Source organism: Carya illinoinensis, chromosome 15 (assembly GCF_018687715.1).
Source record: "Carya illinoinensis cultivar Pawnee chromosome 15, C.illinoinensisPawnee_v1, whole genome shotgun sequence".
Taxonomy (NCBI): Eukaryota; Viridiplantae; Streptophyta; class Magnoliopsida; order Fagales; family Juglandaceae; genus Carya; species Carya illinoinensis.
Window position 1 is genome coordinate 4,303,155 of NC_056766.1, and position 72,089 is coordinate 4,375,243.

Sequence of the window (72,089 nt, forward strand, 5' to 3'; positions counted from 1 at the left end):
CTAGAAGTATAGAACTTAAGTCCTGTTACCTATAACAAATTGGGCCGACAAGGATGTTGGGAATATAAGGGAGTAGATTATGATACTCCATTCTAATAAGTAATAAGGATACGTAAGTGGTGTATGAAATCTCACATCACTTGAAATGGAGAAGTTGTTGCTCTTTATAATGTTCCAATAATCCGGCTCTAATAGTATCACTAACTAGTCATTCCATTGGGTCGTTACACATTGCTTTCATGATTTAGAAGGAGTATTGAGCGAAATATCCGATTAGTGTATGAGATCTCACATTACTTGAAATTAATAAGTTTTTGTTCTTTATAATGCTTGCAATGGGGCTTGATCAATATTTAATTTGTATAATTAATAAATCATTTTAGAGTATAAGCCCGGCCAAATGTAACTTACAATTAATATCATAGCGAACTGATGAGTACTGAAATCGTTGTGGAAAATTAAAACGAAAAAAAAAATATAAAAACAACAAAAAGGGATCACGGGTACCCAGAAAACGCATATAATATTGATCGCACGTAAAGGCCGTCTGCAAAAGTGTTGAGCAAAACCACAGACGAAAATTAAAGCAATTAATCCCACAAAATATTTTATCTTATCCCAATTTAAAAGTACAGCAAAGAATAATGTCATCATGACGTTTATGATCATGCATGCTGGCAAAGCAAAATATTCGCTAACATGAATATATGATTAATTAAACACTGATCAATTATGGGAGTGACGCTTAATTTGTTTGGAAATAATAACAAAAAGTAGAAATATATGAAATGGATCGTAATCTCTCTAAATTCTTTATCCAAATAGATATATATATATATATCTACTTACATGATCTCTTAGAGCACAACTAATTTAAAGCAGAGAGATTTTACTTATTAATAATTCAGAAATATATATATTCAATATATATAAACCAATCCACGTCATTCCGTTGCTTTTTTCAAGTAATTCCTTGACCTGATCTGCATTCAGCTGATGTAGGCTAGATTACGAACTGGAAAATCATATAAATATATATTATATGAATATTAGCGGCGAGTATTATTTGTTAATATTAATTAGTTAACTAATGTTCTTGTTTATTAGCAATTTTAATTATTATTGTACGTTTAATTATTATTTTAATCTTTTGTCCTTAAACATGTTTGAATAAAAAAATCAGTAGTGTTATAATTACAAAAAGATTTTATAAAAGTAAAACTATAAACTGATCTCATGAGTTTATATGATATGTCATATTTCGTATTTATGTGTTTTTTTATTGAAAGACTATTTTATTTAATACAATTAGTAGCTCTCTTATTTTAAAATTTAACGTAATTTTTGTGGTATTGTTTTGTAATTTTTAAGTTGTGAAATTTATTTAATGTTCTTTCTCGATATTAATTATTGTTTTGTATTTAAATTAAACTATAGTTTAAATTATTTTATTGTTGGGTTTTGATTAATTTATTTAATTAATGTTTAGTTGTAGTGTTTTTATTTAGCTTTTATTTATTTTTATTGTGCATTTTTTACCTTATTGGACTTCTATTTTCTGATTGGGTTTTTTTTTAATGAGTTTTCCTTTACTTTTGAGCCAAACCCCTCAGATTTTGGGCCCAGCCAATTGCTCATCAACCTAGCCCTTTATTAGAGCATCCGCATCGGTCTCGCCAATGCCATATGCAAGTTTAAAATAGCCAGCATCTCCATCATTTATCATCTGCAATGGCCTAGTCAAACTTCAAAAGTTTGACATAAACTGTACAGTAATTGTAAGCTGCTTGCCAACATTGGCGAGCTACTGTACCGAGTCTATGCATTATTCTAGTATTTTTTTTTTCACCCGCAACCTCCCCTTTCCCTCGGATTCATTTCCAGTAACCTCCCCAACTCGTTTCCTTTTTTTTTTTTTTTCTCTCCGCCGGAGCTCTGTCGCATGGAATTGTTTTCGTTTTCAGTAATTGGAGAACCTCAAAACAGAGTAGAATATTGTGCTCTCGCCCGTTGCACAACCGTACGCCGTCGCCTACGCCGCTGCACCTCCACATCGCCTCAGAAGATGCCGCCGAGTACTTGACCAATGAGCTCTGTTTTTAGGAAAGAAAAACAGGGCTGCCAACCGGAGCCTCGCTTACGCCGCTGCACCTCCACATCGCCTCAGAAGATGCTGCCGAGTACTGCACGTCAGCCACACTAACGGCCGCGTCTCACAGTGAGGTTCTTCCCCTCAACGCCGTGCCCTCTGTTTTCCAAATTCATCTCCGTTCTCTCTCTGTTTTCCAAATTCATCTCCGGGGCCATGCAGATCGACGGCGTTTTCTTCTGGCCCAGCTGACCTCCGTCGAGCCACTTGTGGGCCGCCCAGCTCCGTCGCTTGCCTCTGTCTCTGTTTTCATTTTCATTTTCATTTCTGTTTTCACATGCCTCCGTCGAGCCATTTGCATAAACCGGTGTTTTGTGTTGTATAGCCAATTATTATTTAAATATATAAATATTATATTATTATTTTTACTTCAAAATAACTAGTTCAATGTGATAGACTTAGCTAAAAGTTTTGGTTATAGCTAAAATTTGCAATTCTAGCCAAAATTTGGACTTGGCCAATGCTCTTACCCCCAAAATAGCATCGTTTTGCGCCCAGCCCTAAGGGCTTTTCTTCTTTTTTTTTTTCTTCCTCTACCGCACGCCCTGCCACCTTTCTTCATCATTTTCATTCCTTTTCCCCTCTGTTTTGGCTGCCACTGTTGCTTCTCCTTGCTTCTACTTCTCTTCATTTCTTTTGTTTTCTCTTCTTTTCTTCTTCTCTTGCTGCACCGACTATTCTTCTTATTCCTTGGGAAATTTCTGCTCATCTTCAAGCTGTGTGCTGAAGCTTCTTCCTCCATTTTCATCTGGTATTATTCCTCATTTCAATCTCTTTAATTTTCAGTTTCTCACTTGCTGTAAAACCGTGCATTCCTTTCATTTCTCTTGCATTTATTTTCATCTGTTTTTCTCCTTTTTGCAGGTGAATATATGATTCACCTTATTTTCCTTTAGTATTTCCATGATTCAAACTTGTGATTAAACCCTAACATTTATAGTATTTCTTCCCGTTTTGGTGCCTTGCTTTTAGCCAACTCGTGTCCTTTTTTAGCCCAACCCGTGAGCTTCACTTTGGGTTTTTGCTTGATTTTTCCAAGAAATTCTCCTTTAAATTTCCTTGTTTTCAAAACCCATTTTCAATCTAAAAAATTGAAAATTGTGATTTTTGGTAATTTCATTTTGGGCTCGCTTTTGGCTTTAACCGGGTGCTTGGGTGGTTGATCTTTCAGATTAGTTTCCTTTTTAACACTATAAGTAATTTTTTAAAAAATTTCTTGACATTTAAATATATTTTTACACTAACAAATTTTCTGCAGTCTAGTTAGTTGTGCCAAACATTGGGTCCAAGGAATATGGGGTTCGGTTGGATGTGAGGATGAGTTGTTTATTTAATTGAATTATGCTTGCGTTCATTTATATTGTGTTTGGGATGATGGCATTTATTGCATCATTTCATGCATGCTCATTTGTTGTGAATGAAAATTGGGTTTCATGTTAAAGATGATTTTTGGGTATGTTTGAAATGAATGAAAGAAAGGAAAAAGAACTGTAGGGATGGTGGTAAGCAGGCACGGTGGTAGAGTCCCGGCTGTGATTCCTACTTACGGTGCACGCGGTAGGGATGATGGTAAGCAGGGATGGTGTTAAAGTCCCTCCTGTGATTCCTGCCTACAGTGCAAGTTGTAAGGATGGTGGTAGTCTCGCTTGTGATTCTCGCCTACGATACATGGCGGTAGGGATGGTGGTAAGTAGGCATGGTGGTAAAGTCTCATCTGTGATTCCTGCCTATAGTGTTAGCAGTAGGGATTGTAGTAGGCAGAGATAATAGTAGTCCCGCATGTGATTCTTGCCTATAGTGCATGCGGTAGGGATGGTGATAAGCAGGGATAATGGTAGTCTCGCCTGTGATTCCCACCTACGGTACACAGGGTAGGTATGATAGTAAACAGGGATGGTGGTAGTCCCACCTGTGATTCCCGCCTACAGTGATTGATAAATGAATATGTTAGGTCATTTTCTGAAAAAATGGCGGTTTTTGGTTTAATGGATATGAGGACCATTTTCTAGGAGAACGGTGGATTTATGTTTGGGCTATTTTCTAGAAAAATGTTAAATATTATTCATGGCATGTTTTCGGTCAAATGAGATTTTTGGCATGCATTGGAAAGAATCATTTTCGGGAAAAATGAGGGTTTTGGATCACATTCGTGTTTCGTCATGTGCACACATGTATGTTGGATGCATTAATGTATTTTTATCTCTTGGTTTGTTTGTGTGATTACTTACTGCGATTCACAATCAGACGATATCCGATACCCTGCGATTTCGTTTATGGAACTGTAGATTTTGATGCAGATAAAGACGTTGAGTTTGAGAAATCGGCTCCACCGAAAGAGTGACATGTGATCACTTTTTGGATTATGGGATTTGTTTCCCTTTTATCTATGTATGTGGCTTTTTACTTCATTTTCATGGATAACTGTATAAGTTTTTGTAATACTTTCATTTTGGTAGTCTTGTATTTAAAATTTTGGTACTTAGTTGACTTATTTAATTTATCTGTTGCGTTTTTGTCGTACACTTTCTGTATATACACACACTTGACACTTATCGTTAAAATGCATGACCCATGTTGTCACCATTCCAACGTCACGATTCTCGCGTTTCAGTACGTGGGAGTCAGGGCGTCACATGATATGTAACTATAAAACTAGCTTTATAATTTAATGTACTATATCATGTCATGTCAGCTTGTCGGTTTACTTTTGTGTAATTTCTTTTTGGCTAAAGAATTTCTGAAAAAATAATTTTTTCTTTTAGAAAGTAGAAAACATCACAAATTCAAACATTAAAATAAAAATACTTTACCAAAAATAACTCAAGAATAAAAACAATTTAAGAATTAAGAAATACATGTACATGAAAATACTCATAAAGCAAACACCTAATTAGATACATAACTTGCTTACCTATACAAAATTAAAGCTTTCAATATTACAAAGCACACACGAGCTAACATTATAGCATACACAAAGATCTCTTCACACTCTTTTAAGTACTTGAACGTTGAATGCAAGGAGACCAAAAGCTCCATTTAGGCAGCACTCGTAATTTCTTTTCAAATCCAAGCCAAGTAGTAGAGGCTTATGGAAAGTGGGCGATACCCTCTAGATATATAGAAGCACTTACTAATTGTTGGACTAGGCGACAAGAGCACAAAAAAGGCCATTTAGAAATGCCGTAAGGATTTGGAAAGAGAAAGATTGCAAGAAACAAAGATTTGAAGGAAGATGCTAGCTAGCAGCTGATTGATGGTGAGAGCAAAAAGACATATGGTGGGGAGTGAGTGGTAAAGTAATATTGGGAGGAAGTGAATGTGATGGGTAGTAGCAATAATATTGGATCATGTTGACAGCCAAAGATTGAGCCTGTCTTAACACTAAGGATTAAGGATTATCTACCATCATCCATTGGTTTTAGTGTTTCATTTCCCATGCTACCAATGGTACCTGTCGAACAATTGCTAGTGCTAACATCAATAATTAAAGATTGCACGGACATGCTAACCAAGTGCTCACCCTCTTTTGTGTTGTGATTATCTTTTTTCCTTAAATGCTTTTCCTTAACTCTCAATCCATCCAGTTCGAGTGCCACTTCCTTCATAGTAGGCCTATCGTCTCGTTTAACACTAAGGCTTCTTATTGCAACATTAGTAAGTTTTTTTTATTTCCTCCGCATTACTCCCATTGTGAATGTGGTCGTCAAGAATTTCCAATCGTCGATACTCTTCAAACATATATAAAAGTTGAACAATGAACTTGGTTTGCTCATACTTTATAAAGTATTCATTATTCAGGGTGGTGGAGCCACTTAAATAGATTAAACACATCACTTTCTAAATCACTAGTAACATGAATTATTAAAAGATAAACATAACTAGTGAGCTAACAACAAGAAATGAGAAAAAAAATGATCCGTCAAATCATGTTTATAACTTTGGAAAAGCAAAAGATTCCCCCATCATGAACAGAGGAAATTACAGAGAGGAAGATCATGACTTAATGTAGGGGTGGGTAGCGAGGCCCCGCCCCCGCTGCTACCCCGCCCTGCCCCCGTGTGGCGGGACGGATTATCCCGTCCGGCCACACGGGGGTGGGGTTTACCGCGCCCATATATGGGGTCGTGGGCGGGGGCGGGGGAGGTATGGGGTGATCCCCCACCCCAGAAATACCCCGCCCTACCCCGTATATATATATATATTAAAAAAAAAAACCCTCAGGGGACCAAAACGGCGTCCTTTTGGCACCTGAGTTTTTTATTTTTTTTATTTTTAGGAAAGTAAACCCAAAACGGCACCGTTTTGGGTCTACTTTTAACCTAAAACTAAAACACCCCCCCCGGGCCCCCGTCGAATACATTTGGCCGGCCACCCAATGCACCATCGCGTCGCCGTTCCCCCCGTCGCCACCGCAGCTGCCTCCTTGAGTCTCGCCGGCCGGTAAGTCTGTCTCTTTCCTTTTTTTTTTCTTTTTTTTTTTAAATTTAATTTTTTATGGAATTAATTGGAGGATGGGATTGTGAATTGTGTGTTGTGGAGGATTGAATGTGCATGTGTGATGAGTGATCAGTATTCAGTGATGGATATCACTTCCGATTGAATGTGTTTTGATTTTGTGTAAATTTGTTTTTATAAAATCCTTTTGGTTTGATTTTTATGGTTAGATTTTATTGTAAATTAAATTTAATTATTGAGTTCATTTTGTTATTTGATGGTTGTCTAATTTTTTTTGCCCTATTAATTGCATTTTTAGGGCAAAAATTATTGTACAAGGTATATTGGTGTCTGCATGTATGAACTATGAAGTTGCGAAAGTTATTTTACAAACTTCAAACACAAGTGATTATGAATTTATATATATAATTATTTATATATATTCCTCACGCCGGTTGTTTGTATATTTAAATTAATTAATTCTTGGTATTATTTGTTTATTACATATAAAAATTAGTGGAGAGGTGGGAGTGAGGAAGATATATAGTATGTAATCTAAATACTTATGCCTAGTCACGTATACTTATATATCTCATATACTATATACTTATATGTTATTTAGTTACCTATCAAAAAAAAAAAAAAAGTTATATGTTATTTAGTTAAGTACTTAAATCATTAAATTATATAGTAGCTATTTTATAATTTGTACAATAGTTAATTCGTACTACTTAATTCTAAAAAATTCTTTAAATCTATGTATTCAGGATTATTTCATATTATGAATTGTGTAGTTTAGAGTCTCTTTACATGTGTTTTGTTTATTTGAGATAATCTTCAGGTTTGTCATCTTACGTTTTTTTTTTTTTTGGTAACTTCTCTAATATTTTATTTATTAGTTACATTAATCATAAAATTAAAAATACACCACTCGAGCTCGGCAACTCTAACACCGATTCGCTCGGCTCGAATATAGTCATAGAGTGGGTGAGGTTGCAAGAACAGATTCTCAAGTGTTATTTGAAGTCTTATTTGTTTTTTTATGTTTTTATATTTTTTTATGTTTATTTACCGCTTTTCCTTTTACTTTTTTTTTTAATATTTTTACTATTTAGTTTAGTTTTATGAGTTTTATAATCTAAAGATTTTAAAGCTTATTGCATTTATTCAATCATTTATATTTTATTTCTATTTTTATATTAGAACATTTCCATCCGAGCTGAGTATATGAGTTGTTTGGCTAAAATTAAAAATTTTACTTTTGACAAAAGGGCTCTACTTTTTGCTGACTATTATGGGGGAAAAATTTAAACATTTGAACAATATATCAAACAATATTGGTTCTTTGGTTGGATGTTAATACTTTTCATGTTTGCTATAATTTCAGATTTATTGTTTGCTTGAGTTAATGGAAATGCTGACAGATTCTAGTGCGAGCTCTCCTATTGAGGGTACCTCTGCCTCTACCCCTACCCCAATTGAGGGTACCCCTACCTCTACCCCTACGCCTACCCCTAACTCCACCCCTTGCCCTGCCCCAAGCCTAACAAAAAACCTGCTTCCATAGTTTGATCTCACTTCACCAAACTAGAGGGCCCTCAAGCCAAATGTAATCATTGCGGTAAAATTTATGGATGCCACTATATGAGACATGGCACCTCGCAATTAAAGGTGCACTTAGAAGAGCAATGTAAAAAAAGTCCAATTCTAAAATCTTTGCAAGAGAAGAGTCAATCTAGGCTAGAAATTGGACTTAAAAAAATAGAGGATGGGAGAGTAGTGAGGGTATTGAGTTAAAGGGGTACACGAAGTGGGATCCTGAGGAGTATAGGATACACCTAGCCCGTATGGTCATCATGGATGAGCCACCTTTTCAAATTGTGGATGTGGAAGGGTTCCAAGTATTTTGTCACTACATGGAACCAAGGTTTCAACTTCCTTCTCGTCACACGGTGGCAAATGATGTAAAAAAACATTATCGATCTGAAAAAGAGAAATTGAGGGGTTTCTTGGCGGGTCAGTTTGTTTGCCTCACCACTGATCGTTGGACATCGGTCCAAAATTTTAATTATATGTATTTGACTTGTCATTTTGTTGATGACAATTGGACATTGCATAAGAAAATTCTCAAATTTTTTCAAATTCCCAATCATAAGGGTGAGATGATTGGGAGGGCCTTAGAGGCCGCTATAAAGGAGTGGGAGTTGATACGCGTTGTGACATGCATAGTTGATAATGCATCGTCTAATGATACTGCATTGGGATATCTTAAGACCTTTCTTAGAGAGGCAAATAAGACAATCTTGGGTGGTGAGTATTTGCATGTGAGGTGTGCAGCATATATTCTTAATCTTATTGTCAGTGATGGTATGAAAAATCTTCATGACTCTATTGCTCGGGTCAGGACTGCTGTGAGATGGGTGAGATATTCTCCTGCGAGATTGGAGAAATTTAAGGTTGCTGCGCGGTCTACGGGCATAACATCAAAGAATGGGCTTTGTACTGATTTGACTACGCAATGGAACTCAACATTTTTGATGTTGGAGGCTGCCCAAGAGTATAAGTTGGCATTTTCCTTATTGGGTGAGGAAGATATCCAATATGTAAAATATTTTGAACACGAAGCGGGATTGGGGAAGCCTATGACTGAGGACTGGGATGTTGTATCTACTTTCGTAGATTTTCTAAAGCTTTTCTATGAGATTACCACGATTTTATCTGATTCTTTGTATCCTACATCCCATCATTTTTGTCAATAAGTATGTAAGGTAAAAAAAGAATTAGATGAGATTATTGCGAGCGGTCACACTAGATTGCGGGAGATGGCATTGTTGATAAGGGCGAATTACGACAAGTATTGGGGTGGAGATTTCGATAGGGCTAATATGTTGTTATATATAGCTGTTGCCATTGACCCTCGGTTTAAGGTGGATGGCATGCTATATGGATTGGGTATTGCCTACGGGCAAGCATGGGCGGAGCATATTGCATCAAGGGTTAGGGAAACCCTTGATAGATTATTTGATGAGTTAACCATCTTGCGGGGTGGTAATATTACGCCACCTACTCCTATCCCCCCACCAGTTCCAGATGCCAGGGCTAAGAAAAAACGTAGAATAGATTGGGGTGATAGGATGAAAGGGAACCCATTAACGAGAAGTACTACAGAGGCTAAGTCAGAGATAGACAGATACTTTGGTCTAGATCTTGAACCATATGTACGAGACTTTGATATCTTTGCTTGATGGAAGGTACATGCCCCCAAGTATCCTGTCCTTGCACAAATAGCCCGCAATATTTTGGCCATCCCTATTAGCACAGTAGCCTCGAAGTCGGCCTTTAGCACCGGAGGGCGCGTATTGGATCAATTCCGGAGCTCATTAGATCCTGCCACTGTTGAGTCTTTGATTTGCACCTCAAATTGGATCACAGGGAGTCCAATTTATGTTCCGGATGTTATTGATTATGATCATGTCAACGCCAAGGAGGAGGGTGATGATGCACCTGGATCTGGTAATGTCACCTGAATTCAATTATCTTATTTTTATTTTTTATTTAAAATTAATTGGTGTTAATTTCAAATTTAATTGTTGTAGTGAAACCTGGGACGACGTCTACAGCTACCTCCGCTGCAATATGACTTCTTTTATATTAGACTCTAGACCCACTATTGCTCATGGTTTGCACAATTAATCCCTTAATTTATAAGTTAAAACTTTATATTGATAATTCTAATTCGTTTTATTTTGAACTTATTATTATTGCAGGATTTATGATCTTGAATTTGTCTGCCCATATCTCAACATAATGGAACGTCTCAGTGAACTCAACATCACCCAAAATTGATCAAACTTCCTAATGTTATGATTTTGTTAATTTATAATTAATTGTAATGTTAATCATTAATGGTACAATTTGTAGTATTTATTATTTTTATGTCTTTATAATTTTGTAATTATTTATTAGTTGACACGATTTTGTAATTTCTATCATTGTAATTTTGTAATAGCTTAGTGCATGCCTTAGTTACTTCGTAATTAATAGGCTAATAGTATTAGGTTGACCGTTGAAGTTTTTGAACTTGGAATTTAGTAATTAGTATTTGTATTCCTAATTTCTTTTTTAGGTTTTTTTAATATATAAATATAGTTGTAGTTAAATTTTTAGTTTAAAAAATATGTGTGGATTGTGTTTCTGGATCATTCTGAGCCCAAAAAACTTATTTGGACTCAAAATGGCCCAAATAATCTTAATGGGCCAAGGGCCCAATTACAAAGTCGGGGGGCGGACGGGGGCAGGTCCACTCCTGCACTCCCGTTACCGGACGGGGTACCCATCCCCAGTCCATGCAGGGGCGGGGTGGCCCCGCCCTTGGGGGGCGGGTAGCACCCCTAACTTAATGTATTAATTTGAAACCAAATTGCAACTTCATGTATTCTTTTACCGACGGACCTTAATGTATTAATTTGAAACCAAATTGCAATGGTCGCATGCATGGACTTATAAAACGTAACTTTTATCGTGCCTAATTACCAAGTACTAGGGGGCCCACTCTAAATTAATTAAGCAATATTAATGAATAATGAACCCTTAAAAAGGCAGTTACTTACCTAATTAGATTCTACTTCTATGCAAAACCAAAATAAAAATTTCATTAAAGAAGTCTAAAGTATAAACTGATCGGAATAGATAAGACGTCCATTAAAGCAACACTTCGATGCAAAAAGCAAGAAAAAGCTAATTAATTACCTACAAAGACATTTCTTATCCGAAGACAAAAGTTGGTAAGAATGATTCCACGAGCAATAATTGAAGCATTCTTTTTTGTCCCCTGTTTGAGCAAGAAATTATTAAAGCAAGGGAAGGACTATACAAAAGAAGTCTTCCGCAAGCAAGCTGGATGCTTTTCGCATGATTAGAAGGTATTCCACTTGTAATGTAAATAGTTTGTGATATATATTGATGATGGATATTGTCTCCTTTTTTATGTACGTCCATTCTGGTATGTTATTTTCCACATGAATATCATTATATTGGGACTGGTTTGTCGACTTAGCCACATTGCGCTTGAAACAGCTGAATAAATTTGTTTTTAATGACCATAATTAGCTATTAGATGCCAACTCACGTACCTAGCTAGCTGTTTATCACCAAAAATTTTATTATATTTTCCTACTAATTAAGCTAATTAATACTGTAGATGGATTTAGACTTTTTCTTTTACTGTGTTTAAAACTCTTATCTCCTCGGATAACCGATACTGGATTTAGCTAAAAGCTTTTCATTCTGAAGTAGTGCATGGAAATAGGCTAACAATTCATTTCACTAAATTCTCACAAAAGCTTTCAATGATATTGCATATCTCACATAGAACACGTTATATTACAATCACTCAAGATAATATCACTGATATACATGTCACAGCTCTCAATTACCACGTACATGAACATGGTATATAAAGCTATGATCACATTCTTTCAATATTAAAGCATGCATACAAGGAGACCAAATTTCCTTTCATTGGAGAGATTTTTTTTTTTTTTTGGGGGGGGGGGGGGAAATAATAAAATGGAGAAAATGGGTGGTGATGATGAATGTCGACGACTACAAGAGATGGGCTATGCTAGCCTTCGATGAGGATGAACAAATTATCTAGCATCATCATCTGTTGGTTTAACTACTTGATTTCTCATGCTGTCATCCGCAACAGCAGTATTGATGGAAGAGCTGCTGATGTCAACATCAATTCCCAAAGAATGTGTAGGTGCATTAGGCAAGTGTTTAGTCTGTTGTGTGTTGGGATCAACCTTTTTCAACGAGTGTTTTTCTGAAAGTCTTAATCCCTCCAACTCCTTTGTTACTTGCTTCATACTAGGTCTATCCTCCCCTCTTACATTTAAACACTTTTTTGCTATATTAGCAACTTCCTTTATTTCCTCAGTATTACCTTCTTTGAGAATGCGATCATCAATAATCTGAAGGAGGCGATCCTCTTTTATTGTAGTAACAAAATACATTGCTAGATTTCTTTCACTTTCAGGCCTATCCATGGAAAGTGCTTTTTCACCTGTTAGTAGCTCTGCAATAACAACACCAAAGCTATACACATCACTTTTTCCAGTTAGTTGGCTAGTATGGAAGTATTCTGGGTCCAAGTATCCCAAAGTTCCCTGCACCACGGTTGTTAATCTTGTGTGGTCAAGAGGCACTAATCTTGAAGCTCCAAAGTCAGACATTTTTGCTGTATGGTTTTCATCCAGAAGTATATTTGTAGTTTTCACATCTCTATGTATAATAGACATAGAAGTCTCGAAATGGATGTATGATAAGGCTTCTGCAGTTTCTAATGCTACCTTTAGACGTTTCTCCCATGAGAGCGAGGATGACAGGTTTTTATCATGAATATGCTCAAAAAGTGTCCCGTTTGTGATGAATTCATATACTAGTAAGGGTACTTCGGTCTCAAGACAACATCCTAGTAACTTCACCACATTCTTGTGCTTAATTTTAGTAAGCACAACCATCTCATTTATAAACTGCTCAATTTGGCTCTGATCAACAACATTGGACTTCTTAATGGCGACCACTCTATCATTTGGTAAAACTCCTTTATAAACAGTTCCAAAGCCTCCTTGGCCAATGACTCTACTTTTATGATAGTTGTTAGTGGCCTTTTCAAGCTCTTCTGCACTAAAGATTTTAGCTGGCTCAACAGATTCTTTGTGATTCAGAAGTTGTCGTTCTAAGATTAAGCCACCATTTTGTTTGAAGAACTTCTGTTTCAATTTTTTGAGCTTTCTTCTTTGCATTACCCAATATACCAACGAACTTCCCACGAGCAGGATTAAAAGGCTTATGCAGACACCTGTAATTGTTCAAGCATGCATTTTGACCATATAGAATGTATTTCAATATCTTCCTCAGTCACTAACATTATAGCACATGCAATGACTTCAACAAAGCTGAGATTTCAATGTGTAATATACGTAATATATAAAAATGACGTACAAGGAGTTGAGTTTCGAGTTTTAACTTGGCTAGTGATCATCATTAAAAAGAAGGATTTAAAGCCTAGCTAGCTATAGCTACTGACTTTGGAGAAGCAAAGATCTATCATTAGCAGATTTCAACTACGTTCCATGCGTACGAAAGGTAAGGTTACAAATTAATTATATGGAATAGAAAGAGTGAACTAAGCTTTGAATTAACTTACCCATCTCAAAACATTAATTTTCTCAACTTAAAAGACTTTACATTAATCAAAATGCATGGTTCATTTTAGACCAAATTATAATTACTGCATGGGAAGTGAGTGAGGTAATTGCATGGGAAACCAAATCCATCATGCATGTATAAATGTAGTTATTTTTTTTTTTTTAAATAACCAGTATAAATGTAGTTAGTAAATTAACAAGAAAATGAAAATAAAAAAGAGACGAGTAGTACTGTAATACCACTATTCCTATATATGTTATACATACCCAGGGCAATAATCATGATCTTGGATTGGCCTTTTCGACTACAACCTGTTCCAGGCGGCATCCTCCCATCGCCTTCATATCCATTGGGACATATACATATGTAGCTCCCGTTAGTGTTGGTACACGTTGCAGTAGCATTGCAGGGATTCCGATCAAGATCTTTGCACTCATCAATATCTGAAACACGTGAGTACTACAGTTAGTCCGTCGTCATCGAAATACAGCCATAACAGTTTGCTCATTTAACAAGTACAACATGAACTGATTAATTTGCTAATAAAAAATGAGCTGACATTAAAAAAGAAAAAGAAAAGGCTTATAAAGTAAAACAAATGAACACCATTAATAATTAATTACCTTGGCAACTATCCTTGTGTTCATCAGGAAGGTATGGGTTCCCCTGATGACCTGGGGGACACTTGCAAATATACCCACGACCATGGGGTTCCGAACAACTACTATTTGCTGCTTTGCATAAAAAGCTTGTCATATTTTTCTCAGCATCTTTGCATTTCTTATTTTCAATTGCCCAATCAAGCACCAGGGGTACAGTCTCCCTTTTCGTTAAATTTGTAAAATCTAAGGTGGAAAAGTTGTATGCCTGTGTTTCCCCAATAAAACCTAAACCACATGATTGCCCCGAGGTTCTGCTGGATCCATTAGTGTAAATGCTCTGAACGGTCAAATTATAATTCGTTGTGTTTCCTGGGATTGCAGAATGGCAACAGCCAAGGCCAGAGCAAGAGCCGTTAACCAAACCGGAACTGTTGCCACAGAATGATATGCACCCAGACATGAACGTATAATCTTGTTCATGCGAGCCACTAATGTAGGCGTAAAAGTTACAACCGACGGCAAAGATACTGTTCTTCTCAAGTGAGATGCTAAATTTCGACGAGTTGAGCAAGGCAGAGATGCGGCTGAGACTAGGCTGATTATCAAACTCTGGCCACCATTGGCAACGACGGAATACCAAGTCTGAAATATGAGCTTTGCTACTCATAAGCCCATACACCACACACTACATAATTATTTATTTTTTTTATTTTTTAAATTTATTTTTTAAATTTTATTTAGTTTTATTCTTTTTAAAATAATAGAATTCTTCTATTAATCATCCATATACTACACATTTGATAAGAGAAAAAAATTAAAAAAATAATAAAAAGAGTGGTGTGTGGTGTATGAGGCTTATGAATAGAATTTTTCCTGAAATATTAGCCACTTCCTTCAGCTTCCACGCTTTCTCTTGTTCTTTAGCTCTACGTGTATGTTTTCGAAAATTTAAACAACCTAGTATCCATTAAATAAGAACGAAGATACATACTAGCCAGTCTTGTGTCCTCCACTAATTTAGTTTAGAAAGCAATAAAAATTAAAAATTAAATAAAATATTATTATAATATTATTTGTTAATATTATTATTATTTTAAAATTTAAAAAAATTATATTATTTATTATATATTATATTGAAATTTAAAAAATTAATGATTATGAAAGAGGTGAGATGAGATTAAATATTTTTATTATTTATAAAAGGCTTTACTCTTCTTTTTCCCCTTTACTGGCCGTAGGGGCCAACCATTCCAAAGCTATCAATATCATATTTTCTTTTTATAGAAAAACACACTTTCTTAACAACCTCAAATTTTCAAGTTGTGATATCCAAATTGACATGTTATACAAGTTAATAATATATTAATATAAGTAATTAATCTATTTTTTTAACAGTTTAAACTTTTGATATAAATAATGATTTTACAATATCCTCAATTAAAAATAATAAATTGGTGAGGATTTTTCCTTGTTGGAAACTACTCAATTTGGACAAATTGTTGTGTTGTCCTATTTAAAAATTAATTCCCACCTTTGCAATATTGTTAGTATACTAGTAAGAAATAGTAATTTTTAGAAATAAGTACACATGACTTAGGATGGTTTGGTTACATAAAACTAAATTATGTCATCTTATATCATATAATCATTACAATTACGCCAAATTTTCATACAAAATATAATAAATAATTTAGTTGTTCAAATCCCAAAACAAAATTAATATTAAAAAATTATATTATAACAATATTTTATTCAACTTTTAACAAAATATCTCATCTCATCTCATTTAAACTGTGTAACTAAATTATGAATAATATTTACAGTTTTAGAATGTGTAAATCCCGTACATTTCTTTTGAAAAAAATGAATAATTATTTTTTAACAGAAAACGCTTTTTTCTTTTCAAATTAATTGATTATGCAAGACTTACACACCTTCTAACATTACTCTTCTAATTGAATAAGTGCCAGAAACTTGAGATGTACTGAGGATCATATCTGTTTACTAATTTAGTACAAATTAATTGCTTAAATTTGTTCCATCTTTTTATTATTTGCTAAATGGATATATTTCATTTGTTAAAGTTCAAAACATTGTTTTATTCATTTTTACTTTTCTTTTGAATAAGATATGATGTCATATCTTGCTGGACCATTTGCTTTATCTTTTTTAGTTTATTTTACAAGTTTAAAATATTAGCCACATTAAGCTGCCCCACTACTTTTCCTTTATTTGCCATAAGTTTCTCGAGAACTCAAAATAATTATATATATTCCATTTTCTTCTGTCTAGAATTATCCTTTTGTCTGCTTCTTTGTTTCCCCCTTTTTAGTGACCATAAAAAACAGATGTTTATCTGGAATCGACGTACCCTTAATCAATGCGTGAAAGAAAATATATGCGAAAAATATTGTGACACGTACTGTTTGCAAGTAGACTCTCTCTTTAAAGTTTTGTGATATTGCTATATACTACTCATCGCATCGACCATGCTTCCTCCCATTATTTCTGCTCCGCACTCCCCACCATCTGTCTTGTTGCTCTCACCACCAATCATCTGCTAGCAGCAAGCATCTTCTTTCAAATCTCTATTTCTTTCAAATCTTTCTCTTACCAAATCCTTCCAGCTTTTCTAGATCGTCTTTTTTTGTATTGCTCGATCTCGACGTGGCCTCCAAAAATCATAATTAAACGTACAATAATAATTAAAACACCAACGTCCAAAAATCTCTCTCTTACCAAATTCTTTCTATCTTTCTGATGTATCCAAATCCTTCAAACTTTTCTAAACATCGTTTTTGTGCTCCCGTCGCCTCCAACAATTAGCGGCTAGCTGGCGCTTGATCCAGTGATTTTGCACTTAATTTGTACTCTAAAACTGATACAGCGTATTCGAAATACTTTGATTTGATTGTCAATAATTTTGTACAACTCACCTTTTTTTATCAATCTTAGCGGTTGAAATTAAATGAGCGTAATTTGTCAGATTTTTATAATTAAAGGATAAATGGTTTTAGTTTTAATACTTGATATATATGTAAATATAAAATATTTGAGATTTAAGTTTTACCATGTTTTTCTTTATAAACAACATCTAAATCTTCGGATGTATAGAGTTTTCTATACTTTTTGTCGGATCAAAGTAATTTGCATTTTCTACTTGAGTTCCCATTTGCTACTTCAAAAGTTCAGAAGGCATCGATCCCAACACTAATCCTCGTATTTTATTACAGAGGGTGGAATTAATTAACTTCCAGATACGTAAAAATCATGCATGACTCCTCAACAATCCATCAAAGTCTACAGTTGACTGTCCTTTGTATGGTCTTTAAGATTTCTCACATTTTTATCCAAAATTTAAGTATTAGAGTATAAGGAGATTGTATAGATGTAATCAGTAAGCCAATGATCCAATTGGAAAAAATGAAAAAATCTTTATCAATGATTATAAACTCTCTTCCATATATCAGACAGCATCTAAGAAAATACCAATTATAGATTATTATTATAGGAATTCTAGGGTGGCGAATGAACGAAATTCTTGTGGCTTATAATGATTTTAAGCAATTTAAACCACAATATTGATTGATTCTTTAGAATATAAACCAGAGATCATTCAAGAAGTTGAAGGAAGTGGCTAATTAATATTCCTAAGACTTTGCTCAAGGGTGAAATTAGGTACGGATCAAAGTCCATAGACCTATAAACTATGAAGGAAGTCATGATCATAGTCCATTATATATGATGGGAAATCTTTTGCTTAATTATTTAAAGTTATATGAATTTGATCATTCCTAGTAGTGCTGCCTTTAAATTTGCATTTCTGCTAAAGTAGTGTATCGATGATGATCATTTGCTTTCTTGTTTATATATTGTTTTGCTTGCTTTTTGTCGGATCAAAGTAATTTGCATTGTCCAGGTGAGTTCCCATTTGCTGTTTCGAAAGTTTAGGAGGCATCAATCCATACACTAATCCACGTATTTGATTACAGAGGGTGGAATTAATTAATTTCCCATTGTCCAGGTGATCTAGATCATGCATGACTCCTTAACAATGCATCCAAATCAATGTCGACTAATCTTTCAAACACAAAGAATTATGGTGAAAGCTAAACGTCCACAGTAATGAACTAATCTTGCAAAAAATATGATCGTTATTGTTGTGCCCTCCGGCCTGTCCAAAATCACACAAGACGATATTTAAGTGGTTCAGCAAATTGCTTACGTCCACTGGAGCCTCTTTTACTGAATTTGTGCGAGATTTAGAAAACTCTACAAATTCTCTCTCTCACGTACTCTCTTTCTCTCTAATTTTTCCCACACCCCTATTTGCCCACTTGAGCTCTCCTATTTATAGGAGAGAGCAGCCTACAATCTCTGCGTTAGGTGCAACAATTTGTGACCTTGCTGCAGGGATTTGTGTTGGTGCCTAATACAACAAAAGAGAGAACGATGGTGTGCGCCTAATACAAACGAGGAACAAAACGGTGCTGAGCTTAAGGGGTTTGGTGAATGAGTTTGGTTTCACACTTAGGGTGGTTCAACAATCAACCCCTCCACCCAAGTGTGCCATACCAAGCTGCTTGCAAACTGATTTATTCTCCAAATGAACGCACCTCATTCTTTGACATGAGAGATTTCTGCTATCGAATACGCTCCAATGCACCCGAGGGTGCTCAGCAGTGTACAATATTGATCAAGTCCAAATAGTGTTGGAACTTGATCCCTGTGACGACTTTCATCAACATATCTGTTGGATTATCTTCAGTGCCAATCTTCTGAAGTTTGATGTCATTTTCTTATAATATTTCACGTACAAAGTGAAATCGGACATTTATGTGTTTTGTTCGAGAGTGACATACTTGATTCTTAGCCAAATGAATTGCACTTTGACTGTTACAGTAAACGGTAACCTCTTGCTGCTTAAAGCCCAAATTTGTTACCAATCTCTGTAACCAAATGGCTCCTTTCACGGCTTCTGTTAGAGCCATGTATTTAGCCTCAGTTGATGATAGTGCAATTGTTGACTGCAAAGTTGATCGCCAACTAACTAGTCCTCCAGCCATAGTGAACACATATCCAGTTATTGATCGGCATTTGTCAAGATCACCTGTATAGTCTGAGTCAACATATCCAGTTACTAGACTATCTTCACTCTTCTCGAACTTCAAACCAACATCTACGGTCTCCGAAATATACCGTAGAATGCACTTAGCCGCATGCCAATGAACCTTTTCAGGATTATGCATATAGCGACTAACTAAGCTAACGGCCTGGGAGATATCAAGTCGTGTACACACCATGGCATACATTAAGCTTCCAACAATACTTGCATATGGGACATTCCTCATATAGTCCTGCTCTTCATCAGTTTTAGGAGACTGCAATGCACTGAGCTTGAAATATGGGGGCATAGGAGTACTCACCGGTTTCGTCTTCGAGTCGATGTTGAAGCGTTGCAGTATTTTCTTCAGTTACTGCATTTGAGTAAGGTGAACTATATCTTTCACCCTATCTCTGCTGATCTCCATCCCAGTATTCTTCGTGCTTCTCCCAGATCTTTCATTTCAAACTCATGACTTAACTGAGTTTTTAAGCGATCTATCTCCCCCTTGCTTTTACATGCAATTAACATATCATCTACATATAAAAGCAAATAAATGAAAGATCTATTTGCAAGTTTTCTGAAATACACACAGTGATCGTATTGGCAACGAGTATATTTCAGATCCATCATAAAGCGGTCAAACCGCTTATACCATTGCCGAGGTGACTGCTTCAAGCCATAGAGAGACTTCTTCATACTGCATACCCAATTTTCTTTTCCAGCTTTTTTAAAACCTTCTGGTTGAGACAGATAAATCTCCTATTCCAGATCACCATGTAAGAAAGCTGTCTTTACATCAAACTGTGCTAACTCAAGATCATATTGTGCAACCAAAGCTAGCAATATCCGAATGGATGAATGCTTCACAATAGGAGAGAATACTTCACTGTAGTCAATTCCCTCTGTCTGAGCGTAGCCCTTGGCTACCAACCTAACTTTGTATTGCACTCCATTTTTAGCAGCTTGATCATCTTTCTGATTGAAGATCCACTTACAGCCAATTGTCTTATTTCCTTTTGGAAGCGGCACAAGCTCCCAAGTCTGGTTCTAGTGAAGAGACTGCATCTCTTCATTCATCGCCTTTGTCTACTCAACTTGTTCATTAGACTGTATGGCTTCTCTATAAGTGGTTGAGATCTCACATCCTTTAGCTGGCAATGCATATGTCACATAGTCTGCAAAACGTATCGGTACACGTTTCTCTCGTCTCGGTCTGTTGGTTGCTATTGATTCGGGTTGACATGGAGGTACTGTGATTGGACTATCAACTTCATCTTGTCCATGCTTTCCTAACTTTTTTGAACTAATAAACTCACATTCTGCGAATCATCTGATGTTTCGCCATCACTGCTGCCTTCATTGGAATCTTTATGCTTATGTAACTTAAGCATCTCAGACTCATTGAATGTTACATCTCTACTGATTACCACCTTTTTGGACTCTACGCACCAGAGTCTATACCCTTTTACACCAGTACTAAAACCCAAGAATTTTACTTTCTTGGGTCTAGGATCAAGCTTACTTTTTTTAGCATGATAGTAAGTAGGACATCCGAAAATGGGTAAAGAGTCATAATCAGTAGCATGTTTACCTCTCCACATTTCAGTGGGTGTCTTCCCGTCATTGGCAGCTGCGGGTAGTCGGTTGATGACGTGGCAGGCATATGTCACAGCTTCAGCCCAAAATTGTTTACTGAATCCAGCATCCAGTAACATACATCACACTTTCTCTAATAAAGTATGATTCATCCATTCTGCCACATCGTTCTGCTGCGGTGTACCTCGTACTGTGAAGTGTCTGACAATTCCCTCTCTCCGGCATACTTCCATGAAGGGATCTGACGTGTACTCACCTCCATTATCATATCTGAGCTGCTTGATCTTTCTGCTGGTCTGATTCTCAATCATTTTCTTCCAATCAAGGAAGATTTTCAGCAGTTCATCTTTATTCTTCATCGTATACACCCACACACGACGAGAATAATCATCAATAAAAGTTACAGACCAATGCTTACCTCCCAAAGATGCATTTTGTGTAGGTCCCCAAACATCGGAGTGTACATAGTCAAATATTCCCTGTGTATTGTGTACAGCAGTTCCAAACTTGATCCGCCTCTGCTTCCCCAATACATAGTGCTCACAGAAAGACAGTTTACCAGTCTTGGCACCTTTGAGTAAGCCTTGCTTCACCAGTGTTTGCAAAACTTTTTTTCCAGCGTGTCCCATACACATATACCAAAGACTGGTGGTGTCGGCATCAGTCTCTTCTAGCTTCTCACAGCATGTGGAAGCTCTTCCATCAACAGTACTTCCTTGCAAGAAGTACAAGTTTCCTCGCCTTAAAGCCTTCATTGCCACCTGAACTCCCATTAGTACTTTGAGAGTTCCGTCTTCAATGGTGATTCTGAATCCCTTTGAATCCAGAGATCCCAGTGAGATGAGATTCTTCTGCAAGTCCGGAATGTACCGAACTTCTGTCAGAGTCTTGACGCTGCCATCATGGAGTTTTAACCGAATGCTACCTATTCCCTGAGTCTTATAGGCACTGTCATTGCCCATAAGTACTGCTCCACCCTCAATCTTTGTGAAGTCAGTAAACCAGTCCCAATTGTGACACATGTGATAGGTACATCCGGAATCCATAATCCATTCATCGGAATGACAAATGGATGATAAACTTGTCAAGGCAAAATCTGAATCATCATCTAAGTCCACGACATTGGCTGTGGTGGGTTGATTCTGCTGTTGTCCCTTCAGCTTGGGACAATCCTTCTTCCAGTGTCCTTTGTTGCGACAAAAGGAACACTCGTCTCTGGCGAGCTTTCTTCTAACTGATGAACCACGTGATGTGGCCCGGGTTTTCGATTGAAAACCTTTCTTCTTTTCGGGATATCTTGACTGTGGTCTTCCTCTTGCTGTTAGCGCTTCACTTGATGTATCTTGTTGTACCTGCTTATCCTTTTTGCGGTACTCATTGCTAATTAAAGAACTAGATACATATTCAAAACTAATCTTTTCCTTCCCATACAGTAGAGTAGTAATTAAATGCTCATATGTATCAGGCAAGGAATTTAACAAAAGTAAAGCTTTATCTCCATCTTGGATTTCAACATCCAAGTTTAACAAATCAGCAAGAATTTGGTTATAACTATTCAGATATTCAGACATAAAAATACCTTCACGAAATTGGAATCTGAAGAGCTTTTTCTTCAAGTGCAAAGGGCTCTCAATGCTCTTCTTCATGAATTTATCCTCCAATTTCTGCCAAAGTTTCTTATCATTTGTCTCTCTCATGAAAAAATACTTCTACTCTTTGGTAAGGCATAATTGGATTGTACTACAAGCTTAGGTATTAAGTTTCCTCCAATCCTTATCAGTCATATCATTTGGTCTATCGTCCAACGCAATATCCAACTCTTGTTGGATCAAAACGTCCATCACTTCACACTGCCACATGCCGAAGTTGTTGGTTCCATCGAATTTCTCAACTTCAAACTTGACATTTGACACTGTGGACCGACGCCCAGAGCTACTGGCATTTTCAGACCTCCTATCTCTTCCAGATCTTTCCATTTGAATTTAAAAAATTTAGACACAAAATTTCAAAATTCTAACCGTACGGATGAGTCTGGAATGATCCAAATAGTTGAAAAGCACTATTTGATCGTTGAAATCGGACTCCAAATGGCTTAGATCAAGCCAAAAATGGATCTGAAAACCGAGCAGTCCTGATCGTCTAGCGCGTGAGATGCATGCGCGGCAGCAGTGCAAGTGGGAGCGTGTAGTACACGCACGGATTCCTTCTAGGGCGCGTGGGGGCACGTAAGGACATGTAGTTCATGCGTCTTTCTCCGTCTAGGACGCGTGGGGTGTGTGAGGTGCGTGTACGTCAAGCGTCGTCAACCTCCGGGTGCGTAGGGCGCGTGGAGCGTGAGTTTCAGTCGTCTTCAACCTCCAGATGCGCGTCTAGCGCGTGGATGCAAGCTTCGATCTTCTAGGGGCGCGTGTGGACTCCTTCGACCTCCGTTTATGATTCCGTTTGCGGCAACGGATTTGTCTCAACGCGAGGAACACCCTGGAGTTGTCAAAAGTTGATTTCAATCAACTTGATTTTTTGGACAGCGCGAACCAGAGCTCTGATACAAATTGTTGGGCCCTCCGGCCTGTCCAAAATCACACAAGACGATATTTAAATGGTTCAGCAAATTGCCTACGTCCACTGGAGCCTCTTTTACTGAATTTGTATGAGATTTAGAAAACTCTACAAACTCTCTCTCTCACGTACTCTCTTTCTCTCTAATTTTCCCCACACCCCTATTTGCCCACCTGAGCTCTCCTATTTATAGGAGAGAGCAGCCTACAATCTCTGCAGAGATTTGTGTTGGTGCCTAATACAACAAAAGAGAGAACGGTGGTGTGCGCCTAATACAAACAAGGAACAAAGCAGCGCTGAGCTTAAGGGGTTTGGTGAATGAGTTTGGTTTCACACTTAGGGTGGTTCAACAGTTATAAGTACATGAGATACTATTGATGCCGAGAGTAGAGACCATATGGATTATGCATGCATGCATGCACGTGAAGCTCTCATAGGCAAAGCACAAGTCATAAGAAACAAGCTGGATGGGTCATGATCATGAATATTAATGGTGGCTTGCGCGTATCCATCAAACCTATATATAGTTGCTAAATCGTTGCCAAAACAGGAATTCACAATATCATAGGAAACAAGCTGGATGGTTATAATGACCTCCATTGACTTGTGTTGTAAGACCCAAGCCCCTGCGCAACCCAAACCAGATTTAGTCTACGTTATAGAGCCAAAACGACATCGTAGTGGTAAGTTTTTTTTTCCCTTTTCAGTTTCATCTGTTCCCGATTGTTTCTCCCTGTTTTCACGTTCAGTTCCCCTGTTTTTCTCCTTCAAATCCTTTCTCCTCTCTCTTTTCTTTCAGTTATCTCTCACTAGTTTTTTTTTTTTTTTTTGGCAAAACTGTGCTCATCTCCCTCTTGCGCAGCCTCTCTTTCGGTGACATCTAAGTGCTACGATTTTGCAGTTTCTCAGACCTGCTTTTGTGCTCAAAGCCACCCCCAAACCGGTACTTTTTTTTTTCCTCAAGACCTCTCCTCTCTCTCGCTTTCTCTGTTTTATTTTTTCTGAGTTTTTGTTTACTGTTTTTTTTTTCTTCTTCTTCTTTTCATTTTCTTTTCTTTCTTCTTCTCTGGTAGATTTCTTTCAAACTTAGATGTTCCCTCTTTTACTCAGTTTCTGTTTTTCTTTTCTTTTCCTTGTTTTTTTTTTTCTGCAAAGTTATATATATATTTTCTCTTTTTCTATCACAAACCGTGCTTCTACTTTGTTTTCCTTGGAGTTTTAGTGCTACTTTTTGAGTAGATTTTCAACGGTGTTGCTGGTTTTTGTTTGGGTATAAACAGTAAAGAATATCGATGGGTGCGGAGTAGAATTTAAGAAGATTTGGACATTTTGTTTTGTGGAGTTGTGAATGGAGAAGAGGTTGATGTGGTTATTGCTTATTTAGTTGAGTTTGTGGTTGTTTGAGTTTTGGGTTGCTGTATTGGTGTTGATATTTCTATTATTTGAGTTTGATGTTGGTTGATGGGTGTATAGGTTAGTATTGAAGTGGGTATATGGTAGATTGGGTTGAAGTGTGGGCTGTTCGGGGATTTTTATGTGATTGTTTGGTTTGCGTTAATGTGCTAATATTTGGTGTGGAATTATGGATTTTAATTAATTAGATCGAAGTGGCGATTGTACGTATTTAATACTTAGTGTATATTTATTTTTATGAATAGGTGTCGAGGCTAATAGAGGTCGAATTCAAGGCATTGATAATACGCTACAGGAAGCAGGTAAGCGGGTACCTATGCTAGATTTGCATAAAAAAAAAAAAAATGAACTGAGGTTGGTTTGTAAAAATGTGCATGTTATGTTTTGAAAAGAAAAAGTGAAAATGACCTCAGTTATATGTTTTGCATTCAATCATGAAATCTATTTGAAAGAGTGAATGTTTTTTTTTTAACATGAAAAGTGTAGACATGAGCAATATTTGACATGTTCTAAAATGTGAATAAGAGCGAATATGATATTTGAGTTTTTTATCCATGTAATATGAAACGTTTTGGATCTATTGTTGATCATTTGAAAATAATATGAATGTGTTTCACACGTGATTTGATATGATATGAATATGAAAAACCTTTGACATACTTATTTGTTATTATTCTGATTCTGAATATGGTTTTGATATGATGATAATGATTCACGTGATATGTTTGGTACCAACATGGTATGATATGAGTGCAACCACTTTGGAAACAAAGTGGTCTTTTATGTGTTCTTTCCTGTGTGCACACTCGGGGCTCCAAGATTGAAAAAGGGAAAGTTTCACAATATGATACTGCCTGGTTTGGCCACCGGGGATAGCACAATCCTACCACGTGGGTTAAACATGGTATATGATATGATATGATGTGTTATGATATGATAAGATGAGGATATTTAGTTATGTTATGCCAAAGTGGTTTTTGAATATGAACAGTTGTTTTTTTTCCGTATATGAAAAGATTGAAATGTCGCTTTGCTTTCCCTAATAATATGTTTTCAAATCTACATATGAAAATGAAATGTTTTCGTTTCCTGCATATGAAACTCTATGAAAATGCTCATGTTGTACGCACTAGTATATGTGCTTCGCTTATTGAATTGTTGATAACTCATCCCCTTATCTCCAAATTTTTTTTTTCAAATGACATGGAGGGTACAACTGAGGATCAAGAATAGAAAGTTGTGAGTGTGGATGTGGAAGGTTAAGATGATGGAAATAGAGTGTTGAATTCTTTAGGGTACTATTAATAGAAGGACTTTCTGTTGTTCTTTAGATTTGTTATTGTTTCTGGACTTAGTAAGACTTAGGGGTTCTTCTTTCTTTCTTTTTTTTTTCAGTTATTTTGTTGGGACAAATGGGAAATTGTGGACCCTTTGATTTATGTTATTCATGGAAATGACTATATGGACATCTTTAAGCGTTAGTTGTGGAAAATATGATATTGTTTATTCTTTTTGAAGTCTTTGAGGATTTTAGATTTGATGAGAGGCAAGTTTACAAGTGACGGGTAGTAATTCTCCGACCCCTATGGGATCAGGGTGTTACATGTGTTAAGGAAGAGGACAAGTCAGCAGCCACACAAGGCATGGCAGCGTGCAAAGGAGAGGTACCGATCCAGTCAGCACTACACACAAAGCTAAGCATAGCAGAACAATGGAGAAATCTCTGGAAACATGAATTCCTCTATGGTGGGACAGGTGTCAATAAATCCTGCAATCTTGTAAAACCGTAACTCTCTTTCTTTCTCTATATATACATGTAAATGGGCACTGAAATCTGAACAGAAAACAGAGTATATGAAAATACAATTTCCTTTACACATTCTGTCGAGCAGCCATTGTGCACTCAGGGTCTCTTGATTGAATAACATGGAAAAGAACTAAGCCCAGACTTGCAAAAAGCTAGAAGAAACAATAAACGACAAAGCAAATGATTCAAGAAAAGGTGTCGTATACAAACCCAAAAGAAGGAAAGAAGAAAAACTTTATAATTTTGGATAAGGAAAGGATTCCCCATTATGATGGACTCACATAGAAAACTTGCACTGAAACGGGAAATTGCGTGCATGAGAGGAACACAGACTTCCATATTAGCAAATAGCCACATTTATAAGCGGCCCTACTACTTTTCCTTCATTAATTTACCATAGGTTCCTCGAGAACTTTAAATATTCCATTCTCCTCTGAATTAAAGAAAGAAATACATAGCTTTATTTATCAATTTAGTGAATATTCCATTATCCCCCATTTAGTGACCGTAAAAAGCAGATGTTTATCTGGAGAATCAAAGTATGTACCATCAATCCATCCTGACCTGCCAGTTTTGTAAGTTGTGAAAGAAAGTATGTTTATTCATATGAAAGTAAGTTGTGAAAGAAAATTTATGCCAGTTTTGATCGTGTAATTGGATATATATATGATATTAGTAAGAAATATGTTTTTATGAAGTCCAAATGATAGCTTTCAAAAATATTGGGACTGTTTTAAATTTAATTAAATTTAAGTTGGGATAGTGAGTTGAGATGAAAATTAAATAAAATATTATTTTTTAATTAGAAATGATAGTTGTGAGTGTGCAAGTGTCACGCAATCATTTTAAAAAATGAATCTATACGAGATCCGCATAAAAAAGTTTAATTTTTTAACAATGGATTTTATTTTTTTAAAAACTCATGTACATTTTAATTTATATATTTTTAATTTACATACGTATTGGATGGGGCCTCATATTTATGATTATCATCTTTTGTATTTGAGTTGATGTCAACATCCATGTCTATAATAGTTTTCTGAAATAAAATTAATATAATTAATAGATGTGTATTTATAAAACATTTTAATCATTATGTTTTGCGTCATATTTCTAGTATAGTACTCAAGTCTCCTAATTAACACCCCCAACGAATTGACTGAACAATAAAAAATAAAACCATTAATTATAAATATAAAAACTGATTCAAAACATAAGGTCTAATTACTTATTACCTTTTTTATTGGCTTTAAGTTTTGAACTGCATGTTTTATACCGTTTATTCATTTCACTTTTTATTACTTTATTCATTTCACTTTTTCTCCCCTTTTCGGTTTGAATGCCCCTTTAATTTACACATCGTTTCTTCACTGTCCTTTTTTAGTTTTTACGCTTCTTTAGGAAAACAAGGTTATTTTTTCTTCTTGATTTTGTTGCCTCTGTTTTCGGTGTCATCATGTGGCTATTGTTTTCTTTCTAATTTTGTTCCCATCAATTTTAACGCTTCTTTAGGGAAACATGGTTAACATACGTTTGAATGTTGGTTAATTTGTCTTTCAAATTTAGTTTCGGTTTAAACAAACCGTCACTAAAGTTTATATTTAGTTACGGTTTACCAACTAGGGGTGAGTTCGGTCCGATCCGGTCCACGGGGAGGTTTTGTGGATCGGACCGTACCTATTCGGTTCAGGATTTTCCTACCCTGGACCGGACCGAACTTCCTCAGGACTGGTTCGGTCGGTCCATTCGGTCCACGGTTGACTTTTTTTTTTTTGTTTTTTTTTTTTTTTTTTTATCTAATGACATTTTTTTTAATACTTATGTAATTATATTGTAATATATTTAATATATATACATATAGTATACTATTATATATATATATATTAGTAATATGCTAATACTATTAGTCTATTAGTAATAATACTATAACTAATAACTATATGTAATAATAGTAATAGTGATAACTATATATGCAACTATATGTAATACTAAGAACTAATACTATTAGTCTATTAGTACTAATAACTATACTAGTATTAATAACTATACTAGTACTAATACTATAACTAATAACTATATGTAATGATAGTAATACTATATGTAATACTATATTAAATAATAGTAATACTCTTATTACTAATACTCTATGTAGTTATAGTGATTTAATACTAACATATTATATATTAAGCTAACTATACTAATACTATTATAAATTTACAAATATATGATATATTATAATTTATTCTATAACTTTTATAATATGTTAATACATTAATATATATACTAGTACTATATATATATTTTTGATCAGTTATACTAGTAATATATATTATAGTTAATAGTTATACATTAAAGAATATAGTAATACATTGATACTAAATATATATAGTTATAGACTTATAATGATTTAGTTATTATGAATTTATGATTAGTATAACTATATAATTGTATTAGTATTAGACTATTAGTAATTCAATTTGGCTATATTATATTAGTAATATTAGTTATGTTGAATCAACTAGTTAGTATAACTATATATTATAGTTATATATTAAATAATATAATAATACATTCATACTAAATATATATAGTTATATTTCTAGTGATTTAGTTATTAACTTATTATGATTAGTATAACTATATAAATTATAATAGTATTAGACCATTAATATAGCTATATATTAGTAATATTAGTTATGGTAAATCAGTGCTTTAATATAACTATATAAGTATTAACTATAATGATTTTTATATATTCATTAAATATGAGTATAGTGATAATTAAATTATATTAATTAAAGTGATAAATATACTATATAGCTATACATAGTATTAATTATAGTGATTAGTATAACTATATAAATTATATAATAGTATATTAGTATTAATAGTAGACTATTAGTATAGGTCACTATAGCTATTGTTGAAGTATTAGTTATAGTGATTTAGTATAACTATATTAGTATAAGTATAACTATAGTCTATATTAGACTATTAATATTTTTTTATACCATATATAATTATATAATTAATTATATACAACTATTATATAAATAATATATATAAATAATTTTTTTTTTTAATTTCTATTCAGTCCGGTCCAGGGTGAAAACCCCGGACCGGGACCGGACCGAATCCTTTCAGTCCCTTAAAAATTGAACCGAACCGGACCGGACCGGTCCCAATTCGGTCCAGTCCAAACAGTATCGGTCCGGTCGGTTTATCCGGTCCGGACCGTCCGATTCTCAGCCCTATTACCAACCATCATAAATTCTAAACCGATACAAAAACTCAAATATATTGTAGTACATATAGGTAAGTAACGCACTGGAAAATAATATATATACACACTTGTGAAAACCAATTTTATATCTAAACTCTTAATTCTTTTTCTTTTAGGAAAGAAAAAATAATTAGATTTTTTCTTATTTTGTCTTCGAGTTTCCAATATTCTACTTCTGTAATTGAGGTTTTAATTATTATTCTACTTTTCCATGTTTAAACATATATGTTTGTATAAAAAAATAATTCTTTTTTCTACAAAGTAGAAAATTTTTCATATTGAAACATTAAGATACACATAATTTACCAAAAAATAAATCACGACTAAAAACTTATGACATACATTTACACGAATACTCAAAAAGCACACACCGAATTAGATACATGATCGAATTGCTCACTGATACAAAAGCACACCAATACAAATGTTGGGAATTTGGACTTTCCAAATTCACCCCCCCTAGGATCTACCCTTTGCAGGAGTAACAAGAAAAATAGAGAAATAATGACAACACAAGAAATTTACGTGGAAACTCCAAAACAGGAGAAAAACCACCAGACCCAGAGAAGAAAATTCACTATGTGAAAAATTATTACAATCACACAATTTTTCTCCTCACCACACTCACAAAACTACCCCACTAGTAAAACTTTAACTTTACACCTCTTCCCCTTTTATAAAAGGTTAATAGAGGAATTTAACTAAAGTCAAAAGTTACTAGATAAGCTTTCAACTGGTGCACTTAAACTAAGAGGCTAAGCCTCTTATTTATAATCCTTAAAACATGCCCCTTTGTTATTTCCCACCGGTGTGGGACTAAACCAAGGAGCAAAAAAACAACAATCTCCACCTTGCGATTTTGACTAGTCCCACAGCCAAACTCCACCTCAATGAAGATCTTCATAGCTTCCGCTATCATGTTTCACCATAAAAGCATACCCACTCAGAATAAACCAATTCCAAGCATTTCACTTCGGCCCATGTCGAAAACAACCTTGCTGAAAATTATGGTGTAACTTCCACGTTTGGCTCTCCTGGAAGTTTATCAGCCATCAACATGAATTTCCACCACACACCCTGCATCAATGCCAAACCAATGCCTGTGTGCAAACTTGTGGACCCGCTAATATTAACACATCCTCTATCATGGCAACTTTGGGAATTAGCGACATGCCATGAGGATGTACATGTCTCTTTTTAAAGAGCAAAATCTTCCATGGAGAGAGACACAATATTAGCATCATTTCCAGTATCTCCATTTACTGACTTGGAGCCACTTGCCGAACCTGCTCCAGCTCTTGGACAATTTTTCTTGACATGCCCAGATTGTCCACACCCCCAGCAGACTACTTTCTTCTTCATGGAGTTCTTCATCTTCCCATTTCCAGCTGCTACCATCACTAAATTCTCAAGCGGAACATTACTTCCACTACTTAGTCTTCTCTCTTCAGAAAAGATTTTACTGGTAACCTCTGAAAAAATTATTTTCTCCTTCCCATGTATCAAAATAGGTTTCATGTGCTTATAGGAAGGTGGAAGAGACCAGATGAGTCTCAAGGCTTGATCCTCATCATCAATTTTAACTCCAATAGCTTCTAGCTCAGCGACAATGCCATTGAGAATGCTTAAATGATCTGAAATAGTTGTACCTTCATTCATCTGTAGTGTATGAAACTGCTCCTTCAGGTACACACGATTTGAGACGCCTTTCGTCTGATACAATTCTTCAAGTTTTTCCCAGAGTTCCTTTGCCGTAGATATTCCATGCACATTTGCAAGAACATTTTTGGCCAGGCACAGACGTATCGCACTTGCTGTTCTCAAATCCAGATCCTCCCAATCTTCATCGCTCATTTTAGATCTGCTACTTTCACCAGTCACACTAGTACCAGTGCTGACTTCATGTATTGGTCTGCCCTTCAATGCCTTGTGTAATCCTGATTGAATCAAGACATCCTTGACTTGTACTTGCCACAAGCCAAAATTGATTCTCCCATCAAATTTCTCCACCTCAAATTTGACAAGATTTGAAAGCCTACTTCCTGGCATTGCTTTGATGAATTTACTGTAGAAATGAATAGTACCTCACTAATTCAGTTCCCAGGAAAGATTGGAGGGTCACAATGGACACACTTAAAATTTCCAATCTCCTAGACAGAACCTCCTTAGACTGTACGTATCCACACTACCACACCAAAACTCCACCCCACAAAAAGAACCTAGTGGCTCTGATACCAATTGTTGGGAATTTGGACCTTCCAAATTCACCCCCCCTAGGATCTACCCTTTGCAGGAGTAACAAGAAAAATAGAGAAATAATAACAACACAAGAAATTTACGTGGAAACTCCAAAACAGGAGAAAAACCACCAGACCCAGAGAAGAAAATTCACTATGTGAAAAATTATTACAATCACACAATTTTTCTCCTCACCACACCCACAAAACTACCCCACTAGTAAAACTTTAACTTTACACCTCTTCCCCTTTTATAAAAGGTTAATAGAGGAATTTAACTAAAGTCAAAAGTTACTAGATAAGTTTTCAACTGGTGCACTTAAACTAAGAGGCTAAGCCTCTTATTTATAATCCTTAAAACATGCCCCTTTGTTATTTCCCACCGGTGTGGGACTAAACCAAGGAGCAAAAAAACAACAACAAAAGCACCCAATATAGCAAAGCTCACGAGTTAACAACACTTTAGCGTACAGAAAGATCTGTTAACATCCTAACTTGCAAGGATTGAGACCAAAATCTCCATTTAGTCGATGGGCATATTTGAATCCAATCCAAGCAATGGAGCTAGGCCAGCTTACGGAAAGCGGCCGATAGACTCAAGATAGAAAAGACGATGACAGCACAAAAAAGACGATTTAGAAAAGCTAGAAGGATTTGGAAAGAGAAAGATAGAAAAAAACATGGTGGGGAGTGAGGGGCAGAGAAATAAGTGGATGCAATGGATAGTAGCAATATTGGATCATCCTGACAGTCAAAGATTGAGCCTGTGTTAACCCCTAAGGATTAAGGATTATCTACCATCATCTATTGGTTTTAGTGTTTCATTTCCCATGCTATCAATGGTACCTATCGTACAATAGCCAGTGCTAACATCAATACTTAAAGATTGCATGGACGTGCTAACTAAGCACAGTTGCTCACTCTCTTCTCTGTTGTGATTAGCTTTTTTCCTTGATTACTTTTCCTTAATTCTCAATCCATCTAGTTCCACTGCCACTTCCTTCATAGTAGGCCTATTGTCTCCTTTAACACTAAGGCTTCTTTTTGCAACATCAGCAACTTTTTTTAGTTCTTCAGCATTACTCTCATTGTAGATGTGATCATCAAGAATTTCCAATAGGCGATCCTCTTCTAGCATAGAAACAAAGTATGTCGCCAAATTTCTCTCACTTTCAGGCCTAAGGAAAGAAATTACTTTCTTACCTGTTAATAACTCAGCTAAAACAACACCAAAACTATAGACGTCACTTTTTTCCGTTAGATGACTTGTAAGTAAGTATTCTGGATCCAAGTACCCACGTGTTCCTTGCACCAACGTAGTTAATTCATGTGCTTGATCCAGAGGAACGAGTCTTGAAGCTCCAAAGTCTGATACTTTTGCTGTGTGGTTACCATCCAAAAGTATATTTGCAGTTTTCACATCTCTATGTATAATTGGCATAGACGCTTCATAATGTAAGTATGCAAGGGCTCCTGCAGTTTCTGTAGCCATCTTCAGACGCTTGTCCCATGAGAGTAAGGAAGACCGGCTTTTATCATGAATATGGTCAGAAAGTGTCCCATTTGTGATGAACTCATAGACTAATAAGGGAACTTCTGTTTCCAAACAACAACCTAACAATTTGACAACATTCCGGTGGTTGATTTTAGTAAGCAGAACTACCTCGTTTATGAATTGCTCTATCTGACTTTGATCACCAATTTTTGACTTTTTAATTGCAACCACTTTGTTATCTGGCAACACTCCTTTGTAAACAGTTCCGTAGCCTCCTTGACCAAGGATTTTACTTTTGTTGTAATTGTCTGTTGCCTTTCAAGTTCTTCTGCACTATAGATTTTTGCTGTATCCATAGATCCTGTATGATTTCGGAGTCGTTGTTGTAACAATAAGCCACCATTTTGCTGGAACCACTTCTCTTTGAGTTTAATGAGTTTTCTTTTCTTGAGTGCCCAATATACCCAGGAGGTTCCTACAAGGAGCACTAAGAGGCTTATGCTGACACCTGTATTTGCATATATAAAGTTATAACATGCATTTCGGCCAATTAGACAGTTTCGTATCTCTATCGAGAAGGTTATGAACCTAATATGTATTATATTAAGATGAGTCAACCAAGATTTGAAATACAATGTTTGTCAAGCAACTGATCGACAGCAGTAGTTTTCTACGTAGAATTCAGTGAGGTTGGGAAATAAAATTCTTATAAAATGTACGTACGTACGTACCCAATGCAATGCTGATGATCTTATTATTAGATTGGCCAAGTACTATAGGCCTGCAATCTGTTCCGTCTTTCCTCCCATCGCCTTCGTATCCCTTGGGACAAGTACATTTGTAATTTCCGTCAGTGTTGGTGCATGTTGCATTTGCATTGCAAGGTTTCCGAAGACCAATGCACTCATCAATATCTGAAACACAATATATATATATATATATATATAGCCGGCCGTCACAAGAAATTTCAATGTTTCCATACGAACTTTAAAATAATAACAATAATAATAATTATGGGGATGTAAAACCACTTGCAAATGTGTTGTATCAATAGATAAAGGATAGCATCACTCTAGAGCAATTAACCAATCGGCAAGCTAAACTGATCAGCCTAATTAAATTAAGTATTAGAGAAATAATAGTTGCATTCGTAAGTGTGCAAGCACAATGCAATCACTTTAAAAAAATAAATAAATACGAGATTCACATGAAAAAATTTAAAATTTTAATAATAGACTCCTACTCTTTTTCAAAATGACTTCACAATATTTGGACCCCTACTTTTTTTCAAAATGACTCCACGATATTTGGATATTTTATGACTGAATATAGCATTACTCAATTAAGTATTATATAAAAATGAAGGTATATATACGATCATTTACCTTGGCAACTCTCATGTTCATGATCAGGGATGTAAGGGTTCCCTAGATAACCCTCCGAGCAATTGCAACGATAACCAGGGCCGTTGGTGGAATCGTAACAATAACTATGCGTTGCCTTACATGCATAGCTTCCCTTATTTTTCTGAGCATCTTTGCATCTCTTATTTCCAATTGCCCAATCAAGCACCAGGGGTACAGAACTCCTATTCTTTAAGTTTACGAAATGTAAGGAGGAAAAATTGTATGCTTGTTCATCCACTATAAAGCCGTAACCACATGATTGATCTTTGGATTCTATGCCACCAGGTAAGGTGTCGTTGCTCAATCTCCGAACATTCAAAATATACCCCGTTGCTCCTTTTGGGATAGAAGTCTGGCAGCAACCAATGCCAGAGCAAGACCCGTTAACCACGGTGAGATTTTGGTCACAGAGTGATAAGCATCCAGTGGTGAAGCCCTTCTGTCCCTGATCTGAACCTTCAATATACGTATAAACATCACAACCAACAGCAGTGATCTTGTTCCTCGTTTCTGAGATGCGAAAACTTGACAAATTAAGCAAGGCAGAGATGTCTGTGTAGTCCACAGTTGAAGATCTGGGGGGGATGCAACGACCATACGTATTGCAAGGAACAGCTGGTTTTTGGACATTTGAAGCCTGGGAGCCAGCTTCGAGGAAATCGTAGCCATTGTCTGGATGGTTTAGGCCTTTGCAAAGGAGGGCTACGGGGTTTGAGACTTGCAGTTCACCATTTAGTACTGATATGTCCTCAACAGGTATATCAGGGTCCAGAAATGGTCTTGGAGGATGAAACGTGTGGTTACAAGTGATGACAAAAGCTTGGTCAAGGGAACAGCTCTTGTTTGTTCCAAATGGGTAGGGGATTTTAATATTTCCACACATACGGTCGCAGGTTGAGTTTGGAATAGATGCTGCTGTGGCTGCTAAAATTATGACCCCGAGTAGCAGTTGTTGCAGAAGTTTTCCAACCATAATATCCATGGCTTTCCTTTCCGCCTGCACTCTGCTTTCTTTGTGCTGCAGACAGCTTTAAATGGCCTCTTCTCTGTAGAAATCAATTAGGTACGTACCTTTAGCGAGACTAATTAGGATGAGTTAGAATTTTCATTCAACGCAAAACAGCAAGAAATATGTATCAATACAAGCAGCTTGAGTTTTCTTTATACGGTTCGTTAAGAAACATATAAATATAGCAAAGTAAACAGGTCATGTACATTAATCCATAAAACCAGAACAACCCATTCACCGACACCAAATGAGAATATATAACACATTAACAGTACAACATCATAACTTGAGTATAGTATGCAGTATTGAGGCTACTCTGCTTCCAGAATCACAGCAGCTAACAAAAGGCACACAAGAAAAGTGTGACACCATGACACTCAGGAGCTCTAGTGATGGCACGCCACCTGTCCAAGAATCTAGAAATTTCTGTTCTAACAACCAGAAGTAATAAGAGCCGTGTGATCAATTTGAGATTGATTTTCTGTTATGAGATAAAGGTAGAAAAAAAAAATGTCATCATGTTAATTTATAACTGATAAAGCAAAAGATTCCTGCAATATTATTAATTTATGTTCAGCTAAATCATATCATGGAATGACTCGAAAAAGAAGTTTTTTTTTTTTTTTTTTTTCTAAGATCAACAATAGTTTATGGAAATGTTAGTATTCAAAATAAATTATTCAAACGAAAAACGAGTACCAGAAATTTCATTTGGAGATCATATCGTGCAACAAATGATGTAATAAATACCCCACCTCTTGCGGCACGCTTAGATCATTCAGACAAAAGATATATTATCCAGTCAAAAAAATGAGTGTCATCATGTTAATTTATGACTTGGAAAGTAAATTAAAGATGCCCACGTACAGTAATAATTTAACAGCTCAATCATAGAATGACTTGTAAAACAGTCTTTGTTTTCTTTTCTAAGAAGTCTCCCACTAACACTGCTTTTATGGTAAAGAGTTCAAGTAGGCCCATAGAAACACATAGCACTACTTTTACGGTTTTATCCTTTATGTATCAAATTATCAAGACTAAAAAATATAACCTTAAATAAAATGTATATCAGTATTAATAAAGTGAAAAGAGAGAGACAAAAAAAAAAAAAAAAAAAAAAAAAAAAAAAAAAAAAAGCAAAAACAAAAACATTGAAAATGAAACACATCACGAGTGAAAGATTTTCACGTACAACAATAATTTCATCCAAATGTAATTTATGACTGACAAAAGAAATCTCATCCAAAGCAAATTAGGCCATCATGTTAATTTATGACTGACAAAGAAAATTAAAGATTTTATGTACAACAATAATATTAGAGAGAGCTCAAATATGAATATGCATCACCTGCCCCACTTGAGCACAATAGAATTATTAGCCACTTCCTTCAGCTGCCCCGCTTTCTCTTTTTAAGAATTATTTAGAAATAATTTTTATCTTATTTTATTTTATTTCATCTTATCTTATCTTTTTTTTTTTAAATATCACTCAAATATAAACACTTTTAAATTAATAATTACAACTTTTTTAAACTTTCAAACAAAATATAAAAGACAATTCAACTTTTTCAAATATTCAAATAAAAATATTAATATCTAAATTAGTATTTTAATAATATTTTAAATTTATAATAATTTTTATTCAATTTTTTCTCGCCCATTTTTCAAAATTTAATTAATACTTTATTTAAGTTATTTTTCTATTATTCACAAATCATTTTATTAGTTACTATTTATAAAATTTTTATCTTATCTCATTCTTTAAGCATTTTTTAATGTTTTATATTTTATGCTATTAGTTATCAATAATATGGCATATTATATCCTCTAATTATAAAAATTAAAATAAAAAAACCAAGTGACATAATTATACGTAGTTTGAACAGTACTTAAAACTAAATTACGAAGAGTCAGCCTAATTTGAATTCATTAGTACTACTATTATAAGAGATCCGATCTCTAGAAATTTGTGTCTAGCTGGTAGCTGGAAAGTGCCTTTCTTCCACCATGAACAAGTTTAAAGGGGCTTCTTGACGTTTCTAATTGGAAACCACGTGGAAAAAGGGGAAAAAAATTACAGAAAGTGGAAACACGTGTCGAAAAGGCAATGATTCCAGAGGTCTGCAAAAGATAGCAAAATACAAAAAGAGAGAGCTAATTGAAAGGAAAAGTAGGAAGGTGAAAGCAATGTTTTTAACTTTGGAGAAGAAAAGATTCTCCAATTTCTTGTTATACAAAGTAGCTATCAATGCATGTTATACTTGTTGTGTAACCTTGTAAACTATCCAAATTGCCATGTTATACTAGTTAATAATACATTGATATAACTAATTATCTATTTATTTAATAGCTTAAACTTTAAATAATTATATATATTCCATTTTCCTCTGTCTGGACTTATCCTTTTGTCTGCTTCTTTGTTTCTCCCTTTTTAGTGATCGTAAAAAACAGATGTTTATCTGGAATCGACGTACCATTAATCGATGTTTGAAAGAAAATATATGCGAAAAATATTGTGACATGTACTGTTATAAAGTTTTGTGATATTGCTATATACTACCCATCGCATCGACCATGCTTCCTCCCATTATTTCTGCTCCTCACTCCCCACCACGTCTTCTTGCTCTCACTACCAATCATCTGCTAACATCTTCCCTCAAATCTCTGTTTCTTTCAACCAGCTTTCTCTTTCCAGCTTTCTCCTTCCAGCTTTCTCTGTTGATCTTGACTGTCCGACTATTTATCTACTAATCTTTTTAACCATAAGCAAGAATTTATTTCCAAAGCCAAGCTAAGAAAAAAAAAAAAAAAAAAAAAAAAACCCCTCAAAATTTTTAGAACTTTTTGGTAGTGATTTGCCTCGTTTGTGCAAGAAGTTATTCTCAGATATTTTGTTTTCAAATATCAGTAATAAAAAATGTTTTTTAATTTTTAATTTTTAATTTTTTATCTAATTATTATATAATTTTTTCAATTTTTTCATAATTTTAAACAGAGTATAAATTATGGGATTGGGGAATCTTTTACTCATCCAAAGTTAAAAACATTATTTTTGTCATTCCTACTTTTCTTTTGAATAAGATATATATCATATGATCTTGTTGGTGTTGAAAAACCACCAAGTGTGCACCGTTTTCTTTCTTGGATTATTAGGCACCGTTTTATTTCTTAGCTTATTAGGCCACCCACCAACTGAGATCTCCAGCAAAATCAAAAGAAGCTGCACCGAAATTAAATAGGAGAGAGCTCAGTTGTGGAAGTGCGTGGGAAAAGCAGAGAGAAAGAGTGGACGTGAGAGAATTTGTAGATTTTTGTAAATCTAGTACAAATTCAGTAAAAGAGGCTCTAGTGGACATAGGCAATTTGCTAAACCACTTAATTATCGTCTTGTGTAATTTTTGGACAGGCCAGAGGTGCAACAATTGGTATCAGAGCTTTGGTTCGTGCTGTCCAGAAATCAAGTTGTTCAAAATCAACTTTTGACAACTCTAGGGTATTCCTCGAGTCAAGACGAATCCGTTGCCGCAAATGGAATCGAAAACGGAGGTTGGACAAAGCCGCATGCGCTGGTCGAAGCTAGGAGCGTGAACACACGCGCTCCACGCGCATCTGGAGGTTGAAGACGAGTGCCACTCACGCTCCACGCGCCACACGCGCCGCCACGCGCTCGGAGGTTGAAGACGCGTGACTTCCACGCTCCACACGCGCCCAGAGAAGGTAGATGCGTGAAATCCACGCGTCTCATGTGCCCCCACGCGCCTAGAAGGGATCTGCGCATGTCCTACACGTTCCCACACGCCCCAGTCGCACTGTTGCCACGCGTGCATCTCACGCGCCAGACGATCAGGACCATTCATTTTCCAGATCCATTTTGGGCTTGATCTGAGCCATTTGGAGTCTGATTTCAACGATCAAATAGTGCTTTCCAACTATTTGGATCATTTCGGACTCATCCGTACGGTTATAATTTTGAAATTTTATTTTCAAAATTTTCTAAATTCAAATGGAAGGATCTGGAAGAGATAGGAGCTCTGAAAATGCTAGTAGCTTTTCAGAGCTCCGGGCGTCGGTCCACAGTGTCAAATGCCAAGTTTGAAGTTGAGAAGTTCGATGGAACAAGCAATTTCGGCATGTGGCAGTGTGAAGTCATGGACGTTTTGATCCAACAAGAGTTGGATATTGCGTTGGACGGAAATCCAGATGATATGACTGAACATGATTGGAAGAAGCTTAATACCCAAGCTTATAGTACAATCAGGTTATGTCTTACCAAATAACAGAAGTATTTTGTCATGAGAGAGACAAATGCTAAGAAACTTTGGCAAAAATTGGAGGATAAGTTCATGAAGAAGAGCATTGAGAGCCATTTGCACTTGAAGAAAAAGCTCTTCAGATTCCAATTTCGTGAAGGTATTTCTATGTCCAAACATCTGAATAGTTATAACCAAATTCTTGCTGATTTGATAAACTTGGATATTGAAATCGAAGATGAAGATAAAGCTTTACTTTTGTTAAATTCCTTGCCTGATACATATGAGCATTTAATTACTATTCTATTGTATGGGAAGTAAAAGATTAGTTTTGAAGATGTATCTAGTTCTTTAATTAGCAATGAGTACCGCAGAAAAGATAAGCAGGTACAACTAAATACATCAAGTGAAGCGCTAACAGCAAGAGGGAGACCACAGTCAAAGTATCCCGGAAAGAAGAAAGGTTTTCAATCGAAAACCCGAGCCACATCACGTGGTTCATCAGTCGGCAAAAAACTCGCCAGAGACGAGTGTTCCTTTTGTCGCAACAAAGGACACTGGAAGAAGGATTGTTCCAAGCTGAAGGGACAACAGCAGAATCAACCCACCACAGCCAATGTCGTGGACATAGATGATGATTCAGATTTTTCCTTGACAAGTTCATCATTCATTTGTCATTCCGATGAATGGATTATGGATTCCAGATGTACCTATCACATGTGTCCCAATCGGGATTGGTTTATTGACTTCACAAAGATTGAGGGTGGAGCAGTACTTATGGGCAATGACAGTGCCTGTAAGACTCAGGGAGTAGGTAGCATTCGGTTAAAGCTGCACGATGGTAGTGTCAAGACTCTGACAGAAGTTCGGTACGTTCCGAACTTGCGGAAGAATCTCATCTCCCTGGGATCTCTAGATTTAAAAGGATTCAGAATCACCATTGAAGACGGAACTCTCAAAGTACTAATGGGAGTTCAGGTGGCAATGAAGGGCTTGAAGCGAGGAAACTTGTACTTCTTGTAAGGAAGTACTGTTGATGGAAGAGCTTCCACATGCTGTGAGAAGCTAGGTGAGACTACTGCCGACACCACCAGTCTTTGGCATATGCGTATGGGACGCCCTGGAGAAAAAGCTTTGCAAACACTGGTGAAGCAAGGCTTACTCAAAGGTGCTAAGACTGATAAACTGTCTTTCTGTGAGTACTGTGTATTGGGGAAGCAGAGGTGGATCAAGTTTGGAACTGCAGTACACAATAAACAGGGAATACTTGACTATGTACACTCTGATGTTTGGGGACCTACCCAAAATGCATCATTGGGAGGTAAGCATTGGTTTGTAACTTTTGTGGATGATTATTCTCGTCGTGTGTGGGTGTATACGATGAAGAATAAAGATGAAGTGCTGAAAATCTTCCTTGATTGGAAGAAAATGGTTGAGACTCAGACCGACAAAAAGATCAAGCGGCTCAGATCTGATAATGGAGGTGAGTACACTTCAGACCCCTTCATGGAAGTATGCCGGAGAGAGGAAATTGTCAGACACTTCACAGTACGAGGTACACCGCAGCAGAAAGGTGTGGCAGAACGAATGAATCATACTTTATTAGAAAAAGTGCGATGTATGTTGCTGAATGTTGGATTCAGTAAACAATTTTGGGTTGAGGCTGTGACATATGCCTACCACCTCATCAACGGACTACCCGCAGCTGCCAATGACAGGAAGACACCCACTGAAATGTGGAGAGGTACACATGCTACTGATTATAACTCTTTACACGTTTTCGGATGTCCTGATTACTATCATGCTAAAGAAAGTAAGCTTGATCCTAGAGCCAAGAAAGTAAAATTCTTGGGCTTTAGTACTGGTGTAAAAGGGTATAGACTCTGGTGCATAGAGTCTAAAAAGGTGATCATCAGTAGAGATGTTACATTCAACGAATCTGAGATGCTTAAGTCACATAAGCATAAAGATTCCAATGAAGGCAATCATGATAGCGAAACACCTGGTGATTTGCAAAAGGTGGAGTTGTCCACTCGAAAGGATTCAGGAGAAACAAATGGAGAGCACGGACAAGATGAGGTTGATAGTCCAGTCACAGTACCTCCAATACAACCTGAATCAATAGCAACCAACAGACCGAGACGAGAGAAACGCGTACCGACACGTTTTGCAGACTATGTGACATATGCATTACCAGCTGAAGGGAGTGAGATCCCAACCACTTACAGAGAAGTCATACAGTCCAGTTAACAAGTTGAATGGACAAAGGCGATGAATGAAGTGATGCAGTCTCTTCACCAGAACCAGACTTGGGAGCTTGTGCCGCTTCCAAAAGGAAAGAAGACAATTGGCTGTAAGTAGATCTTCAATCAGAAAGATGATCAAGCTGCTAAAAATGGATTGCGATACAAAGCTAGGTTGGTAGCCAAGGGCTACGCTCAGACAGAGGGACTTGACTACAGTGAAGTATTCTCTCCTGTTGTGAAGCATTCATCCATTCGAATATTGCTATCTTTGGTTGCACAATATGATCTTGAGTTAGCACAGCTTGATGTAAAGACAACTTTCTTACATGGTGATCTGGAAGAGGAGATTTATCTGTTTCAACTAGAAGGTTTCAAAGAAGTTGGAAAAGAAAATTGGGTATGCAGTCTAAAAAATTCTCTCTATGGCTTGAAGCAGTCACCTCGACAATGGTACAAGCGTTTCAACCGCTTTATGATGGATCTGAAATACACTTGTTGCCAATACGATCATTGTGTATATTTCAGAAAACTTGTAAATGGATCTTTCATTTATTTGCTTTTATATGTAGATGATATGTTAATTGCATGTAAAAGTAAGGGGGAGATAAATCGTTTAAAAACTCAGTTAAGTCATGAGTTTGAAATGAAAGATCTAGGAGAAGCACGAAGAATATTGGGGATGGAGATCAGCAGAGATAGGGTGAAAGGTACAGTTCACCTTACTCAGAAGCAATATCTGAAGAGAATACTGCAACGCTTCAACATCTACTCGAAGACGAAGCCGGTGAGTACTCCTATGGCCCTATATTTCAAGCTCAGTGCATTGCAGTCTCTTAAAACTGATGAAGAGCGGGACTACATGAGGAATGTCCCATATGCAAGTATTGTTGGAAGCTTAATGTATGCCATGGTGTGTACACGACCTGATATCTCCCAGGTCGTTAGCTTAGTTAGTCGCTATATGCATAATTCTGGAAAGGTTCATTGGCATGCGGCTAAGTGGATTCTACGGTATATTTTGGAGACCGTAGATGTTGGTTTGAAGTTCGAGAAGAGTGAAGATAGTCTAGTAACTGGATATCTTGACTCAGACTATGCAGGTGATCTTGATAAACGACGATCGACAACTGGATATGTGTTCACTATGGCTGGAGGACCAGTTAGTTGGCGAACAACTTTGCAGTCAACCATTGCACTATCATCAACTGAGGCTGAATACATGGCTGTAACAGAAGCCGTGAAAGAAGCTATTTGGTTACAGGGATTGGTAACAGATTTGGGCTTTAAGCAGCAAGAGGTTACCGTTTACTGTGACAGTCAAAGTGCAATTCATTTGGCCAAGAATCAAGTGTACCACTCTCGAACAAAACATATAGATGTCTGATTTCACTTTGTAAGTGAAATATTAGAAGAAGAGGATATCAAACTTCAAAAGATTGGCACTGAAGATAATCCAGCAGATATGTTGACGAAAGTCGTCACAGGGATCAAGTTCCAACACTGTTTGGACTTGAACATTGCTAAGCACCCTCAGGTGCATTGGAGCGTATTCGATAGCAGAAATCTCTTATGTCAAAGAAAGAAGTGCATTCATTTGAAGAATGAATCAGTTTGCAAGCAGCCTAGTATGGCACACTTGGGTGGAGGGGGTAATTGTTGAAAAACCACCCAAGTGTGCACCGTTTTCTTTCTTGGATTATTAGGCACCGTTTTATTTCTTAGCTCTATTAGGCTACCCACCAACTGAGCTCTCCAGTAAAATCAAAAGAAGCTGCACCGAAATTAGATTGTAGGCTGCTCTCTCCTATAAATAGGAGAGAGCTCAGTTGTGGAAGTGCGTGGGAAAAACAGAGAGAAAGAGTGGACGTGAGAGAATTTGTAGAGTTTTGTAAATTTAGTACAAATTCAGTCAAAAAGGCTCCAGTGGACGTAGGCAATTTGCTGAACCACTTAAATATCGTATTGTGTGATTTTTGAACAGGCCAGAGGCACAACAGTTGGACCATTAGCTTTCACGTCTTCCTTTTCAGTTTTTTCTTTTTTCCTTTTTCCTTGTTTCTAGCTTAATATTTCTACTTCTTTCTATATTTTGCTAACTTTTGTGTTTTCCTTTTTTGTTTGTGCTCCCGTCGCCTCCAACAATTAGCAGTTGGTGCTTCTAGTAATTTTGCACTTAATTTATTCTAAATTATTAAATGTGATACAACGTATTCGAAACAGTACTTTGATTTGATTGTCAATAATTTTTTACGACACACCTTTTTTCGTAAAAAAAATCAATCACAGCGGCTGAAATTAAAGGAGCGCAATTTGTCATATTTTTCTAATTAAAGGATAAATTGTTTTAGTTATTATTATTTTTTTTTACACTATACTTCATTCATAAAACTCGAAATTACATATGTGAATGATTCTCACAAATAAAAAAAATTTAAGATCAGAGCTCAATTATGGAATGACTCGTAACAGAATTCTTTTTTTCCTTTCTCTTCTCTATTCAAAAAAATAAATAAATTCTAAGTCAGCTCTGACTAGCATGACTATGGTTTTTAAGATTTCTAAAATTTTTATTAAAATTTTAAGAGTTCAAGTAGGACATATACCAATAATTCAACTGGAAAAAGAACGATAAAATCTTTATCGTCAATGGTTAAAAATCTCTCTTCGTGCATGTCCCATGTTGAGTAGGAAGAGATATAGCTATCCTCGTTGGACTAACAATATTAATTAAGGATGTAACTGAATATTCAAAATTACGTCAAAGACTTTTATTTTTATTTTTTACCATCTCATTTTCTCTTGAGCGTTTCACTCCCAAGCCAAAACCCACCTAAAAAATATTATATTCTCCCTCTAGAGGGGGGTGAAGCTTCAGCTCCTCCCTTCCTGCTCCTATCTGGCTAGTCTAGAAACTATGTAACTCTTTTTTCTAGTCTTTTTATTTTTATTTTTTTATTTTCCATCCATAGTAAGGAGAAACGCCGATATGCTACTTTCCAGAGCCTAGCAACCGCCACGTGCTTTACCACAAGATTCCCTAGCCATCAATATTTCAGACACGCGTTGATTAAAGCACGCGTGAGATCCACGCGCCACAGCATTAAGAAACTCTTGTTGTCGACACGCGCAACATTTCTGGGGCTAGCAACCTTGGATTCTTCAGATTCGACCGATCTCCATATTCCTAGCGTGGCACATATCTCACACGCGCTGCCACAGTCCCTAGCTGTCGTCCTCTAGCAATTTGACGATTCTCTTGTTAGCTATCTGCCTATACTCTCGCTTCTCATAGCTAATGATCCTTTATAAAGAAAACAAGGTAAAAGTTACATCTCAAATGTTTTATATTTACATATCAAAGTATAAAAACTAAAAAAATTTACACTTTAATTATAAAAATCTGACAAATTGTGCTCATTCAATTTCAACCATTAAGATTGATAAAATAAAAAAATAAAAAATAAAATAAAATAAAAAGGTGAGTCGTTGTACATGATCATATACAATATTGACAATCAGATCTTCACAAAATATTTAAATTATAAGTTTTTTATAGTTTCGATACAATGTATCACTTTTAATAATTTAGAGTACAAATTAGAGTGTAACATCACTACTAGAAGCACCAGCTGCTAAACCATGCATGTTGGAGCTAGGCGTCGGGATAAGAGAACAAAAAAGAGGTTTAGAAAAGTTGGAAGGTTTTGGAAAGATCAGAGAGATAGAAAGAAGAAGAAATTTCAGGGAAACCATTTAGAAAAAGGAAAAAAGAAAAAGCAGAAAATGGAAACACAAAAAACGTAAATTATTTTGCCCCACAAGTCTGCGAAAGCTAACAAAGTAAGCTAAAAAAGAGAGAACTAATGGTCCAACAAAATATGATCTCATATTCAAAAGAAAAGTAGGAAGGACCAAAGCAATGTTTTAAACTTTAGATAAGCAAAACATTCCCCAATCCCATCATTGTGGACTACTACAATTAAAGTAGCTATCCATCTAGCAAATACCAAAAACGACGGAATTACCAATATTAATTTAAAAATTTAATTTGTACTAAGTTGGGAAACTTCATGCATGAGATCGAGCGTCCACTTTGTTGAAAAACCACCCAAGTGTGCACCATTTTCTTTTTTAGATTATTAGGCACCGTTTTATTTCTTAGCTCTATCAGGCCACCCACCAACTGATCTCTCCAGCAAAATCTAAAGAGGCTGCATCTTGGTCAAAAAACGTGAGAGTTTTGTCCCCCATGGCTCCTCCTATAAAAGGAGGTCATTTGCTAAAGATAAATCATCCTCACTACGGAGAGAGATCAAGGCAGAGGGATGGGCAAAATTTAGGTTATGGGGAAACCCAGAACAGAAGTCATTTGAGAGATAGAGAGCTGGTTTATGAGTGTTTGTAATTTTGTACAAACATATTGAAAATACTGAGTTTCCGCTTCAGTGGATGTAGGCAAGTTGGTGAACCACTTAAATATTATCTCTCTATCGTCTTGTGTGATTTTTTTGGACAGGCCAGAGGCACAACAATTGGTATTAGAGCTTTGGTTTCGTACTGTCCAGAAAAATCAAGTTGATCAAAATCAACTTTTGACCACATAGTGATGTTCTTCGCGTCAAGACGAATTTGTTGCCGCAAACGGCATCAAAAGCAGATGCCGGAGGAGCCCGTACGCGCCCCTAGAAGTTGGACAGTGCACAGACGCGCCTCAATCGCACCAGAGGAAGAAGGCGAGTGGGTAACACGCGCCCCACTCGCGTCTGGAGGAAGAAGACGCGTGGGAGACACGCGTCCACGCACCCTCACCCGCACCGAGGGGTTGAAGACACGTGAGAGGCACGCTCTCATGCGCCCCCACGCGCCCTAGGAGGCCTCTGGCGCGTGTTGGACACACACCACACACGCCTCAGACGCCCTACTGCAGCGAGTGTAAGACACTCGCCAGGTGATCAAGACCGTTCGTTTTTCAGATCTTTGTTGGGCTAGATCTAAGCCATTCGGAGTCCGATTTCAACGATCAAATGGTGCTTTCCAACTATTTGGATCATTCTGGACTCATCCGTACAATGGGAATGTTGAGATTCGCCATTGGAACTTTCGATCTGAATCCTCGATAGTTGCAGATCATTTTGGGCTAGATCTACGCCAGTTGGAGTTCCATTGTGATGATCAAATAGTGCTGACAAACTATTTGGATCATTCCGGACTCATCTGTACGATGGAAATGTTGAGATTCGCCATCGGTACATTCAATCTAAACCGTCCACGTGTTGTAGATCATTTTGGGCTAGATCTACGCCAGTTGGAGTTCAATTGCGATGATCAAATAGTGGTGACAAACTATTTGAATCATTCTGGACTCATCTGTACGGTGGGAATGTTGAGATTCGCCATCGGTATATTCGATCTGAACCGTCCACGTGTTGCAGATCATTTTGGGCTAGATCTACGCCCGTTGGAGTTCAATTGCGATGATCAAATAGTGGTGACAAACTATTTGGATCATTCTGGACTCATCTGTACCGTGGGAATGTTGAGATTCACCATCGGTACATTCGATCTGAACCGTCCACGAGTTGCAGATCATTTTGGGCTAGATCAATGCCAGTTGGAGTTCAATCGCGATGATCAAATAGTGCTGACAAACTATTTGGATAATTCTGGACTCATCCGTACAGTGGGAATGTTGAGATTTGCCATCGGTACCAATGATCTGGACCGTTCATACTTCAGATAAGTTGTGGGCTTGATAGCAGCCAGTTGGAGTCGTGATGGACTCATTTGTTTTGGGCTTGATCGCAGCCAGTTGGAGTCATGATGGACTCATTTGTTTTGGACTTGATCGCAGCCAGTTGGAGTCATGATGGACTCATTTGTTTTGGGCTTGATCTCAGCCAGTTGGAGTCATGCCAGACTCATTGGTTTTGGGGCTTGATGTAAGCCAGTTGGAGTCCAATGTTGCCGGACTCAGTTCGTTTGGGCTTGATTTAAGCCAGTTGGGATTGTGAAGTTTGAGGAGCAAACTTCAGATCATTGGACGATGCTGATTAACTTGTTATATCAGCAGGTTTTGGCAGTCATAAAACTCATGGAGCATAATGTTATTAAGAGGAGAACTGCAACGGATCTCATTGTGGCTTTCTTTGAAAAGCCAGTTGCAAATAACAAAGTGCAAATGAAGAAACTGTTCAACTTCAGAAAAGGCAGAAGGTACTATTGTTGCCCAACAGTATTTGGCGTTGTGGTCAAAAAGTTGGGAGGTCATGAAAATGGCTATGAGTAATTCTGCAAAGAAGTCGAAGTTGAAGTTTCTTAATGTAAAATATCTTATCCTAGATGAGGAGGTGCGCAGAAGAGATTCTGGCAAGATCTCGAGTTGTTGGTCCTGAATGTTGATAGTAAGGACAGAGGCAAGTCAAGATCTATATAACAGATGACTTGCTACGAATTGTGGCAAGACAGGCCACAAGAGACTGCTAAAATCAGGAGAAAACAGAGAATGCTATGCTATGAATATGGTGACTAAAGAAATACATGTCATCGTATTTCTTGCAGTGCACAATCCTGTTAAAGACAGCTTGAAGACAGCAGTCATTCAGTAGTGTTTTTCAAAAAGGCGTGGAAGGTCACAAATGATTCATTGGTCTTGACTCGTGGTAATGGTCGTGTGAATTAGATGAGGAAGTTAAAGGAACTCAGTTTTACTTTTCCTCATCTAAACTTGAAGAAATCTCCCTAAACGACGACATGAAGCAAATGTTTGAGGGATGGGAACAAAACGTCAGATGTTCCAGGGATATCTACACCTAAAGTTGATGATCACATAACTGCCAAGACGATCAGACCTCCGTGGTGGTTACTACCTTAAACTATATCCTGCTGAATGAAGGTAGTGAACTACGGTATGAAGAAAAATCATGCAAGAATAGAGATTATGCAAGTCGAAGTTAGCAGAGACTGCACATAAGATGGGCACATCGACTGAAGACATGATATGTTAGCAGCAGGATGAAGAGTCAGTCACCCAGGTCAGAGATGGAGACCTCAGCAACAGGTTCTCTGATATGTGTCAAGGTCCGTGTGAGACCATTGATTCCCAGTGCAGTGGGAGATGTGTTGCCCTATAAAGATGTGTTGATTAAGGGCACTGTACGTGATGAACTAAAGTTATGCATCACTTTAGTTAGTCTTCTGACTTGAAGACATGAGCTGTAAAATTGTATAGATGATAAGGGATCATGCTGGAGATAGAGGCTAGCATGTTGAGAACCAGTCTCCAAGTTGGAGATTGGTGTGGTTGTAGGATTATGTAGCCTGGTTTTGAAAGTTGTAAAGGCACCAGGTAGATTGTTCGCTCTGTTGTGGCTCAAGCGAAGCTCAGTTTGCTCCAGATGTACATGAGTACGGACTTATGGACTCGAGTGAAAGAAGAATCCTAGAGAGTTGAGATTGTGCAATTAAGCACTTGTAAATCTCCTCTGAAGAAAATCCATTGCAAGGTCTATGGATGTAGACGATGCGAATGCCTTTGAAGATGCATTTGGAGAGGCATTTGGACATCCATTTGAAGAAATACTTGCAGATGCATTTGATAGCGGAAATCTCTCATAGCTAACAAGCATTCCAATGAGGGAATGCAATCATTTGAATAATGCAACCATTTGCAAGCAGCCTGGTATGGCACACTTGGGTGGAGGGGGAGATTGTTGAAAAACCACCCAAGTGTGCACCATTTTCTTTCTTGGATTATTAGGCACCGTTTTATTTCTTAGTTCTATCAGGCCACCCACCAACTGAGCTCTCCAGCAAATTCAAAAGAGGCTACATCTTGGTCAAGAAACGTGGGAGTTTTGTCCCCCATGGCTCCTCCTATAAAAGGAGGTCATTTGCTAAAGATAAATCATCCTCACTACGGTGAGAGATCAAGGCAGAGGGCTGTGCAAAATTTAGGTTCTGGGAAAACCCAGAACAGAGGTCATTTGAGAGATAGAGAGCTTGTTTATGAGTGTTTGTAATTTTGTACAAACATATTGAAAATACTGAGTTTTCGCTTCAGTAGACGTAGGCAAGTTGCCGAACCACTTAAATATTGTCTCTCTATCATCTTGTGTGATTTTTTTGGACAGGCCAGAGGCGCAACACACTTTATATATTAGATGATCCTGATCACACGATCTCTCTCTTGAGCACCTATTTAAAATATTAGACTATTAGCCAGCCACTTAGATCCTCAGCTGCCTCGCCCTTCATTCCCCCTTCATTCCCACATGTCTGCAAACGTAGCTAAACAAAAAACAAAAATTCAAGCAATTGATCTGACAAAAGATATCTTATCCAAAGAAAAAGTAGTAAAAAAAAAAAAAAAGAATTAGGCCATCATGTTAATTTATAACTGGCAAAGCAAATTACAGATTCCTACGCACAACAATAATTTAAGACTTAACTCAATCATGGAAGGACTGTAAAAGAAGTCTTTCTTTTCTTTTCTAAGAAGTCTCCCACTAGCACTACTTTTATAGTTTTTAAAGAGTTCAAGTAGGCCCAAAGATACATGTAATCACTGATCCAACGGGAAAAAATGATAAAATCTCTATCAATTACTGAGAATCTATCTTCGAGCCCCATGCTGATCAGTAGGATGAACAATCCAAATTTTCAAGTATTGCAAAACTTGTACACTATCCAAATTATTATGTGTTATTTATACTGGTTAAGAATATAATATAAATAATTAAGGATGTGTTTGGTAACTAAGATATATAAAATGAGAAATTTTAAAAATTTCTCACAATTTCCTTCTTATACAATATTATTTAAGTACAAAATATTTTTTTTAACCATTTTTTAAGCATCCTTAACTATTAAGAAAAAAATTAAAAAAATATATCTATAAATTTACTAATATCACTTCCTTAACCATTAAAAAAAATTAAAAAATTAAAAATATATAAGTGAGTACATTTAATAGACATATTTGAAAGTCATATTATTATCATCTTTCAATATTCATTGTCCTCCGTCCCACCATCAATCGGCTCATTTTTGTTGATCAAGCATCGAATGACGTCCCACTAGTGACACGAGTACCACGCAATGCCTTCAATGAAACGTATTCGAGCCCGGATAAGCAGAAATCATTTTTGTTGATCAAGTATCGAATGACGTCGTCCCATGAAAGTAATGTTTTTAACTTTGGACAAGTAAAAGATTCCACAATTTCATCATTGTGGACTACTACAAATTAGTAGTATCATTGCATGCAGCATTTAAGAACCAAGATGGAACCAAATAATAAAGCAATTAAGGGGAAGCCAATACACATTTATACTCCAATTATGGAATGTTTTATTCTTTATGTATCAAATTATCAAAACTCAAAGATGCCTTTAATTTAAAAAAAAAAAAAAAAAAGGAAAGTAAGAAAGAAAGAAAAGGACGCATAGTACTCATATCGAACTTCAGCCGCTAAGATCAATAAAAAATGTGAGGTGTACAATAATGACGGTCGAATATAAGCGAGATATTTACATTCTACATTCTTTAATAGTTCCAAAGATAATATACAAAACAAATACTTCCTTATGGAAAAAGAGCAAAAAAACAAAAAACAAAAAAAAAAAAAAAAAAAAAGAAGAAGAAAGAAACCAACGAAAACAGGAAAAAGGAGAGACATGATCGATGCAGGCCAGTCTGCAAAAGTAGCAAAAAAAACAAACAAAAATTAAGCATTTAATCAGACAAAAGATATCTTATCAAAGATAAAAGTTGTAAATAAAAAATAAATGCCATCATGGTAATTTATGAATGGCAAAGTAAAATTTTCAATTAAAATTTTCAATAATTTAAGATAAGAGCTTAATCATGAAATGATTCACAATTAAAATAAAATTTTCTCTTCTTCTTTCTTTTATTCTAAATCAGCTGACTCAGCTCTCACAAGCATGACTATGGTTTTTATAAAAGGCAAATTATAAGATAGGTCTTCAAAAGTAGCAAAATAACAAACAAAAAATTCAAGCAGTTGATATGACAAAAGATGCCTTATCCAAAGATAAAGGTAGCGCAACAAAAAATGGGTGTCCTCATGTTAATCTATGACTGAAAAAGTGAATCTCAATCATACTCCTAAAGAAAAGTCTTTCTTAATTTCTTTTCAAAGATCAACAATAATTTAAGTGAAAGATTCCCGCAACAATAATTCAAGATCAGCTCATCAATCATATGAAATGACTCGAAAAAAACAGGTTTTTTTTTTTTCTTTCTAAGATCAACAATAATTTAAAATCAGCTCAATCTATATATATATATATATATTTATATGTCCTAGCTTGTTGGACTAACATTAATATTACTTAAGGAAGGGTACCTATTAAAAATAAATTATTCAGATGAAAATAAAGCATTAATTCAAAATTAAGTAAAAGGAAATGTTATTAGGAGATCATATCGTGCAACAAATGATGTAATAAATACCACACCTCTTGCGGCACGTACGCTTAGATCATTTAGTCAACAGTAACCAGTAAGCTTTAAAAAACATAGGTAAGGGGTTTTCTGTTCTTAGTTTTATTATTTCAAATTAATGCTTTATTATGGTCGAAAAAATGAGTAAATGCATCATGTTAAAAAAGTGAACTGACTAGATCAACTTATATATTCACTATTTTAATTTAGAGAAATGTATTAACCATGAAAATAATATCTTACAAAAAATAAATACACAAAATAATATAATTTAATGTGGTATGTTAGTATATAAAGTTAGTTTTATTATAAATTAGTAAATCTAAAGTATCATATGAAGTCAATCATGTCAGTTTGTCGATTATTTTTATGAAATATATATATTTGTGGCTGTAATACTTTTCTTAATTACAAACTAAGTTCCTTGTTTATTAGTAAGTGATACTTGTGGACAAAAATTAATGACTATACGTACTTAATTTTGTGATATATTTAGACGAGAAACGACTTATTCCTCAATTGTGCGAGAAGATTTATTTCTTGGTTTGGCGAGGAGAAGTGGCGTTGTTAGTATATTTTTCTCATAACTTAGACTACATGTGTCAGAATCATGCATATATATGACCCCAATCCAGAAAGCTCCCTTCGGCGGTGTCCAGCTTTCTTTCAATCACTCTACTTTTCTCAAGACTACAAATTGTACCTTTAAAAGAAATGAAGACACAAGTAGAGTTTCCTCCTCCTTGTGCCTTATCAAGTGAAGATGAAGTCTCTCTTGTTAGTGGTGTTGAAGAAAATTGTGTGGATGTAGTAATCTCAAAAAATAAATGCGATTTTGAGGCGTGTAGAACACTATTTTTAAGATGATAATTACCTCCACTTGAAAGAGTTTGCTATTGGATTACAAGCAATTCACTTCCAGGATACAACAAAGTCATAAACTGTAGATAGCAATTCTGAAGCCCTTCATTCAGAGTTTCTCTACAAAATTGTGTAAGTGATTAAAAAAATTAGAGAATAAAATGAATAAATACGTGGGTCTCATCCTCTATTTATAGAGGGTGAAGCGACACCATGTGAGAAATCAAAATTCTTAACTTGTAACTTTCCAACTGATAGTTATAGTTTAAAGGTCATATTGTTTAATTTAGAGACTAAAGAACATGCCTAGTCTAGTGGGTTTGATGTCACTAGTTCAAACCACACTTGTTCAACATTTTTGTTGAAATTATTTTGAAGCATTGCACTCATCCAAGTGGGTCTTTTACAAGTGCCAGTTCAACCCATGTTGAAATTATTTTGAAGCATTGCACTCAACCAAGTGGGTCTTTTACACGTGCCAGTTCAGCCCATGCGTGGTACCTCTTCTACCCAATCTTCATGTCTCTTCGATCTAACCAGTTCCGTCCATGTGTGGTGCCTCTTTGGCCCGAGCATCATGTCTCTTCGGCCCAACCATTGTGCCTATCCAAATCCAATACTTCACTTATTCTACAAAAAAAATCAAAGTACACTTGTGGTTTAAACTCCTACACTTTCATTTAAAACAACACATCACTACTACATTCAATAAATTAACATATTTAATATCACAATCTATAATAAATATAACAATGGCACTGCAGTAGGGCAACTCCAAAGCACATTTTCTCATTCAGTTGACTTGTATAGTAGTATTCATGGTCTAGTGGGATCCAAAATAATAATAATAATAAATAATTTATTTATTATAGTGTTTTCACGCCTTATCAAGAATTCATTCTTGCCGCAAATAACTGCCCAATCAAGCACCATTGGAAGGCTTATATGGCAGATTCTGAAGGTAAGTTGTGGAGAAGTTGAACTTCCCTTGTACGACAACTAAAGCATATATAGCCGCATGGATTGGAGTTCCATATACCTGTGTGATTATCAGAGCTAAATACTTTCACGTACATCAATATACAGCTGCAATCCATCTGGACACTCTACAGCTTGCAGCATCCGACTCCAGAGCAAGAGTCACTGATAGCATTTTGAAGGCTGTTACACTTAGATCTGCACCCGGTCAAATACCTTTCTCCCATTTGGTACCCAAAGATGATTCCAATAATAGTGTCACAGCCAAGAATAGTGAACTGATTTTTGGTTTTAGAAATGGTGAATTGGGCTACGTACGACCAACTTGGAATACTGGGTTGGAGTGCAGCCTACTCACGATAACAGTTTCGGGCTAGCAAGACACATTTCATTTCATGTACCTCGATGGATATGTTTGTAACATGAGTGCCATTACGTCTTTGATATTAGATCAGAGCATTAAAAGTGATGTTATATCTCTTTAGTCAACCCAAACGGAAATGGGATTTTTACATCCCCATACTTGTGGCAGCCAGGCTTGGCTTAAGCTGCCGCTACTACCGCCGCTACTGCTGCCTTCCCCCACCATCACAAAGAGTATCAGCACTCCAATCAATGGGATTAAGTAGTGCAAAAGCTTGAGTCTAAGCCCATGGCAATTACCTATAGATTTTTTGAAGAAGATAATGTTCTCTTCTACTTTGTCTTCACAAGGGCTTAAAAGTTTCTTATTTTCAAAGAGTTCATATTTTCATGCTATATATAAATGGCTGAAATTAAACTTATGGAAATTAGAAAGTCGGTGGAGACCCATCAATTACTATATATGTTGTTCTCCTATTGCGAGCTCTCCCTAATCTCATGCTCGCAATAGGAGAACGACATTTGTTAGTTTTTGCCGCAAGGGCATGTGTTCGGAAAAACTATAGTCATAATGGGAAATGATCTTTACCCACTAAATCTATCTGTGGGAGACCAGTGACTTAAAGTTACACTAAGTGTTTTTTCCACTAATTCGTGAATTGGTGAGAAATTGTGACATTTTTCCACCAAATAGATAGTGGAGATAGCCAACGAATTTCGTGGCAAAAAGTTACTCAAATTAGATTGGTTAGTGAGAAATACTATATTTTATGATGAAATGTGCTGGTGGGTATTAATATTACTCACTAGAGCATTTGGTGGAAAAAAATGTTTCTGGCAAAAAAAAAGTACTGTATTTGCCACGAAACATATTTGCGGCAAATAGTAAAAGAATTCAGAAAAAAAATAATTGTAAACATAAAAATAATGATATTGTTTCACACCTACTAATCAACATTCAACTAAATTACTAAATTATCACATATAAAAGAATTCAGAAAAAAAAAATTGTAAAAGCAGAAAAAGTCATCTTATGGAAAGATTTACAATCGTTGACAATTTATACAGATATTGAAGGATTTACAATCGTATATTACACAACTATGGAAACTATTACCTAGAAATATATCCTATAATCGAGGAGGATTTCGTGAATATGGTTCACAATCAGGAGGCAATATTCTCGAATCCTCGACACAACTTGTAAGGATACTAAGCTCCTACATACAACCCATGTTTTTGGACTATGCCTATTGATATTATCAATCAAATTTATGATTTCCTCTAAATAACTCAAGTACATTATATACCTACTTTTACAGGGACAAGCCCGTGTATCCAGGCCTTTGGTACTCAAGCTTGAACTGAAAAATCCCGAATCAAGAACATCCTTGAATGCCGAAAAAAAAATAATTGTAAAAAGAAAAAATTGATATTGTTTCACACCTACTAATCAACATTCAACTAAATTACTACCAACACAAACATGTATGCAGTGCACAAGAGGGGAAAGAAAGAGAGAAAGAAATATAAAAGAATAAAAACACAATTGTATTGGCAAAACTCATCTAATTGCTCTTTTGATCTCAAATGTATACTTGAGTTCTAGACGACATCTCTTGTCATCATCTTCAAGAAAAGAAATGGCACCATAGTTCCAAGAAAAAAAAAAAAATCAAACTTCTTGAGTTTCATTGACAAAAGATTCAACCAAAAAGAATATAAGCAAAATGAAATGGCACATTCTCATGTTCAACTACTTGGTATACACGAAGCATAGTGCAAGCAGCTTCAGCAGCATATTTGAGAGCAAAAGGTCTGTACAAAGCCCAAAAAAGATCAATTAAATTTACTGACAGCACCCTAAGACACATAAAGGATCCAAGTATTACTCCTTAACAAAATTACAACACTCAAATATTGAGGTAAGTGTTCAGATCTTGCATTGCATACCAATACAGGTAACACAAGCATACACAATCACATTACCCAACCAAGCATACCAATACAACCCTTCCTCCATACACAATCAAATCCTATCCAACACTAATCTAACACCAAATCAGGTTCCATTTATTTCCGACATCCAAAAGCATAACATAACACTAATCTGATGTATATGTATGCATAGTTGAATCAAGTTTAATTCTAACCTGTTTGCGCAGGGGCAGGACATCTAAAATATGATGCCGGTAGGTATAATTATCAGCAACACAAACTAGAGATTTCCTCTCAGCCCTGTGCAAGAAAAGCCACTTCATCCAAAAAAGAATCAAATAGTTCCAAGAACCATGCTATTAACTTCAATATTTAAAAAAAAATAAAAAAGAACCATGCATTAAGGACCCAAGTATAGTTAGTGTACGCCTAAAAAAGTAAAAATTTACATTAACATGCTGTATAGCTAGTTAATTACTCATGCATTATGATCCTTCAAGTCTCTAATTAGAGTATAATCACAGTTCATTCATTCAAAACATCCCAACAAAAAGAACCCCAATATTAACTCAAACTCATCGAGTGCAAGTCTGCAACATCCATCCTAAAAATAAGCAAACCCATTTGAATCAAACATAGATAAAAATTAATCTTAGCTTCACAATCCAATTCACATTCCATCTCCCACTCTAGGAAAAGGAAAAGAGGAATCCCTCTTTCTCACACACACAAGGAATCATTTGAAAAATCAATCAATTTCCATAGAAATTTAAGCACAGATCAAATCTAAATTCAGTTTAGACAAAATTTTCAAAGACAAGATTGCATTAACTATATACAAACGAATTTCAAGAGAGAGTTTAAATTTTTGTTTTACCTTCAGGTTCTCCACAGCGCTAGAAAGGTCGTTCTTGCCCTAAACTCCATTAGTCCTATAGAAAGGAAAACCAAAAGAATTACATTTATTTACAAAAAAATTGTAAAACAATAAAAACTCAATGTATTAAATCATCAAACACAAATGGAGATGGTGGGACTTCAAAGGTGGCGGATCGGGGCTGCGGAAGGGTGCTTTGGGTTGCTAGAGAACCGGTAATGAAATGGTGAGAAGATGGTGGCCAATGGTGGTGACGCAACAACCCCCAACCCGAATGGGTTTCGCACGGCCAATAGGGAGGAGAGAAAGAGCGTGAGGAAGCGAGGTTGGGGTGGGGGAGGTCGCCGGAGTGTGGGGGAGCTGGTGGGCTGGGCGGTGTCGCCGGACGGTGGCACATGGCGTGGTTGGGTGGAGGATGAAAGACGGAACGTGGGTTGCGCACGGGCTGGGGAAGAAATAAGGAGGAGAAAAAGAAAAAGAAAGAAGGAAAAAGAAAGAAGAAAGGAAGAAAGAAAAAGAAAAGGAGGAGAAAAAGAAAAAGAAAGAAGGAAAAAGAAAGAAAAAAGAAAAAAGGAAAATGAAAATGAGAGAAAGGAAAAAAACAATTTAAGGGAAAGAAAGGTGTAGTCTTTTTAATCTCAGTTTGAAAATGGATCTAACGAAAAAGATTTTACCATTGTAAATTTAAATAATATAATTAAAATGTAGTGATTTAGTAAAATAAAATAATAAAATTTATTAAATACAAAACAATAATTAATAACAATAAAGTATATTAAAATAATTTTTACAACTAAAAAAATCATAGAATAAATCTAGCGAGAAATCTGATAAATTTAAAACAAAAAATTAATATTTTAAATCAATTAAAATAATCATTCAATAAAAATACATTAACATACAGACTTCAAATTCAAAATGTCCTCTGATTCTTCGAAACACGTTTTAAGAAGAAAACAAAAAAGAAAAAAGAAAAAAAAAAGATAATCGACGTCAGGTGTGGGTGTGGGCTATACAGTAGGCTGATGTATAATATTCCTCTATTTAAAAATATGTAGAGATTTTTGCGGCGAGTAATATTCGTGGGAATTACTTATCTAGTAGCGGGTAAAAACAATAAGCCACGATGATAAGGGTACAAATTAAATAATTTTTTTCAGCGACTTTAATTCGTGGTAAAAAGACAATTTAATTCGTCACAACAACTATTTTTCCACTAAAGGTTCATATGCTGCCCATATTTATTATCCAAGAAACAAGTTGGTAACAAAAACTACAGACGTGGTAGGAAAAAATCTTTTGCCACCAAATATTATCGACCGAGATAATTTCATGGGAAAACATCTATATTTATTCTCTCTAAACAATTTAGTGGCAAAAGATCATTTTTTCCCACGACAACTAGTCATGGAAAAAGAACTGGTGGCAAAATCCCCTGTATGTTGTAGTGGCCGTACGTAATGACTGACACATCATGTTTACATTCAATTATATTAGTGGTGCCCCGATTGCCTATCTTTCGGCTGTTAGGAAATATGGTTCGAGAAAATTAAGAATTTTTCGGAGATGTATTAATTTAAATGGAGGTTAATAAATTAAAAAAAATCAACATTTTCCTTTTTTGTGCTTAATCATGTTTTAGTAAAAAATAAAAGTGACTTTTTTCGAGAAAGTACTTATAAACTCTTTCACCCCCAAATACAAATATTTAAGTTACAATCAATCTACCGGTCCATAATTCACAAGTAAAAACTTAGAACATACATGATTAAAAGACTCTCAAAGCGGACACCAATTCATGAGCAGTAGTCGTACGCACAAAAGCTCCGAATAATGCAAAGCTGACCATGAGAGAGAACTTTTAACATATAGAAAGATAATACATACATACATACATGTATGGATGGAGAAAACTTAAACACTACATGCAACGAGACCGAAATCTACCATCATCCATCGATTTGGAGGCCGGGAAGATGCTGGCTCATTGAGGCTTAAGGACTAATCTGCCATCATCTGTTGGCTTTAGTAATCGATTTCCCATACTATCAATGGTACTTGTGGAAGAATAGCCAACGCCAACATCAATGCTTGAAGAGTGTGTGGATGCATTAAGCAAATATGTTGTCTCTTCTGTGTTGAGGTTAGCTTTTTTCCTTTTTTCCTTCTCCAGATCAGCTTCTTTCCTTCTTTGCTTCTCCTTAACTCTTAGTTCATCCTGTACCAACGCCTCCTTCTTCATTGTAGGCCGCCAACTGTCCCCTTTAAGACAAAGGCATCTTTTTCCAACATTAGCAACTTTTTTAAGTTCCTCGGCATTACTCCCATTGTAGACTTGATCATCAAGAATTTCCAATAGGCGATTATCTTCTACCATTGAAACAAAGTAAGTCGTCAGATTTCTCTCACTTTCATGCCTAATAAAAGAAATTACTTTCTTACCCATTAATAACTCGGCAAAAAGAACACCAAAATTATAGACATCACTTTTTTCCGTTAGATGACTAGTGTGAAAGTATTATGGATCCAAGTACCCAAATGTTCCTTATAATACCCCGTATTTTAATGTATTTTTTTATTGAACGAGTATTTTAATTGATTTAAAATTTGATTCTCTTATTTTAAATTATTAGGTTTTCGTTAGATTTATTTTGTGATTTTTTAAATTGTAAAAATTATTTTGATGTGCTTTCTAAATATTAATTATTGTTCCTTATTTTAAAGTAGTTTATTGTTGGATTTTATTATTTTATTTTATTAAGTCATTGTGTTTAAATTATTTTATTTTATTCGTCGTTTTAAAATTTATATTCGTTGGATCAGTTTGAGACCCTGAGTTGGAAAAGACTGAATCTCATTTCTTTTACTTCATTTTTCTTTTCTCCTCTTTTTCTTTTCTCTTCTTCATTTTCTTCTTTCTTTTTCTTCTTTTCCTTCCCTGTTCCCTCCCCCCCCCCCCCCCAACCCCATGCAGCATCCCTCTCTCCCTCTCCATGCTATTTCCTTCATCTGCCTCAGCCTGCCGCCGCTCGCCAATGTGGCTCTCACCACCCCTCCCTTCTTCTTCCCCTCCAGCCAGTGAACACCCCCACCTATTTTCAGGCCACCCCGTGCCACCGTTAAGTCCCACACACCTCACGAAGCCGCATGGCTTTTGAGCCATTCCCCTGCTGTCGCTCCACTTCCGGCCACCATTTCTTCACTACTTCATTACCGACCTCTTGCCGACCTAACCCACCCATTTCCAGCTCTGGTCTGTCGCCGGAGAAACCACAACGAGCTAAAATCTGTTTGGCCCATTTTTTACTTCCACCTCCATTTTCGTCACCACCCACAACCAACCATTACTTCCACTAGCTTCACTAACACATTTAAGCCATTCCCTATCAATTCCAAGCTTAGTTTGTTTCTATTCAAAAGTGGGTATTTTGTGACCCACAATCACAGTGCATTTTGCACTGTTACATTGCTTTGCCGCCACTGTTTGCACATCCGTGATCCTTTGAAAAATATTTTATAGTGCTCTAAGTATATTACAAACTTCGTTTAAGATTTAAATATATTTTTCTTTAATAATAATTGTGATTTGGTTGGTTATCCTGAACTGAGTCCAAAGAGTTGGGGATCGGTTGGATTGGAGGACGGAGTTGTGTATATAATTGTTTGATGTTGAAAATTGTTGGTTATTTTTGGTATCTTATCGTAAGTATTGCATAGTGCCTGCATGTTCATGTTTGATGTGACGCTCCCATACTCCCACGTACAGACACGTAGAAATCAAAGCGTCGGGATGATGACAGCACTAGTCATACATCCTATCGCTAAGTGCCAAGTGTGTATACACATGCAACATGTGTACAACAAAAATAACACAGCGGATAATGAATGTCAGTCTACTAAGTACCAGAATTTTGTTAAAATACAAATTCGCTTAAAACAAGCGTATCAAAATACTACAAGTTTTATTAGGCCTTCAACCCAGTTTTGTACCCGACCCGACCCGACCCGACCCACAAGATCACATTTTAGGAGCTAACCCGAGAAGACTCGACCCAAACAAAACCAAACCGTGTCAAACCCGTATGACCCGACTTTAAAAACAAGAAATGCATGCTGTCAGAAACGAAAACTTTATTCACAAACCATGGGGTTACTACAGGTGCAGCAGCTCAAAGGGATGTCAGGCGAGAAAACAGGTAGAGAGGAGCCGCATGGACCGCACGATGATAGTGGTCACCTACTCCTGCGAGCACAACCATCCCCGGCTAGCTTCTAGAAACCACCACTCGATGAACAAACCCGTAAAGCCTGAAACCGTCGCAAGCGCCAAGCCCAAGCCGAAGGAGAAGTTCGCAGATCTAGGGGACGAGTCGTCGTTGATGGCAGGGGATGAGTTCAGTTGGTTCGGTGACATGGAGACGACGTCTACGACAATGCTCGAGAGCCCCATTTTTCCAGATGAGGGATGTTCGTGTTTGGTGCGCCACAAGCCGATTTCTCTTTGTTACTTTTTTTCACTATTTTCTATTTCCTTGCGTTTCGTTTTTGGGAATTTTTTCTCTGCATACCGTTGGTGTCCATTGTGGTGATAAGAAAATTTCCGAATGAGGCAACACGACAGACAAACCCCTTTACAGATCCCCTTACAACCAAATACCCATATCTGTGTATGGTATCAACTAATCCAAATCGAAAGCTAGATCTATGTGGCAAAACGTTATACCCAACAACTCAAATCTAAAGAAGTATCATCGTGAGCTTAGTGTGCAGATTTGGAAGCAAGCGACCATAAGCTTTAGATCAGAAAGCAGATTTGGGCAGATGAAGAAGTTAATCGCCGTCAGACTTTGAGAGTGTGCAGATCTGGTGCCATGCAAGGTGGAGAAGCAACAAAGGGAGCAACAACTGAAGGTCCTTCAGATGGTGAACGGAGATAGTTTGGAACAGAGAGAAAGGATACTCGATTTGAGGAGAAGAGAGCTTTTGCCTATTAGTGATTGGTTTCGACCGAATATTCAGTGGGTTCATCAGTTTCAAGGTTTCGACTGAAAAATATTTGGAGCCGATATTAAAACCCGCAATTTAATTTAGAACCGATGAAACCGACTTTTGTCGGGTGGGCCCATTCTGGTTGAGGGGGTTGAGCGGGCCATCAGTCTTCTTGCACAGGCCTAAGTTTTATAACAACATCATAAATCCAAATACATAATGTAAAAGCAAGGAAAATAATTTCCAAATAATACAAGCAACCCCACTTAGTCCTCCGGTGGAGCCGCCTCCTCAGGCTCAACCTCCTCCTCATCTGCATTAAAATCTATGGTACCAAAGACGGTACCACAGGTAAGTACTAAACCAAACGAACTACAAGGTAAAAATATATTCAAGCAATAACCAAATGTATGAATATTATGCCATATGCATATGTCCTGAAAATCATCCTTTCCCGAAAAAACCAATTTTACACGCACGCCAAAATCCCATTTTGGCCCTAAACATTCGCCATTATTCCAGATAATGGCCCAAAAATCCAATCTTGCCATTTTTTCAGAAAATTGTCCAATAACCAGCTATCAGAGCACTGTAGGCAGGAATCACAAGCGGAACTCTACCACCATCACTATTTACCACCATCCCTACGCGTGCACCATAAGCGGAAATCACAGGCAGGACTCTACCACTGTCCCTGCTCACCACCATCCGTACAAGTCCGTCTGTAAGCGAGAATCGCAGGCAGGATTCTACCACCATCCCTATGCGTGCATCGTAGACGGGACTCTACCACCATCCCTACGCGTGCACTGTAGGTGGGAATCACATGCGGGACTCTACAACCATCCCTACTTACCACCATCCCTACAGTTCCTCTGATTCAAACCAGTCAATCCAATCGTTCAAATATACCCAAAATCATTTCTCGCTTGAAAACCCAGTTGTCAATTTCCAACACATGTACATCCATGCAATTACACGAGAACCCAGTTTTCCTTTTCAAACATGAACATGCATGCACTATGCAATGCTTACAACAAAATACCAAAAATAACCAACAACCCAAATCATCCAAACATAAATAACTCCATCCTCAAATCCATCTGACCCCCGACTCCTCGGACTCGGTCCGGCACAAACAACCAATCACAAATTATTTTTAAAGAAAAAATATATTTAAATCTTAAAGGAAATTTTGAAAATACTTACAGGGCTATAAAATATTTTTGGAAGGTTCAAGGGGCTACAACAGGTGGCGAAAAAGCAACATAACAGTGCAAAAAGCACTGTGGCGGTGGGTTATAAAATACCCACTTTCGAATGGGAACAAACTAAGATTTGAAATTGGTAGAGAATGGCTTAGAGGTGTTAGTGAAGCTAATGGAAGTGGAGGTTGGCCGTGAGTGGCGGTGAGAATGGCGGTGGAAGTGAAAAATGACCAAAACAGAGTTTAGCTCGTGGTGGTTACTCCGGCGACGGATCGGAGCTGGAAATGGGTGGGTTAGTTCGGCAAGGGGTTGATGATGAAGTGGTGAAGAGATGGTAGCCAGAGGTGGAACGACGGTGGTGGAATGGAGGAAAAACCCTGCAGCTTGGAGGAGCTCCCTACGGCTAACCGTGGCTTGGTTGGGGCTGAGATTTGGTGAGGGTGTTCACCGGCCCAAGGGGAGTCTAACGGTAGGGGTGGTGATGGCCACACCTTATGTATACAAGTCTCTAATAAAAATAACTTCAAAATAGCATACTTGTTCAATTTTAGCTTTCAAGATGAATGAAAAATAAAGAATATGACACAGTTCTTGACTATTGAATTTTAATAAATAGTTTATATTTTTCAAATCATTTTAAGATGCAATATTATATCGGTTTTGATAATTTATATGGGATAGGAAAAACCTTCTAGCATGCATTATATAAAAGTGTCATGTAGACGTACGTAGTACTTCGAGAGTGCAGATAATTGGTAGTTGGACGGTGTTCGACCTGTACGGAATTTAATTCCACCCTTTGCAGTTTGCAGTAATATTCTTCCTTCAATAGCTATGGGTCGACCGACCTTTCCAAAGCTATAGATTTTTTATTTTTTAAGGGGAAAAGCTACACAGCTTTTTGCACCTTCAATTAATTATCAAATGTTTCCCATTTTATAAGATCGTACTATATATCAAATATCAAATGTTTTCCATTTTATATGATCATAAACTATCAAAATGACACTTCATATCTTCTAATTATAAAAAATAAAATAAATGACAAGACATGACATAATTTTGATGAAATTTGGAATTAGGGACTTAATTTTTTACATTTAAAATTCGAATCCATGGAAACGCAAATAACTTTGACCCCACATGTCTGCAAAAGTAGCAAAATTAAAACGACCGAGAAAGCTGATGGTCCAACAAATTAAAAGATCTCTAAGACTCTAAATCAAAAGAAAAGTTGAAAGGTCGACTTTAAAGACATGCATGTTTATAAAGGCATCCGTTAATCCCATCGTCATTGATCACTATAAAATAAGTCTGTATGCTGCAAACGCCAAATTAAAGGTGGAAGCAATTTAAACTGTGATGCCCCCAACTCCAACGTACGATACGTAAAAATCGAGGTGTCGAGATGATAATAACATAAGTCACCGTATCACATCACCAAGTGTCAAGTGTGTAGATATGCAACACGTGTACAATAAAATCAACGAAGTGAGTAATAAAAAATCTTTCAACTAAGTACTAGAATTTTACTTAAATACAAACTTGCTTAAAACAAGCGTATTAAAATAATACAAGTTTTATAGCAACATCATAAAACCAAAATACATAATTTAAAGATAGAAATAATTTCCAATAAGTAACCAAGAATACCGAAACAAGCCTCCGACGGAGTCGCCTCCTCAGGCTCAGCCTCGTCCTCATCTGCATCAAAATCTACGGTACCAAAGACGGTACCGCAGGTAAGTACTAATCCAAATAAACCACAATATAAAAATATATTCAAGCAATAACCAAATACATGAACATGATGCCATATGCATATGTCTCAAAAATCTACATTTTTTCACGCATGCCAAAATCTCACTTTGGCCCGAAACATTTCCTTTAAAACATTTCCTCGCCATTATCCCAGATAATGGCCCAAAAATCCAATCTCGCAATTTTTTCAGAAAATATCCCATTAACCAAACCATCAAAGCACTGTCGGCAAAAATCACAAGCAAGACTCTATCACCATCGCTACGCGTGCACCGTAGGCGAGAATCACAGGCGGGACTCTACCATGTACATGAATATGCATACAATTCCACGAAAACCTAGTTTTCAATACCCAACACATGTACATACATGCACCATGCAATGCAAATGACAAGACACAAATATCCAACATCATCCAATCATAAATAACTCCATCCTCAAATCCATCCGACCCCCAACTACTTGGACTCAGGCCGGCACAATCAACAAAATCACAAATTATTGTTAAAATAAAAATACATTTAAATCTTAACGGAAGTTTGGAAAATACTTATAATATTATAAAATAATTTTCGAATGATCAACGAGCTGCAAAACGTGGCGGAAAAGTAACGTAACAGTGCAAAATGCACCGTGGTCGTGGGTACAAAAATACCCACTTTTGAATGGGAACAAATCAAGACTTGGGATTTTGGTGGCTCGGATGGGGCTGAAATTTGGTGGGGGTGTTCACTGGCCGGAGGGGAAGAGGATGGTGGGGGCGGTGCAGTGCACGGCGGCGATCACTACAACAAAAATTGGATTTAGTGACAGATGAAACTGTCACAAGAAATGAAAAAAAGTCACGAAATACATTAGGTGGCGGTTATAATTGTCACCACCACCATCACGTAATGTGCATCACAGAATACATTTGGTGACAATTTACTATACAAGCGTCACTAAAAATATTTTTGGTGACGGTTGGTGATGTGCCATTTGAAATAACGTTCGAACGTTTATTTTTCTGTGACGGTTACAATCTGTCATAGAATCTTACATTCGAACGTTAAATTGACATCCGAATGAGAAAAGGTAACGTTTGTTGATTATAGTTCGAACATATCATATTTATGTTCGAACGTTTATATGTCTGAACGTTACGTTCGAATTTAGATTCCAACGTAAACGAACCATTGTCCGAACGTGCATATCATAATGTTCGGACGTTCATTCGAATGTTAAGAAACTAGAGTTCGAACGCAATAAGTACGTTCGGAGGTTTGGAACATTAAACGTTTAAACATTCGAATGAACTGTTCATTTGACAGTGTAAACATTCGAACGTTTTGTTATAATTTTGTGTGGTTACATTCAAACGTGTGTTCAAATGTGGAATACTGTTCAAACATATTTTATTTACATTCGAACGTACATATCAGAAATACTAAACTCATCCAATTAATAAACATATCAATTATACTAATTGTATCATATTACATAACATATTTCACAACTAACAATGTTTGCAACTATTTTCAAAATAGATATTAAAAATTTAATACACTAATAAAATTCATTTCTTTTTCTTTTCTCGTCCACCACGATTCTGTTGCAATGACATAATATACTCCATTTGCAACATCATCTCCCGCTACACTTGCTCTTGGACCTCACTACGTATTCTTTTCTCTTGGTCTCTTTGTTGGTCCTGCAAATGCATCTCTAAATGAGACTATCGCTCTAAGAAGGTCTCCAACTCTTGCTTTCTGGACCTCATATAATCATTCCCGCGTTGTGCAGCTTCTAAATCTTTGGTAAGATTATTAATTTGTGAGGTTGATGAGGATGAACCGGAATGCTTGAAAAATCGTCCCAAACATCTTGCCATACTAGAGTTGGGCCCGAGCACTTGTGTGAAAATGTCTATGTCACTAGGAGAGGATTCCCCGGAAGCTGACTGCATCTCCATCATTTTTCCTTGCAGTTTGAAAGATCAAAACATACAATAAGTAACGTATTAAAAGAAATACAAATAAAAAAGAATTTAACCACATGTTGCATAATTCATTTAACAAAAGGAACACTGCTTACATAATTAATTGCAGGGGCAGGATCCATCCACTCAGTATGCTCATTAGTGTGAGCAGCAGTATAGACATGAACGAGGGAAAAGTTTTCAGGATCATCACATTTCTAATAAAACGACATTAACAATTTTAAAAAGATAGTGTTAGTACTTATATAAAAGAATAACAAGAAAATAAATGAATTATATAGTTTATTAATTACCATTTTTTCAGCAAGATAATGGAATGATCTTGAACCAGCACAATGATGAATAGTCAGAGCGGATCTATATGTGCATTTGTAGAACTTAAGTGCTACAAAATTAATTTAGAATGTTAATTGTAATATATATATATACACATATAATATAAACAACAAATATAAATGTAAATAATTAAAGGAAATAAATCTAGAATACCTGATATTCTGGATATGCAAAAAGATCATAACACTTTATCCAGTCGTCTAACTTCATCTGCTAGAAAGGGGACTGTGTAGCCTCTTCAAACGTCTCAAACTTCTTGAAGGAGTCGTGACATCGTCCCTTGTGACGTCGGAATAGTGTAGCCATTAACTCATTCACAGTTCTCAAATCCTTGCTACGACCACAGTCGAGGTCAAATTCATCCTAATTATAAATTAATTACGTAAAAAATATGATATATTAATCTAGGTAAAAAAAATGAACTGTCAAAGTAAACTCACCAGCACACGACTCCGAATGTGTTCCTTAATCTCATTCGGCATATCTCGCCAGGAGTGCACATAAAATGGAGCATAAGCTCAGACTACTATGTCAATATAGGAGGAAAGCATTGCTACACTATCATCCACTCCTCGAGTCGAATTATCAGGAATTGTGACTTTCAATTTGTCGTACCTTCAGTTTTTCTCAAGTGAGATGCCGCGTGTATAGCCACGTCCGCGACGAGCGGATGCATCAACTAATAGATAATAGTATAATTTTTATAGTTATATAGTTATTGAGACAAAAGTATTAATTATATAATTAATTATCAACGACATTTCCTTACTAGTAGGTGTCGACTGTGCATCGTTTTCTGTAGTGTTAACTTCATCTTCAGGAATGGACTCCTCAGGTAGGGAGTCCTCAATGGGTTCGGGACTTAGACTTGGTGGAGGAGGCACATTTCTTCTTTATCTTTTTAGCGGCATACTTGAAAATGATTATATATACCAAAAAAATTTAATTAGAAGAAATTAATTATTATTATAAAATTATATACTCACCTATATGAATAAAGTTTTTAGTAGTTCTAGTCTTCATCTTCGGATGTATTTTCCATGCTTGTTTCAGAATCTCTCTCTATAATATCTTCGTCATTATCATCAACCTCTTCTCCGTCCTCCTTATCCACTTCCCCCCAGATTCTTCTTCGTCTTCTTCTTCTTTCTCACTTTATTTGTAAATTATATTTTTAGTTGTTATTTTTTATAAATAACAATATTATTAATTGTTATTATACAATTTAGATACTTATTTATTGATAATTTTGCAAATTTTAATTGTTACTATATTATTATTATTATAATTGACACTTAGTATATATTATTTATTATATACGTTATTGTATAATTTCTATATTATTATTTGTAAATAATATTATAACTTATAATAATTGTTATTATTCAAATATAATAAATATATTGCATATAGTCCTCCCATTATATAATATCTACTATGCACAACAAATAATCACACTATATATATACTATAATATATATATATATATATTTATATATATATATATATATATATTCGTTAATCACAACATATTACACAAATAAACACGTAAATTTACGAATAATATGCTTCAAAAAATACACACTTCTAAAACATATTAATTTTAAGAATAAACATACACATAACAACAATTTTCATTTTAATTCATGGTACAACATAATCCATATCACAAATAAAATCCACAACAAAATGTAACAATAAAATTTAGTATATATACCATGTGTTGACAATATCCTTCTCTTGCAAATCACAAGTTTTCAACAAGCCACAACACACAATCCTTCAAAAAATTCACAATACTAGTTATTTAAATACATATAAAAAAACATTGACAAATATCACTTAAATTGTAAATACATTTGCATAAAAATATTTTACCTTACTTTCTTTTTGGAGAAAAAAATATACACAAAATCTCTCTCCCTAACTCAATCTAACCCTCTCTCACTCTAACTCTCCCTCACTCTAACCCTCCTCTTCTTTGTCTCTCTCTCTAAAGCTCTGTCTCCCTCTCTCTCTTTCACGCACTGGATGAAAGCATAATGAATCTGCTTTCCCGTGTGTGAAAGTTTTATATTCTGCTTGTAATACATTAAACGTTCGGACGTTCATTAATTTACGTTCGAACGTTTAATTCTCCTGCTAACATAAATAATTTGACGTTTGAACGCTAAGTTATCCAGCCCAAATTTTCTACAATACGTTCAAACGTATAATTATCTTGCCCACGGAGTTAATATAACGTTCAAAATGTTCAAACATTTTAGGGTTCCAAAAATTAAGCGGGAAAAATCCCGCCACTTTTTATAATACATTCGAACATATAACATGTACATTTGAATGTATTGGGGAAAAAATATATTATTTTTATATATGATATTATATAATTTCATGTAAACTCATTTTTTATATATTATATGAAAAAATAATCCATATTAATAGTATATTATATATCATGTATATATATAGTTGAAATATATATTATATATTATATACTATACTATATATATACTATATTGTATAATATATATTATATATTATAGTAGTCTAATATAATATACTACTATAGTATATATATAGTTATAATATATTTCTTTCATAATATAGTTATAATATATATACTATATAGTAATAATATATATACTATAATATATACTATAATATAGTTATTATCTGTATAATATATAATATATTATAATATATAATATTTAATAAATTAAAATATATATTATATATTATATACTATACTATATATATACTATATTGTATAATATATATATTATAGTTAATATAATACATAATATATTATAATATATATAAGTTAATATATTATATAATCTACAAACAACATTCGCACGTTTCATTTTAACGTCCGAACGTATAAAATAATACGTTCGAATGTTGACACAATGTTTGAACGTTATCTGTATATAAAGTCATGCCTGACGACTTTCCTCCTCATTTTTCACATGTTACACTCCGAACGTCGTTCTCTCCGCCATGCATGCCACCGTCATACACCATCGCAACCGTCACTAAAAGGTAATGTACCCTCCCCGTATAGTAGTTCTCTCCAATTTAATCGGTGGGTTTCAAAAATTCGAAACCCCCACCATATAGGCCGGATTTTGTTCTTGATTTTCCAGCCTCCATTGGTTGTAAAAGGGTAAAATACCACTGTAGAAACATTCCTTGTGGCCTATAGATCATTTTTATGGTTGGTTTTTGCCTCGAAACGCACGTTTCGAAACTTTCAGAAATTGCTGAGTTGACTCAGCCACTCTTTCTTGTAACGTTCGAACGTTACAATGAAACGTCCGAACATGTGACGTTATAAATTCTTTATGTTCGAACATTACTTTGTAATGTGCAAATGTAAATTTTAACATTCAAACATTTTTATCCAACGTTTTAAGAGTACGTTGGATAAAACATCCGAACGTAAACCGTTAGTCTTCTTCAGTTAGAAAAAAAGTCCAAACATGTGACGTTTGAAATTCATTACGTCCAAACGTTTCATTTTAACGT

General features: G+C 36.0%; 1 protein-coding gene, 1 long non-coding RNA gene and 1 pseudogene across 2 annotated transcripts; all 3 read right to left on the minus strand.

The window, feature by feature from the left end:
* Window positions 1–11,924: 11,924 nt before the first annotated feature.
* Window positions 11,925–15,067, minus strand: LOC122296143 (putative wall-associated receptor kinase-like 16). Its single transcript, XM_043105594.1, has 3 exons — window positions 14,422–15,067; window positions 14,065–14,241; window positions 11,925–13,448 (listed from the first exon to the last, which is right to left on the minus strand). The coding sequence occupies exons 1-3, from the start codon at window positions 15,065–15,067 to the stop codon at window positions 12,232–12,234; spliced, it is 2,040 nt and encodes a 679-aa protein (XP_042961528.1). The 3' UTR covers window positions 11,925–12,231.
* A 17,640-nt stretch (window positions 15,068–32,707) lies between these two features.
* Window positions 32,708–36,804, minus strand: LOC122297711 (annotated as a pseudogene).
* Window positions 36,805–54,386: 17,582 nt separating this feature from the next.
* On the minus strand, window positions 54,387–58,748 carry LOC122297729. The gene is made up of 3 exons (XR_006238870.1): window positions 58,290–58,748; window positions 57,628–57,712; window positions 54,387–54,763 (listed from the first exon to the last, which is right to left on the minus strand). It is a non-coding gene; the product is annotated as an uncharacterized LOC122297729 (long non-coding RNA).
* Between the last annotated feature and the right edge of the window lie 13,341 nt (window positions 58,749–72,089).

Coding starts and splice junctions, on each gene's coding strand:
- LOC122296143 (XM_043105594.1), bottom strand. CDS start 15,067: ATGAGTAGCAAAGCTCATATTTCAGACTTGGTATTCCGTCGTTGCCAA. Junction 14,242..14,421: donor ACACAAGGATAGTTGCCAAG/GTAATTAATTAT, acceptor CACGTGTTTCAG/ATATTGATGAGTGCAAAGAT. Junction 13,449..14,064: donor GATCATGATTATTGCCCTGG/GTATGTATAACA, acceptor GAACAATTACAG/GTGTCTGCATAAGCCTTTTA.